Source organism: Haemaphysalis longicornis, unplaced genomic scaffold (assembly GCF_048455015.1).
Source record: "Haemaphysalis longicornis isolate Haplotype H1 unplaced genomic scaffold, Haemaphysalis longicornis Haplotype H1 scaffold_5, whole genome shotgun sequence".
NCBI lineage: Eukaryota > Metazoa > Arthropoda > Arachnida > Ixodida > Ixodidae > Haemaphysalis > Haemaphysalis longicornis.
The window spans coordinates 49,966,860-50,027,813 of NW_027526385.1; the positions used below are offsets into that span (position 1 = coordinate 49,966,860).

Sequence of the window (60,954 nt, forward strand, 5' to 3'; positions counted from 1 at the left end):
TACTTGTATTACACCCTGCAGGGACATAAATACAGAAGTCGGGCACATTGACACGCGCTTCTGCTTTTTGCCCATGGGCGCAGAGCGTATCATGGTTAGACCGTTTTTACAAAGACCAGTTTTTGCTTTAAAGTGATCAAAATACCGGCTATACGCGATCCCGGGTAGCGTGTTTCCAAACGCTTCGCCTATAAAGAGAATTTATTAAACACAGGTTACAGCTAAAACCCGCTGTAGTTAGCTATTACACGGGTCGACAGAGCACAGGATTTACGTAATGAGCCACAGAGGAAAAAATTCCCCCGCATTTCCCGGAGGGGGAGAATGTGAAAGTGCGAATGCACGGTTGTCGGCCCGCTTGCGGCGCTTGCGCTCGGCCCCCGCAGCCCACCGCCTCGCCGCCTTCTCTTCCATCTCTTCCATCGGGTTTGTAGTATCACGTGTACACCACGCAGTTATCAAGCCGCTATAACGCCGCTGAGTCGCCAACGCACGCCGCTGACGACGTAGTTTGAATGCGTTAAAGATATAAGGCGCGTCAACACCGATATCACCGTCGCGTCCGTGGCTTGATCGGTAGAGCGTCGCGCTCCGGCCGCAAAGTCCGCGGATCGAAACCTGGCGCCGGATGCTGTTTCTTTATAGAGGAGCACTGCGGACGCCGACGCCGCCGCCGGCGGTGGATGGTTTGGGGTCGCTTATAAAGTGTATTCACACTTAAAAGGAAGTGAAGATCACGGAAGTTCACAAAGACAACTAGTACACCGCACCGAAGGTCCTTTACAGTAATGTCCGAAGCTGCACAGAGGACCCACGTGACATGTGTGATTTCACAGCGGGCGCTATTCTTTTGAGCAGCTGTTAAAAGGAGCTAACTCTTCCGGCTCTGTGGCCTCGATTTTGAGTACTGAGAACAGGCGCTGATGGCTTGGGTTCCAGCCCCAGCTGGTCTATCTCAGTTTTTTTTTGCTGTTGTTGCTTAACGTTTTTTTTCTAAATGTAGTTATTATACTTACATTTACGTGTTTTTTTTTTGGGGGGGGGGTAATAATAGTGATTTGGTACGTTTAGGTCGCTTTAGGATTGGGTCGCAGCCAATGACGAGGTTTAATTGCAGTTCTGCATCGCACGAACAGACATGTCACGTGGTTAATTGCTCTGCGCAGCGAAGCGTTTGAAAACACGCTGCCGGGGCACACACACGCAAACAAAAAAAATTGTGATGAAGTATTGCAAACATATGTTCGACACGGCAACGTTTACCCTCCATGGACCACGCTTCCTCGAGGCAAATTTCAGCTCTACCACGGCCCAAAAAGCCGCCACTTTAAGCCAGATCGCTTAAACGGGTCCTATAGAAGAGCTTTCCAGTTTAAAGTTTAGGACGGAAAAGAACGTACAACGCGCTACAACGAAAAAATTGGGCCCATCTCCCCGCGAGGGGGACTCGAGTAAATGCGTCGCATAGGGGGGGTGGGTGTATTGCGTTAACGTTTAGTGTTTGGGGAGTGGGTGGTAGTGAATGCGTTGTATTAGCAGCTTCTTGACGTAGTTTGAATGAGTCAAGGATATAAGGCGCGTTCGTAGCCTCCCATTCTGTGTCGGCTTTGTGGCGCAGTGGGTAGAGCACCATGTACATTGCGTTCCGCCCGCAGGGTCGAGGGATCGAAACCAGGTGCCGGATAGTATTTTTTTTATATAGTGTAGGGGGAGGGGTGCGGACTACGACTACGGACGTCAACGCGGGTGACATCGTAAGTTACTGAAATGCTCTGCATTTAAAATTCACCGAGTCCCCAACTGGCGCCCATGCGCCGGGGAGCAAACGCCCAAGCCAGCGAATCGGCCAGCTACGAGAGGGCGCTGAGCACGCAAGATGGCGGCGCCCTGGTTGGAATGGTCTTACACTTCCCTGGTGGTCCACCATCTCAAAGTAAGGTGGCTCATCATTTTCTCCCATCTCTGCATCATCATACCTGCTTTGAATGCAGCCAAATTTTGCCTGAATTTTTTTAACTCTCTTTAAAGAATGGTTATAAGGATTGACCCGACGAAGCTACACAGGCTATGAGGCCCGCCTTAGTGGAGGGCTCTTTGACCACCGGGGGATCTTTTACGTGTGCCGAAACCTTGACCCACGGGCGTTTTCGCTTATCGCCTGCACCAGAATAGCGACCGCCGTGGGCGGGAGTCGAACACGCGTCCTTGGGTGTCTTGAAGGCAAAATACAAATTTCATCACGTCGAAATAACTTGCCTTTGGGGGCTAACTCAGCTCTATGCCAGGAGCGAAACACGCTCTTTAGCCGGAAATGCGCGGGAAACAGGAGAACTTTTCAAATTTTGCTCTGTAGTGACGTAATATGGGCAAAAGTGATGTAATACGGGCCAGCTCTAAACGCTTGGTTATCAACGTGTTAACGGCACGTTAGTATTGAAGTTGCACGATGAGGAAAACTAGACGCCCTACTACAATCCCCCTGTCATGTTTCTTGGCACTGGCTGGGGTCGGTGTCCGCCAATCACACGAGCAGGATTCTGTGACGTCATAGCAAAATTGTCGGAAAGTGGCCGGGGATCTGGCAATGGTTCAATATTTTTCCTTAATATCTCCAATATTTTTTGAAGTTTGCGATAAAACTGGGGTCGTTGTTATCGGGACACAGCCATATTTTTGCGAAACTTGTATTTTGGCTTCATGGTCCCTTTACGTATGCGACCATTGCAATTTTACATTCATCGGATCACGCAGAATCTGCCTGCGGATCTTTCAGTGTACAGAAACTAACCCTATTATTCAGACTGCTGCTTCATTAAAGATAGATTGTAGCCCTAGTGCAGCTGTAGAACGCCCGGTTGGCCCTACGTTTTAACGCCAGATATCCGGTGCGCGACAGCAGGAGCTCCATCGAAAAACAGTCGCGAACCATTTAGAAGAGTAACTGTGGCGCAGAAAAAAAGAGAAGACAGCTATTGTCGCTGCTCTTCGAAACCCACAGCGGAGTAAAACATGTCGACATATTTGCCTCATATATGCAGCAGCTGCTTCCATGCTCGCAAAAGGCCGGCATTAGCAGATGGCCGGATATGAGGTTGCAGGGGTCTGATAGTGTCAGGGAGAGGCATCGCGTGGATGCCAAGAGACTCGCGCAGTGGAGAAGTAAGGCTCAGTGCTTGGATAATTGGTGTAAGTACAATGTTTAAATGGAGAGCAACTACCCCGTTTCCCACCTATTTGTGCATTTCACGGCTACTTCCACACAGATGTGTAAATAGAGAGCGCCTGAATTTCCGAGACCTCACAATTAGCCAGGTACCTGAATACCAACTGCCTCTATCGTTTTTCGATTCCCACAATATCTTTTGAGCAAAAAAAGTTATTGACTTGGTTTTCAGTAGTTGTGTATAGGTTCAAGCACACCGAGGAGACAGAGTGGCAAAGACCCTTCAAATTGGCTTCTGCTCGCACAGATACAAATGTTAAAGTAGTCTTTTCAGCATTTTCAGAAAGTTCTCAAAGGAGCTAGGAAAACATGTTGACATAAACTACAGTAATAACTCGTTAAGTCGAACTCGGATATCTCGAAAAATCGGCTAAGTTGAAATTTTCCGCGGCACCGAACCATTTCCTATACGTCCTACGTATTTGGTGCCCTTTATTTCGAAGTAGTTTTGGGTCAAACTGCGGATGTCTCGAAATCTTGACTGAGAGGGGAACGAAAATTTCGCCGCCGCGTACCGTTTCACAAGATTCACACGATGCTGCCGCGCATAAGCCCCCCGATTTCTTTCTCGTTTAGCCGCGACTATCACAAAGCCGATGTTTTCCTTAAACGTGAAGTCTGAGCCTAGAGGCATATCGACTTCGTGGCGCGTCATGTGACGGTAGAGACATGTGCAGAGGTACAGCAGGATGTGGGCGTGAGAGGAGAACTTACGGACGCCGAAATCGTTGAAATAGCCACAAAAGGACGGCGAAGACGGGGGCGATGGTGACGAACCTCCTTGAGAGGTGCCGACATATGGCGAAACGGGGAATTTGCTGCGCTTGCTGCGAAATAAGGTTGAGTGCAGCGGCGGGGAAGATCGGCTAATGCAATGAGTCAAGTCCGTCAAGCAGCTAGAGGATTTCTTACTATAGGCCCCAGTGCGGCCGCAAAGCAGACCAGCGTTACGCAGTTCTTTTCTACTAAGTAAAATTGCAGTGCTACAAAACCCAGCCCGTGAACGTCTCCTGTATGTTGTTTTTCTCTTTAAAAGCTTTACGAAAAGCAAGATTGAAAGCTGGTGTTTAAGAGCTGCTAAGTAGTAGCGCCTTTTGTGCAAAGAACTCGATATTTCATGGCAATTCACGCAACTTTGCTTATCTCGAAAATCCGCTTATCTCGAAATATTTCCCGGTTTTTACTACTTCGAGTTAACGAGGTGTTACTGTATTTAATATCTCACAATACTATCGGGTTTTTTATTTTTTTGCGTCTACACATTACTAATACCATATTCCTAAAATATAATAGAGAGTTTTAGCATATCGCTACCGTGCTTGCATTACCGGTGACCGGGTTTGCAGAAGTCGACTGCGCTTGCGCGGCCAGTTACCGTGAACGATAACTTACCGCCACAGCCTTTAGCATCGCCATGGCGCTTCCCCAGCAGACCAAGTGTACCTTCTCGTCTTGAATACAGCAAACCAAGTGCGCTCGGCCCTTGATGCTAGGTACAGCCGGTAAAACTATTCTTAGTTGATGTGGTTTATTACATTTTTCTCGTTAAATGGTCCTCAGGAGTACGACAAACAACTATTTTTTTCCAGATGGGTGAGCAAGATGGCCGTCTTTACTCGTGCTAAGCCTCGCCCGCCTTAAATTGTTGAGATACGTTTCTGAGCACGCAAATCACTTTTACGTCTCCAAAATTGTGCCGGGCAAGGTAGTGTAGGTTATTCAGTAATTATTTCAAGATATCTTACCCATTTCATGCCGAAATATTTAGCGCAGGCGTAAATTCTAGTTTACCTTGATTTCTACTGTACTCAGTAGATGGCGCCACAGACACCACTTTTCTTTTTTAAAGCTGTACAGGTGATGGCTACAGTATTCTCAAATATAACAATGTTATTGAGAACGCTTCACCCGAAAAGTGAAACATTCAAGCTACTTTAAACGAAAGCAGATAGCTCTGAGCAACAAAATTATGCGTGATTTGTTTCGATATTAATGCATTAGATGTCGCTGTGGGTCCCACGGCGGCCGGTAAGCCAGAATGCGCAAACCGCAAACCGTGTGCTAAAACGCGTAACTTCGGCTTCCGGTAACACGGGAAACGGTAACGCAAATACCGAAACGATATGCCAAATCTGTCTAATTACAAGGTTTTTTAAAACATCCCTCGCGATGGCTTTAAAGATACGACTACCTTTTTAACATAAAATATAGAAATCTGCACACCACATTCTTCGCCTAACGCAGAGGCCGAAAAATAAAAGAAATTACTAAATTTGTTCTGCTCATCATCATCATCATCACCAGCCTATCTACGCCCACTGCAGGGCAAAGGCCTCTCCCATTATTCTCCAATTATCTCGGTCCTGTGTCAACTGTGACCAATTTATCCCAGCAAACTTCTTGATCTCATCTGCCCATCTAACTTTCGGCCGCCCCCTACAACGCTTGCCTTCTCTAGGGATCCACTCTGTTACCCTTAATGACGAGTGGTTATCTTGCCTTCGCGTTACATGCCCTGCCCACGTCCATTTCTTTTTCTGAATTTCTACTAATATGTCTGTAACACCAGTTTCCTCCCTGACCCACTCCGCTCTCCTCTTGTCCCTTAATGTTAGACCTATAATTTTCCCCTCCATTGCCCGCTGAGTCGTTCTCAATTTAAGTTGAACCTTCTTAGTGAGCCTCCAAGTTTCTGCCCCGTAGGTGAGTACCGGTAAGATGCAGCTGTCATACACTTTCTTCTTGAGCGACAATGGTAGGCTGCTATTCATTATTTGAGAATGTCTGCCATATGCACCCCACCCCATTCTGATCCTTCTAATTATCTCTGCCTCATGGTTGGGATCTGGGGTCACAACTTGGCCTAAGTAGATATATTCGCTTACCACTTCCACTGCCTCGCCACCTATCTCAAACTGCTGTGCTGTCCCGAGGTTATTGATCATTACTTTAGTTTTCTGCATATTAATTTTCAGGCCCACGGTTCTACTCTGTTCGCCCAGTGCAGAAAGCATGCTTTGCAATTCGTCCCCCGAGTTACTTAGCAAGGCAACGTCAGCAGCAAATCTGAGGTTACTGAGGTATTCTCCATTAACCCCTACTACTAACGGTACAGAATTTGTACCTCTGTATTTGATTTTTGTACCTCTGCTAACGGTACAGAAATCGTAAGTTGTCAAGTGCGTTTTTTGGACCTCAAGGTTCTTACGTCAAATGCCTATCAAAACAAATCCTGACTTCATTCTGAATAATTTTTTGACAGAAATTTACGGGATGGGAGGCGAGCCCCAGTGGAACCTACCAAGAGCTCAGTAGTTAAATTGAGGCAAAGAACTTGGGTAGTTTTAAAGGCAGTGAACAGAAACGTATGGATGCGAAGAAGTGATTGCGCCGTGTCCTCCAGTTCAAACAAACGCCTTTCGCTCCCTTTTCTGTGAGGGTTGTTGGAATGGCTTGTTGTATTAACGTACATACACCCATTAAAAGTTCAAGTTCCTCTAGCGCCAAGAATACCGATCAAAAGTTTTTGCATTCTTCAATGTGTGTGCGCGGTAATTTTCGTAAGAAAAGTTTCAAATTGCAGGACTCTACACGATATCTTTGCGATTAAATTTGCCGGTCGCTTGCGTAAAACAACATTGCGAATTCACTTAAAATTCTGGAAATTGAAAACACGGTCCCACGAGGCAAAGCTATAGCGACCTGCAACATAGAATTTGGTATCATCATCATCATCATCACCAGCCTATCTACGCCCACTGCAGGGCAAAGGCCTCTCCCATTATTCTCCAATTACCTCTCCAATTTGGTATACCAAATTCTCCAATTTGGTATTCAAAGCGCCTAACCGCGCTTCGGTGTTTACGGCACTGCACGGCGCCATTGTTACATCCAATAATTTTCCCATGGACGACCTGATTCAATTGCATGTTCATGTCTTTCGACTGTTAAGCCTAAACGTTGGGCTAGTGTGTCTTGACTTGAATATATATTACCGGAGTCACTAGATAAGGTATCAGAGTACACCACCACTGAGACACGCAAGTCAACGGCATCCATTTGGATGTTATCAGTGTTGCGAGATTGCTGCATCTGCGTCCTCACCGCTAGCATATACCGGGTCGTGTGTTAACAACACTGGCGAATACGAAGCAAAACAGCATCTTCGGACACACTTCTGCTGCTAAAATGCTGATACACGTGTAATCTTCGATTCGTGTTCGGAACATCAGTCATGCGCAACCTCAGAGCAGGAAGGACGAGCTAACTCTATCATAGTTGATAGACTGAAACTCATAAACAACAAAATGGAGGAACCCATGCACCGCCGCCGTGTAACAAACGTCCCGTGACGTGAACAGTCTAATTATCATGGCGGCGGCACGGAGCAATCGGAGAAAAAAGCGTCGATACTCTGTAACCTGATCTAGTGACATTACATATTACCAGGAAAGTAACGACACGGACCGAGAATCGTCCTGTCAGCTTCTTTCCTGTTCCATGTCTTTTTTGCTGGTGATATATATTTAGGTTCTTCAACTGTTTTTCTGCGTTTTTAAGAAGCAGTGTGGAAGCCGCGTCATTGTGCTTTTAATATAGCGATTACGAACAATGTTTTGCCTTCGCATGTGCTGTGGCGAACATTACGCTTATTTATTGTAACCCTCAACCCTCCTAATTCACCGCTAACCCTTTTCGCAATACCCGTTCAGAAAAAAAAATATGAGAACGAAAACCAGAATATCGCGAACACTGCGCACACTGACTCCGAGAGTTTAATTTGTAGGCTTGAATCTAATTTCTAAAGCGAAGCTTTCAGCCTTTCCCCGACGTCGTCTGTGATCTACCCAAACCGCAGTGCTAGAGAGCGTACTTTCTCTCATTATGATGTTGATCGTGGGTTCAGCTATAGTTTGTGTGTGTGTTTGTGTATGACCCTTTGCTAAGTTTCAAAGTACGCGTACCAGATTCAGTGTACACGCCTAAACGTTTTGTGGTCGCCGACTTTAAATTTGCGGCATTTTAAGCAATTGATTGATCGATTGAGTCTAGGACAGGACACTAGCGAGTGTCCTGTGTACTTCTTCTTCGTCCGCGTCTCTTTTTCACTAGTAAAATGCAGTCAATAAAATCCGCCGGCATAGTTGTTGCTCTCTTTGTACTTTTCATGCTTTCTCTAGGTGGCCCTTGTGCTGCTCAGCCGGCCCACGGTTTGTTGTAAGTTGTGCGTACTACATGGCCGGTCTTCCTACAGTTTGTTTTCTTAGCAACATCACATTATTCGCATAACTTTGTTCTGTTTCGTAAGACTGTGCTAAAGGTAAGAACTGTGCCAAGCAGGCGAGGCTAGGGGCAAGAGAGGACAAGACAAATTGCAGTGTCCTCTATGATAACGAGGATGATGAGGATGTTGATGCCTCGACGTGTTCGACAGGTAGCAACAAGACGGGGCAACTACTTTGATACCCTTATACTTAGTATTCGTGCTCTTTGTTTTACATTTACCATGGTTTCATTCCCTCAAATTGAGCTATAGGTTTTTTACGTCCGTGTTTTCTACAATATCCATAAAAGCTACCCACCATGAACTCCTTTCCACTAGCCACTTTGGGGACGATCCAAGTTTTTTGTCTTTGGGAGAAGTCACGTTCTGCTTCCTAATGAGGTAAGCACCGATAGTTGGCATTGGTTGTGTAATACTATTCCTTTTTTGACGTGGCTAACCCACTCTCAGTTACGTCAGAACCATACATACGACCCATCCTTTATAACTACACATGTCAGACTCCAGTTTGCAGAGAACAAAAAGCAACCCCTTGTTTGCAACGCAAAACTCGCTGCCGCCCGCCAAATCCAACTCCGCCACATTTCCGCACCGCGATAACGCAGCCTGGCTCTCAGGCATCCGCCCGACCAAGGTCGACGCGAGCGGAGACTTGACCCAGGCCGCTGCACGCCCCGATAGGAGAGAGGGTGATTGTTTCTGCTCCCTCTCTCCCCTCATATCATTCGTTTCTGCTTCTTCTATCCGTAGGAAATATCGGCAGCCAAAGGGGTGAGATCAACAGCGGGAGCTGCCGGCCGGCACAAGACTCCCCGCGGCGGCGGTCATTGAAATTCCGGGGATCAACCACTTTCGCCTGTGACGTCTCAGGGAGGTCAGCTGTGGAGGAAGCTGGTCGAGTCCCCGCGTGTCTAGGAACAAGAAATCACGGCAAGACGCTGCAGCGTTGTCGACGAAGCTGACGGATGGGCTGCATAGGAGGATGCGGAGCGTTGGTACTGCTTCCGTTACTTGTCTGCTGCTGTGCTGTAGGTGAGTGCCCTCATTGATGAAATCACTGTAGTTTCTAACCGGCACGAAGAGTACACTCGCACCATTTTGGTTAAATCAGTGTAACCGAACCTAACACTGTCAAAGGCCGTTACTAACGACTCCCGAAACCGTGCCAGTAATGTCGTTCTTTGAATTCAGGGAGTTCGGCTCGGATGAAGGATTGAAAGATACTTGTGACGTAAGAGATGACGACTTAAGATTGTTTGTAAATTTTCGGGGGAAGCGGTGGAGGGGTTTGGGTGTTTAGTGGCGCCTTTTATCCGGTAAGTGAACACCGATCCCAATAGTGAAGTCTTGTAGGGAGCAGAAAAAAGCGCTTAGCTAGGGATGCGGGCAGGCATGGCCAATTTTGTGGGGTTCCTGTCTCTGCTTGTAGTGCTACCGAGGTCTATAGAAAAGATTGTGTGTTAGACTGCCCTCGTTAACAGCGGGTGAACAACAAAACTGAAAAAAAAACGGGCACCAAAAAGGCTGTTTTAGTGTCTTTCAATGCAGATGTGAGCTGTACTTTTGATAGTGAATTTTTTATTTATTTATTCTGCTATGTTGCTTTAAGGCTCCCAAATATATTTTTGTGAGGGGACACGTATACACAGCGCGGAGCAAGAGCACACACGGGGGCAGAACTGCAGGAGTAATTTTTGCAACCCTTGGTTTTTATATGGATCGTTTACGCTGTAATACTGATTGAAGCCTAAAATGCAGCGATTAAAATGATTTGAGTGAGAATATCGGCACAAAATTCATGACAACTAGTGAACATCATTCTACGGGTACTCAAGAGCCGCAGTAATACCACGCGAGACCAGCAAAGGGAGAGATATTTGATAATAGCATGAAATCACGATGGAAGTCAATTAGTAGTGTAAGGTGTTTCTTGAATTGGTCACGGAAAAGGTGTCGCTCCTATAAAAACCCGATAAAATCGAGATATTCTATAGCGAAATGGCCTATCGGGAAAACCGTTGTTGTGATAAAATGGGAAAAAGAAGTAATTGATAATGTATTGCGTGAATAAAATGTTAAAAGAGGATAACTGCAAAGTGCTTCCCTACTCTGGCTAAGATTAGTGTTCATTGAAATAGCGGTTTCCGCGAAAGTATTGGTCTCTGGAAAACATCTAAAAAATTACAAAGCCCAATAACACTGTCACAACGACAGCGATTTCGTCCTGCGGCGAATATTAAAATGATAGTGATGATGATGACGAGGACGGTATTAATGGGGAGAGTATTTTTCTGGTGGTTCCGTAGCACCACGCTGTTTTGCGTACAATGAAATCGAGAAAACTTTGCTCGCGTTATGTTCTGTTCGTTGAAGGTTAGGTTTAAATTGAATTTAGGTTAGGTTTTGTTGGGGTATGCTTAGGGTAGGTTATATTATGTTGCGCTACACGACCTTTTTATGTATACATATACAGGTGATGCTGCAAAACTACCAACAGAGTCTACCGGGGGGTGGTGATAGTATGATGGGGATGACTGCCCTTGGACGCGCCAGATGTGACACCGGCAAAATTGGGCTAATGCCATTGACTGCTTTTAATATTTGAGTAGATGAGAAAAAGTGGTGACGCCGTGAGGGTTTTGGTGAATGTAATCGATCAGTCAATAAGGCAGGAATAAAGCAGCGATCTGCGTTGCACCCGAGTCATTAAGGGTGTAAAAATGCAATCTTTTAGCACAACCTTACTCCTGTTTAAATGCAGATCACACATTTCAGCGGTTTTTGGTCACTTAAAACTCAATTTTAAAATCCGGACGACTTATGAAAGCTAAATTATTGAGTGGGTGTTGGTTAACATGAAAGCAATTGACACGTTCGGGCAGCTTGCGGGTTATGCGTACTGTGATTGCAAATTGTATTTCACAACCGTGTGCATTTCTAGCTAAACCATGTTAAAATACCCTAATTCAACATCAGTTTCAGCATGCTGTTTAGTATGCACCACACCTATTCGGACGTAGGGCATGCCACCCACCGTGAAATATCTCCCTTCTGTACGTCCGTTATTGGTTCCTTGGGATGCTAAGCGAACTATGGCCTAATGGTGCTGCTATAAATTTAGATTATTTTAATTCTGTTAGGAATCTGTGCATAACTGTAGTCTCAATACACTTACGTGTCGCGTTGTTCCGTTCCTACCTTTGGTCCTCGCTGTACTGCGCTGTGAACATTTCTTGTATATTTCTAACAGCGTTGTCTGCACCCCAGCTTAGGAGAAAGTAAAAATAGCCATTTTCTTAAAAACTAGCCTCAACTAAGTGAAGGTTCCGCACGAGATCAACATTACGAGATCGAATGGTGTCGGTAACAACACCCGTTGTTAATAGTTGTTAAGTTAACTTCTCAGAAAAAAATTGCCTGTGTATCTGCTCCTTTCCTTGAAAATATCGTCAAAAGACGATATTCTTTGAAGACATTTGCCGAGTAAATGCCTCCCTTTGCTCTCCAAGTCGCCTCTCAAGCTGTTCGTCTTCCGTCGCGCTCCTCTCAAGGTAAATACACTAAAGGTTTGCTCAAGCAATTTAAATTTACCGCTTTCCATTGCTCCAGGGCGGGTGCCTCGATGCCAGTGCTGCCGTGCGACACAGACGCGAGTGAATTCAGTTGCCCTACTACAATATTTATAGACCCACGTTGCCCTTTTCCACGTGCGTTCCAACGGAGCATATATCTAGGGGAACTCTTCGTTGCTGGTGCCGTTCAATTTCTTAAATTCCGCCAGGAGCTATAGTAGCGCTAGCAAAAGCAGGCGACGAATTTCTGCAATTGGTGTAGTATTTCATTTGCTATCGCAGAAACCAAGCATCTATGAATGTTTTAATTAAGGAACACTGCAAATATCACTTTTCTATTGAGTTTTCTGCCTTATATTTGCGCAATGTCGTTCTTGTTCAAAAATTTGGACGAGTGCGAACATTAACACCGGGCTTAGACGTTTAGATTTGGATGTGGATATATAAGACTATTGCACAGATTTTGTTTCACTTTTGCCGCGTGGCTGAATCGAGTCACAGACAGACAGACAAAGACAGATACATACAGACCAAAATTTCTGGGTTTAGTAGCCCAAGAAAGGCTATCGTCTTTACAAAATTTTAAGCGTGAAGTATACACGCAACAATCGAGCAGTGGTAATGCGACTGCGCAACTGATACGTGTGTAAATAAAATAACCATGTGCATTTTTTAATTACTGGCGTCAAAACTCCGCCTGTGGCGTCTACTGTAGAAGCGGTTTCGTTAGCGTCAGGATTTGATTTCCATTTTTGAGCCCCAATTGCTGCGCACAATTACAATAGTTACCCTGGGCAAAATAGGGAGAAACACGGGGAAGTGCTTAGAAACAAACTCGCTCCATACGAGAACAAAAATAAATGGCCAGATATTTTTGTTGTGGTACTTCTGTCTATTTAACTCTTCACGCTTTCTTTTAAAACAGACTCTTGACTGCTGTCCGGCTTTCCTACTTTCACAGGTGAATGATGTTGCTAAGAATGACAAAACGTTTATGTACTCATGCTTGCCTCATTTAGTCCAGTTAGCAGTAAGCGCAAGGACTGTGAAGTGTTAAATGGGGCACTCAATCATTATCAGCCGGTTTAAAAGCAGGCGAGAAAAAAGTTGTGTCATCGCTAGTAGAAAAATACCTCCGATTTTCATGCCAAGATTTCTTGCCGTTTGCTGACTGTGCGGGCTTTATCATTTTTTGCGGAGCCTCAACATGTTCACGTAGCACTGCCCCTGATTTGCGGGCTACATTCAGCGGTAAAAGCCAAACGGCCTACATTTTACACGGGTAGAAGTGACGTTGGTAATAAAAATTTGTTTTATTCCCGCATACACCAAGATTTCAATGACGTCACATCCCTCACGGAAGTGACGCCAGTACCCCGAAGCAAGCGGTCTGTAAACGTGCACCCCTGCAATCAGGGTCTTCTTGCAGGGAAGCAGCCTTTAGTAGTAAAGAGTACGTTATACTTAGGGTTGTTCGTTTTCGGGTTTTATATTTTAACACGAAAGTGTTTTATGCCGGGATTCACAAAGATTTCACTATCCGTCATATACATCACGGAAATGACGCTAGCACACCTTTGCCGAAGCGACCCCCCAGCAGGACGTCGCTCACCAAGCATAACCACAAGACAGCCGCCGGCCCGCACATCATGCTCAGCTGCAGATTTCGCTGCACATTTCGCTTTCGTGCTTTGCCTATTCCTATGACAGAGGAATCAACAACAGTTTTTTTTTCTGACATTTATCACCCTGCAGGTACCCAAGCAAGCAGCGACCAGCAGCGTCAAGAGGAAACAACAGTAGCACCGGCAGACCAAAGAGCCCAGCTCTCGAAACAGGAAGAGACCATCAAAGTTGCTACTGCCGAACCCCCAAACAGCGAGAAATCTGCGCCACTGACAGCTGAAAGTTATAGTCTACACGTGGACGCGCGAGGCATTCCCAATCAGGACATCCCTCCGCCCGCTCCCGGCTATGTCAGCCCGCAAGGCTTAGCGTTCTATCCAGATTATGGCCGAGGATTACCCCCCGACTTGCTACTTAAGGGGAATCGTGCTTACAGTGATGGTTCTTATCCCGACAGCTACGGACGGTTTGATCCCAGGCTCAACTATAACCTCCGCCCCGGACTAGATCGCAATGGTCGGGGCTACCAAGACCCCAGCTTAACCCAAAATCAGCGTGGCCCCTCCTACTCAATGCCTGACGCAACACCGGACTTCGCTCCCCCTGTACATGCCCGACCAGCCTGGCAGACGCAAGGGGGCGATCCGCCAGGGGTCTCCCTTGAACTGGAAGCGGGCATTGGGGGTGCAAGGGAAGCAAGTAGAGAAGGTGCGGCGGACAAACGTGACGGTAGCAGCCGCGCCATGGTGCCTCCTATCGAACTTACGCCAGACCCGGATGTGGTGACCATATCCGACATTCAGAGGCTGGGCGACGCCAGGCTGGAGAGGACAACCCGCGGTTACTACGACAGCGGCGCCGACCAGGAACAGACACTCCGGGAAAATGTGGAAGCGTACTCCAGGTTAGTTTGGCATAAGAACACGGTCCGTACCAAGTGAACATCGCCGCTGGGGTGTATGATAAATGGGCGGCACGAATAGTGTGCCGTGTCTATGCCCCAGGTACGTTATTGCTTTCGTTGTGCCGCGCTTACCTGGTCATCATGTTCATTTAACAGGGCCATAGTTTAACCCTACAATATATGGCTACTACAATATAGACAACTCTAAATCTTAACTCGTTCACTGACATTTCGGGCTGCAGACAAATTTATTTTATTCTGCGCCAAGAGAATTACAGATTTAAGACGTAAAGTGTTCCTAATTTCCACCCGAAAAATTACTCGTTCGGACAACACTTGCTACAGCCAGCCATACAATAGAGTACGTTTATACAATAAGAAAACAGAAGATTGAGATCAAAGGGGCCCCAGATCATGGTAAATCTACCACGTTCACTTCCCATTCATTGATCTGCGGGGGAACCGCCAATGGGAAACAAATAGGCCCGCTCAATTGCGATATTGCAGGTTGGTAACTTCAGAACGTAGCGCTACACGATACGAAAATCAATAAGCAGCCACCATGAGTTCATGTAATGAGTTTCAATAAGAATTTAGTCTGTCAAACTTTTATAAAGCGATATTCAAATGCACCAAAAGGAAAGTCTTTGGACATACAAGTACTCTGCTTGATACCCCTTCAGAGTGAACACGTGTGTTTGGGGGGGGGGGGGGGGGCAGTAAGGCGAAAGGGAGAAGGGGGTCGCGTAGGCTGAAGGCTACGCAGTGGGCTGATTTGAAGGGCACTATGGAAAGTTGTGCCAAGCCGACTTGGAGTCACAACAGCTGTAAGGGGTCTAGAAAATAACGACGGAAGGGAATCTAGGCGAAACAGGCGCTCATGTCGTATATACCCTTCTCCAACCTTACAAACTCGTTCTTCCGCAACAGCTAGATAATGCTGTAAAAAAGCGGAGTACGGCAACATGTTCACACCAGACGTCCTACAAAGCGTACAGGTGGTTTTTGTCCTTCTCTCTCTGCAGCATGTTGCCTATTTTCGTATATCCGATTTCAGTTGTGGTCACATCTTTGAGTCAATCGGCTCATTGTAATAAAAAACACCCCTTTCCTAGAAGTATCACCTGGTGTGAAAAAATAACCAGCCCCGTAAACGGCATTTCTGTGCGGGGAATAACATTCATGCATGAGCCCATCTTTCAATGGAATAACGTAGACAAGGAAGACCGCCAAGCCTACAGCCACATTCGAACACATCAAAACTCGGCGTGCCCAAACGGAAGGTTTGTTTAGAAGGCCCAGGAGCATCTGTCTCCGCATATGCCATGAATTCTAGCCTGTTTGATGTATTGGTGGGTTTTTGAACCGACCATTTGCTCATTCCCAAGGTTTTCTTTCGCCTCTGATGCTCTCGACGAATTTCTAATGGAAAAGTCAATACCAAAATTTTTGTTTGCGGAACGAAAAGTGCATAAGAAGTTTGATTGTCATCATGACTGTCCAGACACACTCAATTCTTAAGCGCCAGTTTAAAGCTTTATTCATTGCCTTTCCTGCAGCACGTCTAGTAACGAAAACATCACCTTTTTCCCTGTCTTTCCCAACCTGTAAGAATTAACGTGTCCTAATTCACGCCTTTCTTTTCTAGACTTCGCTTCCGACCCCGTGTTCTGGTGGACGTCTCAAAGACAATGACGGCTACAACTGTGCTTGGGAAGGAGATATCCATGCCCATAGGCATCGCGCCCTCGGCGATGCAAAAACTTGCCCACCCAGTCGGTGAGGTGGGCACGGCAAGAGGTGAGCTGGCTCCAATAGTTTTACTCAGTTAAAGTGCAGCGGTCGAAAAAACCGTGAGGTTTGGCTTTTGCCGCCCATGGCTCGATCACACATCAATGTTCGCGCCTGCTTGAAACTCAGTACAAGAAGCTTTTGGCAAAAAAACAAGTATGTTCGCCAGATTTACGTCGTTCAGGTAACGTGCTTAAATTGATTTCAGTTTGCGTTGCAGGAAGCGTTTACACATTTTATCAAATTTAACATCTCTTTCACCCCTTTGGCAATATCTCTGGAACATTTTGTAAGCTTTTTGCTTTCGTTTCCCTTGTATTTCGGCCTGTTTGCAGGGCATAAACAAAACAAGCACTTTTGATCGCGTTCAAATGTTGCAAACTTTACAACAGCTATGGTTGTGCTAAGTGTCCATTCTTCCAAAAGGTAGTGCCAAGGCACAATTCTAAGAGTATTTACTTCAGCCGAATTCGAGGCAGTTTGTTCTCGTTTTAAGAAAGAATTACTTCAGGTAAGCGTGTAGAAAGGCTAGAATACTACAGAATATTTCACTGCACTAGAAGTACCCGTAATTTCTAACAAATAAAGAAACAAAACCTTTGTACAACCACACCTGCATAAACCTAGTTTAACAATAGTTTGTTACAGATCGGCGGGCTGATGTCAGTTAAATATAATCTCACGGTGATTTTTACGTTCTTCAGTAAGGCTACCATTAGAGCAACAGGATCTAGACTGTTAGAATTTCATTTATTATCCATTCTAATTAGTGGTCAGTAGTGATTTTTTTCCGCAGTTTTGGCGTCTCAGAGTTGTTGACCGTGAAATGATGTCAATCAAACAGTATGATGGTTTCTTTCGTTTTTTTTCGCAGCTGCCGAAGCTGCGGGCACAGTGATGATACTGAGCACTCTCAGCACGACCTCTCTCGAGGACGTGCGCCGAGCGGCGCCAAACTGCCTGCTGTGGTACCAGCTCTACGTGTACCGGAATCGATCCCTGACTGAGTCCCTGGTGAAGCGGGCCGTCAACGCGGGCTACTCTGCCATAGTGCTCACTGTCGACGCGCCTGTTTTTGGCCAGAGGATTATCGATGTCAAGAACAGATTCAGCCTACCCCCAAACCTTACGTGAGCTCTGCTGCCTCAGCGTATTCGGGCATCAAGCAAACGCGCGCACAAATACAATGATCAGTAAACCGTACACAACGCTGTAATTTCGAACTAAGACGGGTTCAAGAATAATCTTTTAACACGAAAGTGTTTTACTTTCGGATACACGAAGAGTTCACAAACGTCATATCCGTCATGGAAATGACGCCAGTACAACGAAACAAGCGACCTGTAAAGGCTGCGCCCCTGCACACAGGGTCTTCTTGCGGGGAAGCAACCTTTATAACTAAACAGTAGGTTAAACTTGGGGTTGTTCGTTTTCGGGTTTTATATTTTAACACCAAAGTATTTTATGCCGGGATACACCACGATATCAGTGACGTCATATCCGTCACGGAAATGACGCCAGTATATCTTTGCCGAAGGAACCCGCTAGCAGGGCGTCGCTAGCCAAGCACGCCCACAAGACAGCTGCTGACCCACATGTCACTCAGCTGCAGATTTCACTGCACATTACACTTTCGTGTTTTACCAATTCCTATGACAGAGGAATCAACAACAGTTTTTTATGCACTTGCACTGTTTGAGGAGTACTAATGCTAGAACACACAGTTTTAATTCTAACACAGTATGTCAGAATTAAATTACTCTTAGCATGTACCCCTACGTGTGAGGTACGCCACCACTTTAATAGAGATGAACTGTACGGAAGTGATTCTCCAAACACACAGATAGGCGGTGTCATTTGCTGCTGCTAGTACCGTACCTATTTAACTGCAAGCGCACCATCTCCACTAACCAGCAGAGCTTGTTTGCGGCACGCGGCCGCTCAGAGCCCCTGTCAATGTAACGCCGGTTTTGACAGGCAAAAGATTGTACAAAAGAGGCTGACAAAAGGTGGCCGGCTGCCAAGGTTGCCTGGTTCCGTATGTCTGTAGCCCTCATCTTTCGTAGATATGCTAGCTTGGTGTTCTTACTGTGGTGAAATTTTGTACGATCCCGGTCGAAAAACGTTACCGCAATAACAGTACCTGCTTCCCAATGATGCCTTTTTTATCTCTAGGGCATTAACTATGCCATAGGATATTTTTTAGAAATTTCTTACTGAACTCATTCCAATAAACTAAATTTGCATCGACACTAAGACATATCAACAAATCAACAAGGTGTCTGACATTGCCGTTCAGCGTGTTCATTGACAGTCGAAACATTATGCAAAATAATATTGTTACGTGATGCAGGGAACATTTAAGAGGAACCATTGCAAGTGATGGGTGATTTATGTACATTATGTACAAGAGGCGATGAAAAGCGCGCGTAGGCAGCCCACCAGCCACTCGCTCATCGTCGTCACCATCGTTATTGTGGATGTTAAGGTCATGACCCCATGCGGCATTGTCCAGCATGTCCCGTGACAATATGTAGAGTATTTGCGACATTTGGAACCCCTAAAATTATAAAACGCGGCCTTATGCCTCTCTTTGGGGCTGCATGTACGGCAAATGTTTCTTAAATTTTTTTTCATGCTGTGGCATGTTATTTATAAGGTGTTTATTGAGGCTGGAACCGACATTTTAGACTACTATTTTATGTTTCTCGGTCAACGCACATGATGTACAGGTGCCCCAAAAAAGTAAACGGAGCGCAGGTTGCCGGTTTTGAGCGGATTTCCATGCCCTGTGCGTAGCCAGCAACATCGAAATGACATTTCAAAGAAATCATTCTAGGACAGAATTCGGTTGCACATTTTCCATTTAGGTGGCAGCCGGATAAAACAAATTGTGTAATTTCACGAAGCCGTGCTCCGTTTGCTTTTTGGGGGGCCTGTACCTACTCTGGAAGGTAGTGACTTTTTCTACTGCTGAATTGTGCGAAATAAAAAAATTCCAGAGATTTCAGCTGTCTGTAGATGTCCTTTCTCTTCTTGTTCGAGTGAGCTCAAGAAACTATTGTCGCCTCAAATTTCTGCCCATATACAACTTATGATGCATTGGCAAATGCAGGCTCGCCAATCTAGAAGGATCTTTGTCCGGTCTGTCCTCGATGTCCGGCTCGGGGTTGACCGAGTACACCAGCCGGCTGTTCAACCCAGCCGTCACGTGGGAGGACATTCCTTGGTTGGAAAGGATCTCCAGTCTTCCGATCGTCATTAAGGGCATCGTTACGCGTAAGGACGCACGCTTCCTTCAATCCTTGAAATGTCAACAAAATAAAAATGTTTTAACAGTGAAAGCTTTTTTCTAGGAAGGTAGCGCGGTCCACTCAAATGCGGGAACATTCCTCTGGTAGGGTGTGGAAACACACAAGGGTGTTATGTATATTGGCGGAAGTATCTGTGTCACGTCGTGGCCATTTTGTATTTTTGCATATAGATCTAGATAAGTTGTCTGGACTATATTCCGCTGCTGCAAGGAAACATGCATATATATTTTTGTGCTTGTGTACTATACATAGCAAGTAGTTACTAAGTGCACATGCTATCTTTCAGCCGCTGCTGTTTAAATGTACTTACTCTAACCTTGTGGTTCCTTAAGACAAGTATTGTACCTTTTGCATTCTCCAATGTTTGGAGTAGCCAGCTTCTGCTTGGGTTAGAGCTAAACTCTCCAATAAATCATTATTTCTCTCTCTCTCTCTCTCTCTCTCTCTCCAACCTTTTCGTGTGAACGTGTCCTGGAAGGTTGGTTCGCGAAGTGGCTCATTAGACAGATGAGGCGGTGGATTTAACGGCATATTTTTAACACGTGCACTGTTGTACCCCCGTTATGTATCGAAGCAGTTCTAAGGTAGCAATGTCGGAAAATAATCAGGGGACAGAACCATATAAACATTTTATTACACCAAGGAGCGTTCAGCTAGTCTCTGCAGCAACTGCAGTAGACGGAATCAAGCGGCAGTGTCGCTCAGAGCACTTATACACACGCTCAAACGGCGTCTGCTTTCCACGAAAGTAAGCAGAAGAGAGAGAATAAACTTCTTTATTAGCAAAAAAAATTTGGAGCAGCCTCCCTTATTTCCGGGCTGTACTAACCATAAAGCGCAACTCGCAGCTTCAACAGCGCCCCATAGTGCTACTGAAATTCAGCTAACCACTCAATACTTACGGGGTAGAAAAATGATTGGTTTAAAGCTTCCAGCAATGGTTCGACAACATCGAAAATGAGTGGTGGATATTGGGGGTTCTCCTTCTTCGCAGCCGAAGCGGCCGCGTACGCACAGACCTTTGGAGCTTCGGCCATTCTGGTGTCCAATCATGGAGGCCGCCAACTGGACGGCACCCCAGCTACGGTGAGGAAGCAGTTAGGCAACACGCCCACCCCCCTGTTACCAACGTAACCTGGTGACAACGGCAAGAATGTTGACAATGTGGCACTATTCATTATGTTGTAAATATCGCCAAAATAGTGCGCTCCTCTGGATGGGCACGTTTTGTGTTGAAAGAGGGCCTTGAACAAGTTTTGCAATGCCTCTCAAGTGCTTACACGTTTTGGCTCTTCTTCGAAGTGCATCTGACAACTATACTTGCTATTTCACGCTCCTTTTAGATTGAAGCCCTTCCAGAAATCGTTGCAGTACTCCGAGGCCGCATGGAAGTCTACTTGGACGGTGGGGTCCGCACTGGATCCGATGTCGCCAAGGCCCTGAGTCTAGGAGCACGGGCAGTGTTCATCGGAAGGTCTGCATTGTGGGGACTCGCCTACAATGTGAGCAGGGTTTCTGCTACAAATATGCTCTCCACGTAAACCTTGTACTTGGCTCATTTTTCACGCAAGTATGGTGTGGCGGCGAGAGGATCACGTACTAGAGAGAAGCGACATTGCTTTAGCAGATATGTGCAAACCCGAATGAGACAAGGATAAGACAGCTGACTTGTACCTCTTGTTATCTGTAAATGTCATACGTGGCTCCTTTTCTAGCGATTTACAAGCTTTCTGCCTTCACGAGTTCCAATCCAACCCAGAATATGTACCCTCATCAACGGATGGAAAAAAAAGCAACTACAATTATGCCATTTGTATAGGTTGATGCAATTAAAGGATAGCAAAGAGAACGCCTCAGAGAACCTTTGTTTTTGCACATCAAAAGGGCTCAATTCCTAAACTTTTGAGGGAAGAAACTGTTATTTATGTTTGTCATCACGTAGAATAAGAACACTAATGTAACAAAAATGGTGGCCCTGTCTTTACTACCTTGTTACCAGGGCACCGAGGGTGTTGCAAGAGTATTGGACATACTACGGACTGAGTTCGAGCGCACACTCGCTCTGCTTGGTGAGTAGCAGTTAAGTTCAGTGAAACTGTATTGGGGTTGACGAGGGAATTAAGGGGATAAACATGGGTGGAATGCTCGTTCCAGGGCCCCAGATGCTTGTGACCTGACCCAGGCCTTGTCGATCAGCTTGAGCTAGTCTTCTAAGGCCTCGACGGCCAGGGTCACCTGCCTTGTTTCTAGAGAATGGCTTGTGGTATTCATCTCGGTTTGCAAATGAGTGGGCAGTTCCATACGGTATCGAAAGGCGTGGTTTTTTTGGCACACAAAAAAAAGTGCTCAGTAAATCTCTCTAGGAAAATAATAGGTTTGTTTGTGGTGTTTTCAGTGTTTGTGCAATTAGAAGCACGCAGCAGCGAAGGATGATGATGATGATGATGATGGTCATGATGATGATGCTATCGATTGTCTTGGCTTGTATCCGTATGAAAGAGTTCGCCAGGGCTCAACCATGGACTATATTTGGATTGAGACCTAAAGTAATTATTTATTTTCCAAAAACAAAGGGTGCGAAGTAAAGTCCCCTATGATAAAACCCGAATAAGCCAATGATTATGGATTCCTTAGCAACTCAAGCGACCTGTAACAGAAAGATAAGCTTGCATAAAATTAAAATATCCCCTTTTGCGGAACCCGAGTTTAATGCCGCGAAAGATGAACTAAGTGAAGTTCAAAGTGTCAGCCCCATCGTCTCAATCGGCTCCTTCAAAAGCACCTGACTAGCTGTCAAAAAGGGCGACAGTGCAGAAAAAAAAATTCGGTTGTCTCCAGGAGCAGGCACCATACACATGGTTCAGTATGCGGAAAGTCCTGACATGAAGAGATTTTAATTCACTTTCGTAATCCTCAAGCGCAGCTGAGTAAAGGGTACTTAGCATAGCCGCGAACCTCAAAGGCGAGCCTTCCAACCCTACTTTAAGCGCATGTATTCTCCGTTTGGTAAGAGTTTAGCTGGAGGATCAGCATGTATATGGCAAAATATTCTCAATCTTGAGGATTGTGGTGTTGTACATTTACACCAGATGGCCTTCTGAGTCATTGGCCACGGAATGGATGGCGCCACTGCGCGTGTGTGTATATAACCGATACTCGCTGATTAAAGGGGGTCATAGTCATGAATCGTACAGTGGTGTAGTGTGTTTACTTTTACGTGTCACCGGGCCGGCTACACGACAAGGATGAAACACCAGGCAGTTTTGGGATTCGGAATGCAGTGGCGGAAGGAAACCGCGGAATCAACTTTTTTCTTTTCACTTTGCAGGCTGTCCAGATTCCACAAAATTGACGCCGAGGTACGTCGTGCGACAAGAACACTATTCGCAGCTTACCTGGAGGAATTTCCCGCGCACAGAACTCTGAACGCCACGGGGTAGTTAATGGGCTCGCACGCCGCCATAGCAGCAGGGAACCTAGCTCAGAGCACGCCCGCTTCAGGTTTCTGCTGCTATGGCAGTGTCACGTGACAGGATGACGACACCCGTCACGTTGTTCTTCAGTTCCACCGTGTGAAAATCTCGGTTAGACGCAATGCACTGCCTACCATACGCGGCTGCAGTGGCGCATAGTGCGTCGGCTGACAACGTAAAAAAATCAGCGAACCCCGAAGAGCTTCCTGCTGCTTGTTGGTGAATAAAGTGTACAGGAGGTGTTGTGCTCCTGATTGCAGTTCGCAAAAAGATGTCCTTGTTGATTGGTTGATTGATTGATTGTAATGCAGATTTGGGAAAATTTGTCTCAAGCACTTTGGAGCATGTACTCGGCCTCGTATGTCTAAACATTATTAAGGTATCATAACCGGCGTCCATGTGGACCCTGTAGTGCACTCCAGCAACAAAACTTGCATGGCCATTTGTTTTTACTATTCCACCACAATATAATGACATATTAGCCATGCTAGGAGTCGTATCAATTACTTCCCTAATCAAAAGCGTCCACAAAGGAAGTTTTGTTGTGCAACGTAATATACGCCGGTTTTTGTAACGCGGGTTCTACCGGAAACGGCGTTTTATTGGTCGTAATGGCCGGGTGATTCATAGTCCGACTTTGTTGCAAGCACACTGGGGAAGGCACCGATACTGCAGGCACTTGACACAGGCATGTAGCCAGGTTTACAAAACTTTTAAAGGTACCAATAAGCTATATTTTTGAAGAGTGTCATTCCGCTGGTTCGTCCGTTCTTCATTCAGTTGACACCCGCCGCGGTGGCTCAGTGGCTAAGGCGTTGCGCTGCTGAGCACGAGGTCGCGGGTTCGATTCCCGGCCGCGGCGGCCGCTTTTCTGATGGAGGCTAAAAGCAAAAACGCCCGTGTGTACGAGATTTCGGCGCACGTTAAAGATCCCCAGGTGGTCAAAATTAATCCGGAGCTCTCCACTACGGCGCGCCTCATCGCCTGCGTTGCGTTGGCGCGTTAAACCCTACAATCAATCAAATCATTCAGTTGACGTTGTTTCTAAATAAATCATTGCAAACGCTACACAGCTTCAAGTTAAGTGGTTCACCTTCCCATATTAAGTGATTTCTTACAGGTTAGAACCCCGTGATCTGATATCACGAAACGGTACGCCTACAAGCATTATCGCGAGGCAAATGTGACCTTAGGATAGAACAATACACACTCGAGGAAGCTGCTTGGTTGTCAATTGATGCCTTATCGCCCCTTCTGCAACAGCCTAGCATAACAATGGGTTCGTCGTGGGAGTTGAATACTTATCGCGGGCCTGTTATCAGCAGCTCGGTGTTCACCATTGTCTCGTATACGTAGCTTTCCCGTGACGTCACCACTCTTGTGCTTTGCTCGCAGTTTCCCTACCGCTGCTCGAGATAGGAGCATTAGATAAGTTCACTGCCTTTCCCCGTTCACGCGGGTCAGCAACGTGGAAGCCATCGTGATGTCAGTGCAAACTATGTATAGTAAAAGTGAAATATAGCTATCTTGTAGTTTGCGCTTCTCACTCTACCCAATTGATTGGCGATTCATTGTGCGGGTTTCACGCCCCTGCGCTACGCAGAAGATAAGGCGCGCCGTAGTTGAGGGCTACGGATTAACTTTGACCACTTGATGATCTTAAACGTGCGGCGACATCTCGAACACACAAGCGTTTTCTGTTTTCGCCTTCATCACAAAAGCCGGCCGTGTAGCCGGGAATCGCACCCACGACCCTGGGAGAACCAGCAGAATGCCATAGCCACCGCGGTGGGTGCGGCAAGCAAATCACGCAGTGCCGCTCCGTGCTGGCAATAAGTATAGCTTTCCCAATTCTTCCAGACGCGGAAGAGTAAAAGCGTTTATCAGAAGTGCTGCAAAGTCTCTTGAAAACGATTACCACTTCCTTGCCAGAGTGACGGTTCCCGAGAACGCACGTGGCGAAGATATTACAACTGTAGCCACAGGATACACCTAGACGGTCTGTGCGTGACAGCACGCGCACGTTTTTTAAGGCGGTGTGCCGCTTCTTTTGGTGGCGTAAGTAATTTTTTTGAATCGCAAACCTACTAATAATAGGACCGCAATTTCACAATTTGTTGCTTTAGAGCAAGGGGGCGCGTGCCAGACAAAGGAATACATAAACGGCGGTAATTACAGAACAGTAGATACGCAATCACGCTGTGGGTTCCTTCCAATTCGTTGACAGCACGGTAGGGAGCTTAAGAACCGGCGTAATTGGACGTCTACAGCAAGAAAAATTACAACTGCCCAACGGCGACAAGCGTTGACAAAACATTGTGGCAAACAAATTAACATACGTGAGCCGCAGTTTCGTAAGAGACCGGAGGAAATATTATAATAAATATCATGCAATGACAACGCCAGCAAAAGGAGGAGCACAATTAAGCCATTAAGACAACATTTAAATTAACTAACTCATTTCGCTTGATGCAACATTATTGCGTATTACGTTGGCGATGGCGTCACATTTGAATTTCGGCAGCACTGTACTTTGCACCTTTGATCTCTTCAAATACTTCCTTCATGAAGCAGTTTTCGTTGTCGACTTCGTCGGCAAAGTCGTCAAAGTCGTTGACTTTGTGCGGAGGCCTTGAAAACATTGGAGTGCACAAACCTCCTCAGCAGCGGCGGACTGACACAGACTTGGCAGTAAGGAAATTACAGAAATTAAATTACAGTAATTAACTTACTTTTTGCTGCAATGAGTAATGTAATGAATTACTTTTGAGTTTTGGTAATTTAGAAATGTAACAAATTGCTTCAGGCCAGAAATTTCATGGAAGAGAGAGAGAGGATAAACATCTTTAATTTGGAGCTTAATGGTGCAGGATGGCGAGAGCACCACCGGTGGGGGGCGTGCGCTAGTCCGGGATGTCCTGGTCCTTGCTCGCTGCTCGTGCCCTCTCTATCAGCATGCGCTGGGTCGAGAGGTACGAGCTGGACAGCCGGTCCGCCCACTGCTCGTACGCAGAACGGGGATTGGGTGTGAGGGATGGGGATTGTTGGCACTCCCAGACCAGATGGTACAGGGTGCCTGGCGGGGGGAAAAAGTGGCAGGAACTATAATACTGGGTGGGGTAGATATGGTGGAGGAGGGTACAGTGAGGGTAGGAGTTGGTCTGTAGCCGGCGAAGTGTGGTCGCTTCGGCTCTGGAAAGGTGGGAGGTGGGTGTAGGGAACCGCTGACGCTCGTGTCTGAAGGGAGCGAGAATGTCCTCGTAGCCATTCAGTGTGTAGGGGGCCTTCTCCGTGTCTTGGCTCTCTTTGGAAATGGCCCGGAGGGAGTGTACGCGGGCAGAGGCAGTTATTCATTACTTTACCAATTATTTTCTACTACGGTATAGCCTGTCCGCTTCTCTCACGGTTTAAAAAGTTGACCAAGCAGAATTACAAGTAGAGTTCCAACCCATCCCCGCTTCAAGTTGGCGTGGCTCGACGACGAGCGCCATGAGCGGCAAAACTGGCAGCTGGTCCGAAGCCACTTCGATGAACTCTTTCCCAGTGAGGACACTGCAGAGTCAACAGACGCCCACGATGACCTCTTCAAGATTAGGATGACCTCGCCTATTGAGTCGTCAAGCGATGAACTCGAGCGTTGGAGGAGCCGCGGCATCGCTGATCTTACCGTTTTCGAAGGGTATCCGCAAAATGAAAAAAAAAAAAAACCTTCACTCTGTTCAACATAACCCTGCCCTCATCCGCGCCAGCGGACCGTCTTTTTAGCAGGGCAAAATACACTCTGTCGTACGAACAGGGTCTTACTGTTTTAGAAAGGTATCCGCAAGATGAAAAAAACCCTTCACTCGGTTCAACATAACCCTGCCCTCATCCGCGCCAGCGGAGCGTCTTTTTAGCAGGGCAAAATACACTCTGTCGTACGAACAGGGACACCTTTCCGATTTTCACTTTGAATCGCAGCTCCTTCTGAGGTATAATAAAGATATTTAACATGTCAATGTATCGCGCTGTAAATAAACTATATATAAGTTGGTGTATAAACAGCTATTTTTGATATTTCAGTGTATATGTATATCAGTGTAAATATAGTGTATATGAGTTGGTAGTGTATGAGTAATGAATTTTTGTTAAAGTGATTTCAAAGTATTTTCGTTATTCTTGAAAAGTAATAGTAATGTAATTTCATTACTTTCAACCGCCTGTTTTACTAATGTAATTTAATTATATTTGAGAAAATTCTTGGAAAGAAATGAGTAATGTAATTTAATTACTTTTTAGAAGTAATTTTGCCATCTCTGCACTGACAAAACGCATGGTCTATTCATTGCCCACGTGAAAGGTGTACTCCAAAATGGCCGCAACAAAGGTGGATCGATGGCGCCGACTGGCGGAACTAACGCGGAGGCGTCGTGGTGTTGTAACAACCGCTGAACACGCGCTCGGCTTTGAATTCGGTCTCAAATCGATGCGGCCACGGCTTCAAAAGAGGTCCAAAGAACACGTGGCGCTCTCCGTACGGATCATTACACACATGTTCTTTGTGATAACGGCTTTTGCAGTTTCGGTTTGCGCAACCCGTAACTGCTTCCTAAAAATCTGCTTTACACTTTTACAACGGACTCTGCGCCTGTTGATACTTGGAGCTTCTAGCACTAACAATATGCCACGAAGTTCTGCATAATAATGCCTCATACTATTACATCCCTTGAAGATGGCCCCATCAGGAGCAGTGACTTCCTCACTCTCGTGCAGCGGAATAGTGTTTTTATGTCACTCGGCTACGCACAATTGTCATCCACAGCTGCAAACATTTGCGCCCTGTTACTGACAGGTCTGGCAATGGTTTCCACCTGTTGTTACAAGCATACGACGTCGCTTTACGAGAATATATTTCAAGCACATTCAGAGGCCAAACAATCCACGAGCCGAGTATACATTGAGTTCTGTTTGTACGGTCCGCGTGCACTGGTCGGCTTTGAGAACGATGCTGTTTTTGGGTGTATAGCCAATAAAGGACAGGCACCGCCAATGCTCTCCATATTTCACAAATGTTCACAGGCAGAATGGTGCAAGAGTGATGATTCCCGGCCGCGGCGGTCACTTTTCTGGTGGAGGCTAAAAGCAAAAACGCCCGTGTGTTCGAGATTTCGGCACGTGTTTAAGATACCCGTGTGGTCACAATGAATCTGGAGCCCTCCACTACGGCGGGCCTCATCGCCTGCGTTGCGTCGGCGCGTTAAACCCAACAATCAAGCTGCAAGAGGGATGATTTTAGATACTTCAGTTCTCCTGGCCTGCCATTCCTGATGGGCTCATGTGGACGGGCGATTCAGCTGTGTGACGAATAACACTGCCCGGAATGGTAAGAGTGACTCCGAGGTCTTATGCCGCAGCCCTGCACAGGTACACCCGCAGTGAATTATTTCTGTTATTTTTTGGGGTTTGAAATAGACCCGTCTCTGCGAGTAAAATTATAAAGCTATTAGTATGAATCTGAGCTAATTACCTGCTTCATATTAGCCGGTAAAGTAGTATATGTCATCTATTTTCTATTTTGTTTTGCAATTCAATTACCCATGTAATAACAACAAATAATTAACCCGCCGCGCTGGCTCAATGGCTAAGGCGTTGTGCTGCTGAGCACGAGGTCGCGGGTGCGATTCCCAGCTGCGGCGGCCACTTTTCTGATGGAGGCAAAAAGCAAAAATGCCCGTGTGTACGAGATTTCGGCGCACGATAAAGATCCCCACGTGGTCAAAATTAATCCGGAGCCCTCCACTACCGCGCGCCTCATAGCCCAGGTTTAGCTTAGGCGCGTTAAAGACCACACTCAATCAATCAATCAATCAATCAATCAATCAATCAATCAATCAATCAATCAATCAATCAATCAATCAATCAATCAATCAAACATACATAACATTAATAATAATAATCAATAATATTATAATAACAATAATAATAATATTTTGTTTAGGATGAAGAAAAAGCAAGTTCACTCCTTTGGTGTTCTGTTGGCAGGTCTCCATAACGAAGAGATGGCAGGAGAGCTTCAGGGTGCCGAGGGGGTAGCTCTGGGCCAGGTTGCAATCTATAATATTGCGGTATAATAAACTCTTTATTGCCCTCTCGACACGGGCATTATTCTAGTTTGCTTTTGAATCCCTGGAAAACAATATTATCTTGATTTTCCTAATTTATTACCCTGAATACCTGATACATTTTCTATAAGGTCCTTCCTGTCTCATTTAATAATGGCAATGACGTGGTTCAGCGTTAAAAACTTCAACTAAAGTACTTTTGTATAGATCCATGAAAAAAGAGAGCAGACAATCAATACTTTGTACCACCAGCTACAATCGCTTTGTTCATAAGTTGAGCATGTCCTTTCCTTCTCCTAGACCCTGGAGTGGCTCGTAAGCGTCGACATCATCTTTCAGCCGTAGCGGCGCTGGGCGGCGTTCTGTGGCCAAAAAAGAAAAGGGCAAGAAGCACGCAGCAACAATGAATAATTGAGAGAAGAAAATAAAATCAGTCCGGAACTTAGAAAAAAAAAACTACAGCACTAGGAGATAAAAAATCTGAGGATCCCAAGGTTAAAGAACCTCGAGTAATCCAGAGTCAGACAGTAAAGTTAAGATTGCATTTGTCGCTCGCGCCGCGTCAGCGTGATTTTGCCACGAACCGAGAAAGTGATGCGGCTCTAAATCTTTTCCGCGTAGCAGTCGCACAAGAGTTCTTTTCGCTGTTTCGCATTGACTTGTATGCTGCGGGCAGTTACAATACATGCCGTATGTCGTCTCTCACAGAGCGCACAGAGCACAATGGCGAGTCCGCCCAGCCTATTTTATAAAGAAAGCTACCAGTGAGGGCAATGATCAGTTCAGGTGTAGTCGGTGAAAGACACCCTGTGTTTGTTTTTGTAGGCCTCGCGGAAACTGGAAATAGCACTGAGGGTCAATCGTGTGCAGAGACAAGCGTATCCTAAGAGGGTCCTGCCAAGGTGCAAACTGAAGTTTCCATCCCAGTTAATTCACGGTCGTACTTCCGTCTTGTCTGGAATACGGGATTCCAATAGACACAAGCAGATTGTGCACCTCTTTCGCTGCTGCGTCAGAGACGACGTTCCCCTTGATGCCGGAATGACCCGGTAGCCATTGAAGCGAGATGCGGTGCCCGTCTCGTAGCCCTGGTGTGTGCAATGCATTTAGCTCACGCACAAGTTGGCCGCAGCGGTGGGACGACTTCATCAGTGCTTTCAGGGCAGGGCGCGAGTAGGTAAATATCACCCATTGCCGAGCGGGACTATTGGTGATGTGAAGGAGTGCCGGCCTAATAGCAGTTACCTCAACGATGGTGGACGACGTCTTTTGACAGAGCTTCTCTTTCACAGTTAGGCCCACCCAGGGAATCCACACTCCAATTGCTGACGTGTCAAACTTCACGGTTCTGTTTGTATATGCATGAACGTGGCCAAGATAACGGGAGCTGATTTGCTCAAGCGTGAATTATCGCAAGGCTGGCGCAGGCAGAGATTCTATCTAGCGTATAACTGGTACGGGGAAGCATATATCCCATGGTGCAACTTTTCATGGCGGAAAGGCAGGCTTGGTCGGGCGTTTGAAGTTGGCCGGTAGGAGGCTCCGTAGATAAGGGAAGGCACCTGTGCTACAGGATGGTCAGCACACCGGATTACGTGACGTGGCCTGGTGCGAAGGAACTCTTGAGTTTGGAGTGTCTGGGCTGACATGTACTGCAGTAGGACCTTGTAACATGCTTCGCAGAGAGCTTCATTCATGGATGTGCACCTTGGAAGGCCCAGGCAGATGCAAAGAACTTGAGCCTGTTCTGACCAACTGGAACATCTTCCGTAATGGGAACTGTAAGGCAATGTAAGAAGTAAACGCATGAAAACAGCTATCCCCTTCATTATCGTACAAATGAAGCAACTGTTGTGTACGCGTATGATTGTTTCCGATTTATGTCTCCCACTCAGACCGTGTTGCCTTAACCGATCTACCCAGGTCCAGCTTCTGTAGGACTGCCCCCATAACCCTACACAAATCACCTGCCTATGTTGAAACTGTGCACGCATGCTTTACCTATTCGTGGATTTAGGACGAGGAGAACGGCAATTGCAATCGAAGAGAATTTAAAACTGTATGGAATGAAAAGAGAATGGAATGCACAAACTAGCCAAAGAATGCAGTTTAACCCTTCAAACCAACTCTTGGTCTATAAAACGTACCGTACGGTGGTTCCCGTGGAACAAGTTTTACCATCTTTGTAACGTTAATGGGCACGAACATGTGCATCCACGAACCTGTTGGTGTTTCACCCCCGGTAGAAAGACAGCCGTGCCAGCTGGTTTCGCACCCATGCCGACGTTTCAGCTGCATGACGATGAACTAGCGCAAGAATAATTCTTTTGCCGCATATGCACATATATGCCCTATACCATTTCGAAATAACAGGAGTTACTTCGAGAAATGTTCCTTTTTTCTGCGTTAATTTTGAGACAAACCGTCAGTTAACGCCTGCTAAGTCCGACGCAAGCTGTTTGACCACTGTAGCTTGTAGGGAGATGCTGACCGTATAATATGCACAGTGTTCTGCATGCATACGTGCACATAACGGCGGATTCAAGAAGTGGTAAGGGTGCCTGCTGTGACCTAGCACGATCTTGAGGGTAGGCCTCCCCGCTACCTTTATAAGCGTTTACAGCGTGATCTCTGCAGGGAAAGGCAGCGCAGCGGGATTTACTTGCAAGAGGACATGATGCACTGTAGTTTCCGTGCCGAGAAGTAAATAGGGAAACACCAGATGACATGTCAGCGCGCAGCCAAGGGTATGTTTTTACCAACGCCAACGGCCCAGCTGGAATGTGAGGCAAAGAGCGATCGCGATAGATCAAAGAGTTAGCATCTGGGAGCCCCCCTAATTCCTCTTCAAAGTCAGTCTCATCTAAATGAGGACAACCATCTCGTTCCGCCAACGAACGCTTCACCGGCACCACTGGTTTGCAGAAACACAACAAGGTTCGAAGGCTGGACGTTTTTTTTTTCAGTTCAATGCTAACCCTGGTCATGGTTTTTCCGATTTATGTCTAATGGAACAATGATAAAGGATATGAGCAATATGAGTCGTTTCTTGAGCCAAGTTAATCATAAGAACATCCATTTTTGGTAAATTTCAAGTCAATATAACTTAGTAAAAGATCTAAATCCCTACTGCAAATAAGGTACATGGTGATTTTCCCCACCATAACCGTGACTGCTTCGAAAACGCCGTCAATTATGTTTGTAGTTACTGTATATTGTAAGAAAACAGGACGCTTCTCTCAGGGAGGCAGCAGAGCGAACGGTTCCGTCCTTTACTTGCCAGATCGCGATTCCACACACGCGCGACTTGAGATGATGATTATGTACAAATGATGATTGTAATGGTTAAAGACAGGTGAGGGGTTGACCACACCGGTAGACGGTGGATGGGCACGGTGTGGGCCAGTTCACAGGTGCACAAGTAAGCGCTCACATTCCCCCCCCCCCCCCCCCGTAGTTGGAAGCGGCCGCCTGGCCGCGTGTATTTAAGGTGCACGGTCGATGAAACGCTTCATGCGAGAAATGTGCACAATTTCACTTCCGCGTCTGCGGCGGTCCGTGGAAGCAGTTGTCGGCGACACTCGATAGTTCACCGGAGAAGTTTGCTCAGTGACGACGTAGGGGCCAATATACCGGTGCAAAAACTTCTCGCACAAGCCAGGTGAGCGAATTGGTGTCCAGAGTAACACTCGATCTCCCGTGCGGAAATGAACGTCGCGGTGAGTGGCATCATACCATGTTTTCCGTTGTTGCTGCGCGGCTTCAGTGTTTATGCGGGCCAGCTGACGGCAGTGAGTGATCCGAGAGATGAACTGGTCGGAAAATGGCGTTGCAGGAGATACCGGAGCAGAGAGGAAAGCATTGTCCATAACAAAGGAAGGGGAACGGCCGAAAACGAGGAAGAAAGGTGAGTAGCCGGTGGTGCGCTGAACAGCCGAATTATAGGCGAATGTTACGAAAGGCAGAACGTGGTCCCAGTTGGTATGGTCCGTCCTAATGTACATTGAGAGCATGTCGGATAGAGTTCTATGAAATCGTTCGGTGAGGCCGTTAGTCTGTGGGTGGTAGCTGCTAGTCGTTTTATGAACGATATTGGCAGCTCGAAGCACTTCCGCAAGAACTTGCGATAAAAAGGCCTTGCCTCGGTCACTCAAAAGGACGCGAGGTGCACCGTGCCGCAACATGATGCTCTGCAGGACGAAATCTGCGATTTCTTGGGCGCATCCGGATCTCAAGGGTGACGTCTCAGCGTACCGGGTTAATTGATCAACCGCAGTCACAATCCAGCGGTAGCCGGAAGGTGTGCATGGAAGCGGTCCGTAGAGATCAATGCCCACTGATTCGAAAGGTACCGACGGGCAAGGTAGCGGTTGTAGCGTACCTGGTGCGGGAGACGTACTGCGTTTCCGGTGTTGGCATTTGGCGCAAGAGGAAACATACTTGGCCACGTCTGTGGAGAGTCCAGGCCAGAAGTAGCGACTGCGAATGCGGTCGTAGGTTTTTGCATAACCAAGATGTCCTGCTGTAGCTTCATCGTGAAACGCCTCTAAGATGGCTCTCCGTAGTGGCCGAGGTACCACTGGGACCCAACTGCTTCCTTCAGGATGATGGCTGCAACGATGAAGAATTCCATCTACAAGCCGGAAATTCTTTAGCTGGCGACGTAGACGGCTGTTGGGAGGTGGGGTGGAGCCGACCATCCTGTCCATTATGGTACGACAATAAGTGTCGCTTCGCTGGATCGCTGGCAGGTTGTCTGGAATATGAAACATTGCAGGGAGGATGGGTGCGACCGGGAGAGCAGCTTGGTGTGCTAGGGAGGCAGATGCGGACGATTGAGGCAACGGGCAGCGTGAAAGAGCGTCCGCGTCTGTGTGTTTCTTTCCCGACTTGTAAGCAACGGTAAAATCGTATTGCTGGAGACGGAGAATCCAACGACCCAGGCGTCCGGAAAGGTTCTTGAGCGCGGACAACCAGCATAAGGCGTGGTGGTCCGTGACGACTGTGAAGTGCCGGCCGTATAAGTAGGGGCGGAACTTTTGAATGGCCCACACAACAGCGAGGCATTCCTGCTTCGTTATGGTGTAGTTCTGCTCTGCTGAGGTGAGGGACCGGCTGGCATAGGCGACTACTCGCTCCCTCTGGTGAGAGTCAAGTTGTAGCAAGACCGCGCCGATGCCTTGGCCACTGGCGTCCGTGTGCAGAATGGTTGGCGCAGCATCATCAAAATGGGCAAGCACCGGACTCGATGTTAGGGCGTCTTTAAGGGACTGGAAAGCCCTTTCGCATTCCTCATTCCAAACAAAAGCGATGCCAGAACGCAGGAGGTGGTGCAGGGGAGAAGCAATGGTCGCAAAATTTTGTATGAAGCGGCGAAAATAGGATGCTAGCCCGAGGAAGCTGCGGAGGTCTTTCTGCTGTAGTGGTCGGGGAAAATTTAGAACGGCAGAAATTTTCTCTGGGTCGGGCTGGATTCCGTTTTTACTGACGACGTGTCCCAATACTTTTATCGACTTGCTGGCAAAAGTACACTTTTTTGTATTCAGCTGCAGTCCTGCATTGGAGAGGCATCTAAGTACTTCATCTAGACGTTGCAGATGTTGATCAAACGTAGTCGAAAAAACAACGATGTCGTCCAGATAGCAAAGACAGCTTTTCCATTTGAGCCCGCGGAGCACAGTGTCTATCATTCGCTCAAATGTCGCAGGGGCATTACACAGACCAAAGGGCATCACGTTGAATTCGTAGAGGCCGTCTGGAGTAGCGAAGGCAGTTTTTTCCTTGTCATTTTCGTGCATCGGGATCTGCCAATATCCGGAGCGTAAATCGAGGCTAGAGAAGTATTCTGCCCCTTGGAGACTGTCCAACGCGTCATCGATGCGAGGCATCGGATAAACATCTTTTCGAGTTATCTTATTTAGCGCACGGTAGTCAACGCAAAACCGAACCGAACCATCCTTCTTCTGCACAAGCACAACCGGCGATGACCATGAACTTGATGAAGGGCGTATGACATCGCGCTTAAGCATGTCAGAAACTTGTTCTTCTATAATTTTGCGTTCGTGCGAAGATACTCTGTACGGACGACGGCGTACAATGGCTGAGCCGTCTGTTTCAATTCGATGCGCGGCGACAGACGTACGTTTGAGTGTGTTGGAAGAAACGTCGAATGATGCGCTGTGCTTTTTCAGAACGGCCAGCAATTGTTCCGTCTGTGCCGCCGTGAGGTCTGGGCTAACAGTGGTAGCGATGCTAGGCGGAACAGCCGAGGGTGCTGAATCCCGCGTGCGCGAAGGAGTAATGGTGTTAGACACGATAGAAAGTGGCTCGCGGTCGACAACAGAAGCAACGGTCGTGCCCTTGCGTAGCAAAATTGGCTCACCGGTGGTGTTGAGCGCTGCCAGAGCTGCAAGTCCCCGCGAAAAGCGAAGGAGGCAGGTAGACATGGCGATTCCGCGGGGAATCAAGCGGCTCGCTGGAGAAGCTATCACGTCGCCGTCAAAAATGTTTTCCGATGAAACCGTCAGGACTTCTTCGCTACCAGGCGGGAGGACGTGGTCAGCCTGCAGAATCAAAACCTGACGTCGTAAGGTCGCAGCAGATGTAAACTCGGTATCGCTGATTTGAATGGCTGGGTGGCGACAGGATATGACGGCGGAAGCTGAGGAGAGAAAGTCCCAACCCAAAATTAGTTCATGAGAGCACTGTGACAGGACCGCAAATTGGATATGATGACGATCTTTCCCGATTAACACTCGTGCAGTACAACTTGCGACAGGCTGCATAATATGTCCGTTTGCATTAGATAACGAAGGGCCAGCGTAAGGGGTCTTCACTTTTCGTAGACGAGAACAAAGATTAGAATCCATAACAGAAAGGCTGGCTCCGGTGTCAACTAAAGCTTTCACGCACATACCTTCCACTTCCACAGATAACACATTTGAAGGGCGCTCTGGAGGAGTTTCAATCAGTCCAAACGATGCAGTTTCCCCTCCACAAACTGCAGCGCCTAGTTTTCCGGTTGGAGGACAGGGTCACGAGAGACGGGGCGAATGGGTGACACGAAACGACGGTAAGGCGAGGGTGAACGACGCCTCGAGTCACGGCCACTGCGCGGATGGTCGAGTGAGTCCTGAGGAGACAGAGAACGTTGTCCAGGAGAGTGGGCAGGTCCTCGAGGCGCGTAGTTAAAGCGGACATCACGTTCGTAAGGTGCGTAACCGCGTCGTTCATCTTGTAGGCGGCGTCGGCAGAAGCGCGCGATGTGGCCTCTTATGCGATGTCAAGCGTCGTCAAGCCGCAGTATGCCGCAGTACAGAGTACTCTTATGCCGCAGTAGAAGCAGACCGGGCGTTCGTTGGAACGAACGTCAAGACGTGGCCGCCAGGTCGGATAGACACCCTGAACGGGACGTCGCGGCGAGACGGCTGCTAATTGGCCGAGCATGGGCGGCGGCGACGAAAGTTCAGCTGGCGCAACCAGTGGTCGTTGCAGCGCGTCCGCATAAGAAGCGCCGATGGGAGCAAGTAAGTGACCGTTGCGGGGACTGCCAGTCATTGACGCCAGCTCTTCTTTGATAACTTCTCGCAAGTCAGTTGCTGGCTGGGAGCAGCGGTCACCGTGAGCGCAGGAGCTTAGGGAGCTTTGCTGCTGGAGCTCCTCGCGGATGATGCTGCGTATTAAAGCTCGCAACTCTGGCTCTGGCGGAAGACGAGTGAGTCCCGTAGTCGGTTGTAGGCGAATCGCGTGAAGCTGGTCAAAGCGCTGACAGGCGGCCCTTATGTCATTGACGCTGGATGGATTTTGCAGCGCTAGGGCAGTGAAGGCAAACTCAGCGATTCCCTTGAGGACATGCTTGACTTTGTCTGCTTCCGACATATCCGGGCTAACCCGACGGCAAAGAGCGAGGACATCCTCGATATACGACGCGTACGTCTCACCGGTATCCTGCTTGCGGGTTTCAAGTTTCTTCTTTGCTGCATCCGAGCGAGCGGAAGAAACGAAGAAAATCTTGCGAATCTTTTCGGTGAAGGTAGCCCAATCAGTAAGCCTGTCCTTGTTATTTAAATACCATGTTTCGGCTACTTGAAACAGGTGGAATCCGACATTTTGAAGCTTGAAACCATCGTCCCACCTGTTAAACTGACTGACCCTGTTGTACTGTTCCAGCCAGTCCTCGACATCTTCGCCCCGAAGGCCACGGAAAGACGGGGGGTCGCGCTGGGGGCAGGTCACCACGAATGGCGACGAGGCAGAAGCGGGTGCATTCGGCGCGCTTTCTCGCTCCATCGGAGGGGTTCGCGCCGACAAAAGGCGGCCGGAACGGAGCTCCAGGGGTGCAGCCGGGCTAAGTAGAGGTCGGGATCAAGCGCAACCTCCACCACTTGTAAGAAAACAGGACGCTTCTCTCAGGGAGGCAGCAGAGCGAACGGTTCCGTCCTTTACTTGCCAGATCGCGATTCCACACACGCGCGACTTGAGATGATGATTATGTACAAATGATGATTGTAATGGTTAAAGACAGGTGAGGGGTTGACCACACCGGTAGACGGTGGACGGGCACGGTGTGGGCCAGTTCACAGGTGCACAAGTAAGCGCTCACAATATGTACAAGTTGGAAGCCATGCAAAAAAACTAGCAAATTAAAAAAATCAATTCTCTGAATGATAATGAACCCAGTGTAGACAATTCTGTAAAATTGCTGCTTCAGTATACTTCCTGTTCGTTTTTCTTCGACAACGTAATTGAAGGAGTTCGGATTATGTTAACCGAGGGAGACATGGCTAAGCTCTTGCACAAACGAACAAAGATAAACCGTACAAAAGGAACCGATTAATTTTACGAAGTCTGGACCTGGACCTCCATATCTCTAGTAAATAAGGAGTGCCTGTAGTTCGGGAACAATTTTAAGGGCAAAAACCCTAAATCTTGATTGAGTAAAACAGCCAGCAGCCGCAGTACGTAACAGAAATGGCTCCTTGTGAAGTATGTCATACCCCAAGGCTTTCCACACCACGACGGCTTTTACGGCGCGAACGGAAGGATCGGCCGTTTGAGCGTAGGATAGACACGCATTATATAATTGGAGAAAAAAGCCCCCCTGGGGTAATTACTGGCTCATATTCCGCATTGCAAATCGCCATTATTGCATGAAGAAAAACAATTTCTGAGATTATTTCAAGCTTTCGTGCTAACCTCAGATAATCAGTTCATCTCAATATTGTTATTTCTCTGTATCTCTCTATAAAGAGTGACTTCAAACTGATTGATTGATTGATTGATTGATTGATTGATTGATTGATTGATTGATTGATTGATTGATTGATTGATTGATTGATTGATTGATTGATTGATTGATTGATTTTGTAGCCTTGGGTGTTTAGGACATGTACTCGGCGGCCGATTTATGCAGTTTCTTCAGGCATCATAACAGCACGGCTGAGTGTGGCGACATACAATTACTGCAACACAGTTGAACAAGAGGGCTAGCATGACCATCCGTCTTTACAGTTTTAAAATACGCCGCAAGGAGGTATTAGGGAACCAGCTGCCATAACAAGGACTTTGACAATCTATAGCGCCAAAATAGTGTAGGTGCCTTCAGAAGCAATTGGAACACTTGAGCTGTGGCCGAACTGCATAGGAGCGCAGTGTAGCTGCACCGGCGGTAAGCGAAAGGAGTAGAACACGCATGCGGGCTTGTCGAAAGTGACAAGCCATTTGCACCTCGCAATTCATTTACTTTAATGTTACGAAGAGCATTCTTCGCAGCCTACTGGTCAAACAGTGATGGCGCTGGTAGCAAAGATACACCTGGCCGCGTCTCTAGAACACTTCCAGCGCACGCGAACTGCGAACTGGAAAGGCGGCGCTCTCAAGAGAATCTCCAGTGACAATTTTTATTTTCTAACATTTTAGCTGTATCTGGTATCACCGCCATCACCGAGACTAGTATGCTGTGAAAAATGCTCAAAGCCAGGTTAAATAATTTGCTGGCAATTACGATATCCCCTATATGAGATATTTGGGCGCAGTAGCAGTGCGCTGACTCGTGGGTTCTCTCGATGGCAGCGATGATGAGCTTCTACGTCGGAAGCGCGAAGTGCGTATTAAGCGAACGCCTAAGCGAACGCCAAGCGTTGCGCCGTAGAGCGCCTTATTGCCCCTTTCCCTCCCCCATCGCGCACTTTCGAAAAGCGCTGGCTCGCGCCGCCACGGCGAACCACCCTCCGCTCCCAATTTTGCGACACTCTCCTCCTTTACGTTCTTTCATCGTTCGCTTTTTGTTTCACTCCTTCGTCTTGCCATCGTTCGTTCTGTTACGCCGACAACGCGGCTCAGCCCATAGACTGCCGCCAAAGGGCTGCGCCCTAAAAAAGTGTTTTGAGAGGTACAGATAGGCTACCGCCGTCAGCATGCCCATTGGCTGTTCAACTTCTTTCGTTTACCTGCGGTGCGGCTACACAGCGCTCGCATGCTGTTCGGCCACAGCTCCCGTGTTCCAGTTACTTCTTACGGCCCCTGTACGTTGTATTGTGGAGCGTAGGACATCCGTTCTTTGTGAACTGGGTCACATAAAAACGTCGGTTCAGTGTATTGCCACTGTCGGCGAGACTGTAAACCGAATTCCGAGAGCCCTCATGCATTTTGCAGACAAGATTGGGGTACTCTGTAATAGCTTTCAAGCGATCGCTTAGCGACCTCCGCAGAGAGTTTCTTTCCTCTTGTCTGTCCCACTATTCGCTCCGTTGACGTTGTACCTAACGGGATCATTGATAGGGAAATACACATTAAGTGCTTCGCCTTCACAATTGATGTGGTTTCCAACAGGTTGGTATCCCGTGACCAGAAACACCGCACCTGTTTCTCCTGTAGTACCACCTCACCCGCCAAATGTGACGTTAAAATGAAACGATACACAACCCACGTAGTTCTTCCGTCGACATTCGATACCCAAACGGGTCCTTGGGCCGCATCCTTGCATCACAATCAGCTTATCGGTAGCGCCATGGGAGCACAAGGATGTGGGTTCGGTTCCCGGCCACGGCGCGCCGCTTTTCCGATGGAGGCGAAAAGCAAGAACGCCGGTGTATTTGAGATATCCGCGCACGTTAAAGACACCCAGGTGGTCAAAATTAACCTAGAGTCCTCTACTACGGCGCGCCTCATCGCCTGAGTAGCATCGGCACGTTAAACCCCACAATCAATCGGTACTGCAATGGGACGTTACATAACGTACGGACCACGAGGCTTTTATCCGCACCTTCATTTTGCAGGTACTCTGATATACGCAATGTTAAGAACGGCTGCCTCGCATTGGGCATTTCCAGAAGCCAAAGAAGGATTGACTACCCGAAACACATTAGTACATAAATATTTTCAGCCACAGGGTACATGCTGTGACCGCCGGTTGTATTTGCACAAATATAGGGCATAAAAGTGTTGCAGCACTGTCTTCTACCGCTTTACCACACCACACCATTGTGCGAAGTATCCCTAAGCCTTAGGCAAGGTGTAGGGATAGGTGCAAAAGTGATGAATGTTAATATAAAAGATTCATGGTTAACAAACACAAAATTGCCAGGTGTTGATGTTCTTACGTAACAGCTTCACAAGCAGGAGAATAAATATCTTTTGCTAATCATAGCAATGCGTTTCATCGAGGGGCTTCAGCTGTGACTGCTCATGCTATTTAGAGGTTGTTTCCAGGTGTGAAATTCATTCCTATCGCTGGTGTGCTATATACTGATCGATATATTGGTGTATAGGCGATAATCATTTGCAAGGTTTAAAAAACGGTTCGTTTTAAAAATTGCATACTCTGTTCATTGCAGCAAAGTGTTGGTTACTGGAAGTGGCTCGAACATGCGCAAGTTCATATGGCAAACCCATGTTTGGCAACCACTGGGAGGTTTTTAAATGCAGAACATTTCTTTAACTCACCATGTCACCCGTTCTAGTTGTCCATCGTAGTCCGCACCCCTCCCCCTACACTATATAAAAAAATAATACTTACCGGCGTCAGGTTTCGATCCCACGACCCTGCGGGCGGAACGCACGGTACATGGTGCTCTACCCACTGCGCCTTATATCCTTGACACATTCAAACTACGTCAAGAAGCTGCTGATACAACGCATTCACTACCTGTGGGCGCAACGCGAGGCACATGGCGCTCTTCCCACTGCGCCACAATAATCATACCCACCTGCTAATAAATGATGTCATACCTACCTGCTAATAAATGATGTCACGTGACCACGTAATTACGTCTCCTCATTTAATTACAATACAACAACCAACAGCAACAAGTGCAACCACATTAACGTAACGCAAACTACTTAACGTCGTGCGCCCCCGGAAATGCTCAGCATTTGATTGTGCCCCTCGCGAGGGGGATGTTTAGTTTCCTGCCGCAGCAAGAACCAGGCGGCCTTCTGCGCAGTTTGTGGCGCATACCAACTTGGGGGATTGGCCAGGATCGTTTCACTTACTACATGCCGGTTACGGCAGGGTTTGACGGCAGGGAACGCCGCTCGAATGCGTGCAGCTTTTTTTTTACAGGTGTATTAGTGTATTATCTGGCTTCGGTTAATTTCGTCGCCTTCCTGGCGCCTATAAATTTTCACCTAGAGCATACCTTCGATAAAAACAACCTTCCTGATAGTATGACGGAAGGAAAAAGTATGCTAGTAAATCATTTTTCATAACACTCCCCCAAGTGGCATGTTTCATACAAACTTTGGTCAGATCAATTAATAGCTGCTTGCAGAGGATTGAAGCTGAATAAGTATTGTCCTCATCAATATTTTTCGCTGACTTAACAACACCATGAAAACTATGTGCCCTTAAACGAACTTGACACTGTCCCTAAAACAACTCTGGCATGGGAAACGTCCGCACCAAGGGCGTGAAAAATGTCGATATGAATCACGTACTAAATGCTGTACCGAGGGACAGAATAGGAAAAACGTCGATATAAATTACGTACTAAATGCTGTGCCGAGAGACAGAATGGGATAAAAACTCTAGCACCGAACAACGAATATAAGAGCTTCTTACGAAAGCTTAAATGAAAGCTTTTATGGTGCAGAAGTGACACTAAAATGTTAAGGAAAAAAACTGACTGCGTGTCAGGTCCTTTCGCTGCAAATGTCGACTAAAGACGATAGTGGACTGGCGCCCCTGGAAAGTAAATGTCTCCCTTCTCTTTTGCGCTCACCTCTGATGCTGTTTCTCTCCCGTCTTGTTCCTCAAAAGACAACAAGCTAGAGGCTTGTTCAAGTCAATTTAAATTTACTGCGTGTCGCTGCTCCAAGTGGGGTGCCTCGATGCCAGTGCTGCCGTACGGTGGAGACGCGCGTGAGTCGAAGCACCCTGCTACAACGTTTATAGAACCACGTTGTCCTATTCCACGAGGGTTCCAAGCAAAAACTGGAAACTATCTAGTGGAATTGTTCGTTGCTGTTGCCGTTTGATTTTTTTAAATGCCGCCAGGTAGCGCGGGCAACAGCAGGCGATGGTTTTCTGCTGTTGATGTAGTATTTCATTTTCTATTGCAAAAAATAGGACCCGTGAATTTTTTAATAAAAAAACACTGCAAGTATCACTTATGTATTGATACTCTGCCTTATATTCGAGTAATGTCTTGTTCTTGTTAAACAATGTTAACAAGTATGAACATTAACACTGGACTTAGACGTTTAGACTTGGCTGTGGGTATATAAGACTGCATCGCAGTTTCTGCTTCACTTTGGCTGGTTAGCTGAATCGAGTCGAAGACTGATTTTAGAGAAAGTACAGCAAGCGAATTTTGCGAAAAATTAGCAATAAACCAATTAGATAATCATGAGATAGCAAGATCGCGAGGCATCCGTTGGCATCAGCTGTCTTCGGCGGAGCTTCCGTCTGATGTTCGGGATTTCGGATGGTTGCGTGGCTGGGAAGTTATGCCGACGTGTGACCGTCTGGCGAGATTCGGCGTTGTGTGTTCCTCACGGTGCCCGCTATGCGGGCACACTGAAACATTAGCATATGCTTTGTTTCGGCGTCAAGTAGCGGCAACGGTTTGTACTGTATTAAGCAGGTTGTTTGGTCTCACATGAGCACACGTTCAAATGACCGTTCGGTGAACTTCCTGACGTGTGCTGGTGTTTTAGTATTGTGGCGAAATCATGGTGCCGCGTGTCTACGCGCCCTACCTCAACGGGCTATGTTTCCACTGGTGGGGCGAGTACAGTCGATCCTTGTGAGTCAGAAAATGAGTGGGCAGTTCTTGGCGTAGAAGCCTTTCCGTTGCGCTGGTCCACGCGATTAATAATAGTCAGGAACAACATCCTGAGCATACCTATCGTACCGTATTGAGTTCAGCTAGTTTCTAAACTCTCTCTCTGGAAATTTGTGAACTTTCTCTGGATTCAATTTGTAGTAAATTGTTTCCCCACCCCAGACATTTATTTTGCAGTGTGTTGAATGACGGGAGCACTTGGAAACTGATTGGTTTTTTTCTAGTTTAAGGGCAGCGCTATTACCACTGGGCGCTGCGCCCTGATATGTGGACTGTAATAAATCCGCTTTTAAACACAGACAGACAGACCAAAATGTCTGCGTTGAAGTATCCGAAGAAAGACTATCGCCTTTAAAAATCTAGAAGGACAATCTTGGTAATGAAGGTTGCAGGTATTCTATGTCAACGTGACCACCTGGAAAGCTTGCCAAAAGGGAATTGCCTGCTGTGAAACGGAAACCTGGTTAGGGAATGCAGACTGACATTTCCGAATAAATCAGAGACACCAATAAATCTGTTAACGGCTTCGTACAGAAACACAACTACACCGCAATTTCTACGGGGGCTTGAGTTTTATGAACACCGCTTCGAAAGGCAACTATTGAAAGACCTTGCTATGTTCAAAATGTATATCATAAACTGTTCAATCTAAATGCTTTCAAATCGCTTCAATGCAAGGGTCGTTCTTGTTGCGGTTCACACACGACAATTTGTAAGAATCTTGACGGGTGCTCAGAAGCGACGTATAGAAGGGACATTTATTTATTTATTTATTTAAAGTACCTTACAGGCCCCTGACAGGGCATCGAGTAAGGGGGGTACATATGAAATGTGCGACATTGACAAGATTTTCAAAAAGGCACTACAAAGAACCACAGTCCAAGAAAACATTATACAAGAAATTAGCCGTAAATACATATCTAGAGAAACGGAAAATACAAAGATAATGTGTGCTATATCTTGCACGAACTAAGACTAAAATACCGCACATTCAATATTAAAAGCAAGCATGAGTAAACAGATACCTGATGCAAAAAAAAATGAAACACAAAGTTCACATAAAACAGTGACAACAGATTGGTACTGTATTACGAAAAAAAGTGAGCATGAAGAAGGTTGCGAAATGCGTCGCCCTTAGATTCGGCCGCAATGTTATCAGGAAGACCGTTCCAAAGCCTGATGGCCATGGGAAGTGCGGACAAGTTAAATGCATCTGTTTTGCCGTACTGGCGGGAAAAACTGTGTTGGTTATTTACTCTACGTGAAATGTTAGTCGGAACTTTAAGATGTATCTTTGAGTGAGCTGAATTGTAAACATATTTGTGAAAAAGGCATAAAAGAGAAATGTTGCGTCGAAGATCAAGCGGGTGAAGTGAAAGATTCAGTTTAATCTCTGATACACTTGAGGGGTATTTGTAATTGCGTGAAATAAACCTTGCAGCTCTATTCTGTATTGCTTCAATCATAAAGGGGAACGAGCTGCGTCAAGTGCTGAATTGTTCCAAACAATTTAGCGCGAAGCCCTAAGTGTGCGTGCATGTTGTTTCAAGGGAAGCTGACCATCTGAACGAGCATTAAGGTCACTGGTGACGTGGATTTGTGAAATAGGAAACATTGTCTAACCCGCACCACAAATTCTAGTCATTACACTTCCGAAGAAATTCGTAAAACAAGTAAATGTGTCGTGAAGTCGTGGATGTAACAGTCACTGCTACATAATGCCGCGCTGTTTTTCGGCCGCATACTCAAGTGAATTAATAGGGAGCCCGAACAAACTATATTTTCGTACGATATTTGATTTTGGTTCGTGACACACCCCTGCCCTTTTCATGAGTGCAGGAATTAACAATCTTGTGTCAAAAATGTCACTTTACGTCCCTTCTTGCCTACTGGCTCTCCTCCATCTTCTACGTTCACTAATGAAAGGATGAACGTGAGAAGCTGCCTGACATGGCAGCCAGGTAAAAATTCCTGCTTCCCCTTGTACAGGCAGCCTGCATCATATCCATTGTTACCACCGACATTGCACTGCACTGGCGTGGAGTGTAATAAATGGAACCTAGAACGCCAGCAACCATACACAGATCTGCTTTATTCTTTTAGAAATTCATCAATGCCTCACCATCTTTTTAAGTCCGATTTTGCCGATATATCTATATCGCAACTCCGCCTCAATCGTTCATCCATGTATGCTGCCTTCTTTTATAGAATTAGAGAGGGAGCATCGAATCTTGCTGCCTCCTTTTAAGACACCAGCAAAACTGCTGTAACATATTTTATAACACCATGGCATCGTCGCCCTGTATCATGTAACGTATCTTTCACACATATGGAGAATAACCGAGTCCCCAAGATGTGTGATCCTGCATGACTTCTTGTCTTTGCAACAGAAATGCCAGTGTGCGGATTTTTATACTGTAGCCTCAAAAACTGCCGCCTCTGTGCCCCGTTCTGTGCACGGACACAGTTTTAATGTCAGTAAAACTGCATGGCAATACCAGTATCCTTACGGTATAGGCTTACGGTAAAATTCTTGTAAATCACATCCTTCAAACTCACATCCAACAATTCATTATCTATACCAATTGCCCGAGTGTTGTACGGACGCTGTCGTGCAAAAACTCCTTCAAAAACCATGTGTTTAATATTCTCGTGATAAAAATTATCCGTGTATATGCTTTAAAGCAACGTAATTTGACCATTGCTGGGTCCCAGGCAACTCTGCGATCGGGGGTTAAGGCTGGAGATCAAATGGCAACTACTACTGCACTAACACTGAACATAACAGCAGCATCCTACGTCGACCTCAAACCACACTTCAGATAACACGATTGCAAAACATGGAAAACAAACTGTAAATAACAGACAAACAACAAAGTACGCGTAATAAAACCACACTTGGGACCAAACACAACAGACACACGAAATGGACACACGGAAGTCACCTTGGCAGGTTACGGATAGGCCACACACATGGGACGCCGTCACACCTGCTCACTGGTTCTCCAAGACATCTGTGTAGCAGGTGTGGGGAGGGCCTATCCGTAGTCCACATTGTAACCACATGCAAGGCACTCGGCACAACACGACACAAGTACTTCAGAGAGCTCTAGAGAAAACCCATAACTCTACACCCATCGTTTTTTTCCGATGGCGGTTCCCTAGCTTTAGTCAAAGGCGTTTTTTAGTAGTTTCCAAATGTTAATTATTTAAACCTCATTTCCTATTATGCATACTCAAAACTGGACCTATGCAGCACCCATCATCATTGCCTCTAATTGATTTTACTGTTATTCTGGCTCATAACTAGAGCCTGTCCCTCAGTGATCAGGACAGTGCTGAGGTCCTTTTTGTGGCACTCAGGGGCCTTATTGTTTTTCCCTGGTCCTATAAAGAGCTGTGATTTCTGTATGCGCGGGCACTGAAATATTCTTTTCATGTTTCCCGGTTTCTTGGCATGCCGATGAGGAACTGCAAACGGTGCGCTCTGGTACCGACAGGTTCGTTAATTGCTTCCACTTGTATGTATCGCCATACGACGCTGCCACTTGTAGCCCATATTTCACGCACGTTCAGAGCCGAACGCGCTACAAACGACGACGATATACACTTCTGTCTGTCTGGCCTGCACGTACTGTTTGGTTTTTAGAATGAAGTTGTTTTCTCATGTATGGTCATGGCCAATGCACGATAGACGCCGCCAGTGCTCCCCCATATTTCACGAATGTAAAATATCGGGGGAGAGGGTGACGAACGGTGCACTAGTGGCGAACATACATAGCTATGCTATTCTTCCCTGCCTGGGCTTCTCGGTTCATTGAACGACGCAGCCGTCTGACGGAGAGCACAACCTAGAATGGTGAGAGCCCCTCCGAGATCCTATACCGTTTTTTTTTTTTTGCACAGAAATTCGCACAACCAAGTATACTCTACTGTATTGGAAGCTATATTCCCATTTTTTTACATAGAGTAGAGAGGTTTTTTATTATGTTAGCCCTTTTGAGCACGCTACCACTGTTGTGAACCTATAACAAAATTCGCCCATCATCTGCAGCATATTACCAGTGCTAGTTCTGAGTACCAAACTCGTCACCATCGCCTCTGAATAATCCTCCCTATTTCGGTTGGCCCAACGCCCGAGCGCCTCAATAAACGGTCGCCGCAACCATTCCCTCTCAGTATTGTTACGAGAAGACGACAAAGGGAGAAGTGCGCCATAGCACTACGAGCGCACCCATTGACAACAAACCTCTGCGTGGGTGTAGCCTGCGTGAATTTTGGTGCGTGCATCTTTTAAATATCGTAAACATACATCTTCAATGGAACCTCTCCTGCCGTCTCGTAACATTCTTGGTGGAGGTCTCTTTGTAAAGCCAATAGATGTCCTTACTGCGGTTTATCGTGCCAGGCCCATAAAATTTATTCAATTAATGTGTTTCGTACCACAAGCACGAGCGGCGTTCCTGTAGAGACAAATTGTTTACGGCGATTCCCACATATAGCGTTTCCACACACGGCATGCGTCGAGAAATCGGAATTGAACTGGAAGTTTTTGGCGGTGTTTTTACGTCCAGCTTGAAGGGTTTCCGGATCGACATTTTGGTCGGTACCTTTTGCGTGTAAACGCACGCACATCACCAGGTTGTACGTTTATGCGGGCATTGGTGGGGAGCGGCAGGGAACATGCCGTCGCAACAGGCTTCATGAACACACCAATAACATGCCCGTAGGGCTGGGGGGGGGGTGGGGGGGCAGATTTCAACGTGGTGGTCTCACGGCTTGATGCGACTCGCCTGACGGCTGTCCTCTGTGGTCGAACAGCTTGGGTTGGAGTGCTACACAGACAGTAAGATGACCGCTACGCAGGTAGAAAGCGTACAGCCCTATCTTCGTTTGCTAAAATCAAACTCCAATGCTTCCAAGTTCCACTTAGTGAATTAGCAAGAAAGTAGGATCAATTGCAAATGACAAACAAAGGTGTTGTGTTTCATCCACTCCTTCAACTGCGCCCAGCCTTGCTGGTCACTCTACTTCACAGAGTGGAAGGGCACCGAATTTTTTCTTCACGACGCCTTTCGACAGGCAAAATAATGCCCCGTCTTGTGCAAAATGCTTGGGTGGTCAATGCGTGCGTCCTTCCCTGTAAGCGCTAAGACGGCGAAGCAGTAGAACTGAAATTCAAAACAACGCATACAAGACGGCACAAGAGACGACGAGACGCGGCGCTGTATAGCAACTGGTTGGTTTCATCCGCGGCTCACAAAATATACCAAAGACAGGAAGGCGCCGTGTGTCGTCATTTCTTGTCCCTTCTTGTTGCGCTGTTTCGAATATCAATTATTATGCGCCATAGAGTTTCATACTAGTATACTCCAAAGGGAAATCTGGCGCCACTGTGTACGGGAGCCGCGCTTCAGAGAGCGTTCCGTCATGTACCGGCCAGGCACGTTATACTTGTCCTTGGCATGGCTCCTGCACAGGCTTAAAAGTTGCCTCTGGCTGCAAAAAAGCTACAAAAGCTGCAAAAGCTACAAAAGCTACAAGATTATTTATATTTGCTTTGTTATTACAAAATTGAACTTCCAGAAAAATTTACTTGTCAGTAATTATTTCGAAGGTTTACGAACGATTCAGAAGAAAAAAATGTTACCTTTCTGGCTTCGAGACGAAAAAGAAGCCACATGGCTAGCTAAGCCAAGTCAGCGAGGAACGTCGCTAGCAGCAATGGCGCCACCCACGGCGGCTTGCGATTGTAGCACCAGAATTCCCTCTATACTCGGTGACAACTTAAGAACGGCACCGGAAGTTGCCGCTGCGCCTTATCACCGTAGCCGGATGTTTCTCCGCACGGCGCAAGTAGGGCGTTACTGGGAATATTTTGAACATGGCGTGAGCCGTTCCCGTGATTTTTTGGACTTAATATGCTTATAAACGACTCCAGTGACGACAAACAAGCTGCGTGAGACAAGGCAGACGATATCACGCATTCATAGCAAACCCCTTTCAAAACGCGCGTGCACTGACGTCACGGGTCCGGCGCTTTGGCGGAGTGATACACTACATGAGGTGGTGCCGTTCTTGAGTTGTAACCGAGTATAGTATATATTAGTCTGAAACGCTATGGTATGCGCCAACTAGGCCAAACCACCGTTCTAACGCAGCAGTAGAACATTATGTTTTTTGCGCAATAGCAGACGAGGACGTTCTGTGCAAGGTGCCTGAAGAATAACCTTCATCTTTACAATTTTTAATAACTGGGCCGCGGAACAGGCAGCCCGGTACCTGTGTGTACAGACCGACTTATAGAGCGAGGGGGCATCAAATTCAAGTAATATTAAGCCCCAAACAACGAAGCTTCCCGTGTGGTCTTTCAGACTGGCTGGCCAGCAGAGCAAAATTACGATCGGTGACCGCTTATAAACGTCGCCCCCATGAATGGGGCCCAAATTTTGTTACCGCGCATACTAATGCTAAGCGTCGTTTCCCTGTGCTTGAATAGGTTGAGCTTGTGAAGGCGAGCAGCTTGTATAATCTATTACCTCAAACCCCTACCAATGATATTATGTAGTGAGAGAAAAAATGCGGACGAACAATAGAAGACGTTCGTCGCTTCGTCTTCTTCTGCGCATCAACCTTCGCGCAAGCTTCTCATAAAAAGAAAAATACGGGTGCTTTCTTGAAAGAGGATTCACCAACTGTTCACAACCGATGAAAAACTAGACGAGGAAACACACCCTAACACAGCGCTGATTTCCCAGGAAACTTTGTTCGATGCCACATGCACATATGTTCTTCCGCAGTCAAACACAAAACTACTACTAAGAGAACAGCCGAATAGGATCTCCCCGAAGTAGCTGAGTGGTGTGGCAGCAAGCCTTCCGTAGCCGTGTATTACAAACAAGCTGGTTCCCCTTGTCTGTCGTCTTGATTGGGTGGCGCACACGCTTTTTACGGCGGTTTTATGGCGACGTGTTTAGATTTTTTATTATTCCTTTTGTTATTCACTAAGAAAGTGCACCTTTTTCGGTCGTGATGACCAGTAGTTACTTGCATAAGAAATCTGTGAGTGTGCGTGGGTGCGTTTTTCTTAATATAGTCCCTGAACCGTGCCTCTGCTTACAAGTTTCCAAGTATGTACCAACGCACCCAGGCTTCCGCCTTACTAAGGTTATGCTGCAGCTTTAAAAATCATTCGAAACGAGTAAAAATGTGGCAAATTCCTTAAAAGTTTTTTGTTCTGATAAAATGCTTCTTTACAACAAAACCTGCACCCCCCCCCCCTGAGTGCAATTTCGTCACACCAAACCTCATTTTCTTTCTGGCTCTCGATAAGAACTCGCTTGGAAGTGATTTCCACGTGTGCATGCTTTAGGAAAGTGGTCAATACAAAATTAAATTTTTTAGGGTCAAATGCTAGATTTCCTCAATAAAACCCACGGCAGAATATGGCATCTTGTGTGCCTCAGCCGAGCAAGCAACACTGATCGTGTGAGCTGCTTGATCGCCGGTTTTTATAGCTGTTGAAAGCGATTCTGGGATTAGTTCGTTACTTCCTTGATTTATCTAGAAAGTGATGTCAATAGCATAAAGAGCGAATCCAATCGCGAATCGAAATTCTAGACCACTGTGGCTATGGGGCATTACAAAATTAAAGTAGGCCAAAAGAGCGCTCCCTGAAGATTACTTCTGTGTACGAGAGGTACTGCGCAGAGTTTGAAAGAATTCATGAACATCTACATAAATAACCGCACGCTCTGCTTGAACCGACTTGAATTTATAGTAAGAATCATGCGCTTCGATAAGGGAGTATCAAAATAGCCGTATTTTTATGCAAGACTTATTCGAGTTTTGCGCAAGCTAGTTTACTGCCCTGAGTCTTAATATTACATTTCTGCTCATTTTCGTTAATCTTGTTATGTTATGAAACTGGCACTGTGGTTATCTGCTGGCATGTGAGGACAGCTCGATCATCCAAGATGAGGTGGTGCGCCGTTTTTCTGAGCCTTTGTGAATGTGAAAAACGCACGATTTGTTCGGTTACAGCCTTACCCTCACCCTGAACCTATATCTCCAACTGCTATCGATGGATGTATTTGTTTATACCTTGGAATCTGACATGCTCTTTCAGAACCTGTAAGAACTTCCACGCTGACTCGAGATCTTTCTGGACGTTAACGGAGTCGGAAAAAGCTGCTCTTCGTGACTGCAGACGCGGAACTAGTGGTTTCCGGGCTGATTGAAAAAAAAAAGCACGAACCAAAACTCGTTTGCCCAGGGAAGTTCCTCGAATTCTGCTGAGTCTTCACTGATATATGGAGCTCTCGCATACACACCACGTCATTGCACCAGTCTCCAGAAGCGCCCTGTCCATGGAATGTCATTTCATCTCCCTGTTAATCGCATCTTGCGTGTCGATATGTGAGTATATTACCGCTTCACGCGATTTTTTACTTACCCCTAGTCTTCTTACACTTAACCAGCGCATCTCGATTGGAGCTGGTGAAGATGATTACGCATGAAGATGAAGATTTTGGAGCTTCAGGTGTTCAATACTTAGCACATCTAACCTTCAAACATACGGTGCTTTTTTTCTCTGGGCATATTCTGGAACGCTGCGCACATTTGTTTAAACGTAGAAATGCCTGATGTATGACCGGAATAAAACTAGGTGTTGCAACGGCCACTGAGTTTTTAAAACGAACTAGGTCGCGCCCTTCGCCTCACACAAATTGCATGACATACAAATCTAGGACGCCACGATAATTGAACTTCGACTGGCTCCGAACAGTTTGAACTTCGCCCGTTTGCGACGCCCTGTTCCGATTCAGTGCGCCGCTGCCCTGTTCACGCGTGCTGCAAGCTCCCTGCAGTGCACCGGTGGCTTGCGGGAAGCCCGCCTTCTTCGAGGCAGAGAGGAGCAGGAGGAGGAATAACATTTCTTTTTTAAGGGAAAGGGCAGGGGGAAAGGAGAGTGGGTGGTGCAGAGAGAAAAAATATTTTTATTTCTCCAGCAGAGGCTGATGTGCGGGCCTCGCTCCGTGGAAGGCGTCCCTAGTCCGGGATGCCTTGACTTCGGCTGGCCGTCCGTGATCGGGCCACCAAATTAAGCTGGATATCCGGGTCCGGGCTGGCCGGGGAAGCCCTCCACTGCTCGAAGGTTGGGTTGGAAAAGAGGGGCAAGTCTGGAGTTCATTGGCACTCCCATATGATGTGGTAGAGGGTGCCAGGCTGGGGAGAGTAAGCTCAGAGGGAAGGTTGTTGGGTGGGGAAGATAATTGGTGGAGGCGGGTGGGATGTGGGTAGGTATTTGTCTGGAGACACCGCCAAGTTGTAGCTTCCTCTCTGGAGAGGCGCCAGTGTGGTGGTGGGAGGCTGCGGCGAGTTTGCTTGTAATGTGAGGGAATCTCTGTGTAGCCGCTCAGTGGGTGAGGTTTATCTTGAGGGGTAGACATTGGCCACCGTCGGCAATGGCTCGGTGCATCAAATCGCGAGCCGCGTCATGAGCCTCTTCATTGCCGAAAGAAATGTGCTGACACAGGCCACGCCGGCGATGACTCGAGCTGCTGCAGTTGCAAAATACGAAAAAAAAAACGTTCTTCGTGTTGAGACGTGCCCCGGCTGTGTGCACGCTTCTTGCCAAGATCTCGTCTCACCCTCTCTCAGGCCCAAAGTGCGCCACAACTGCCGGCCGTCACGAACTCGGAAAAGAGTGTAGCGTGTTTTTCTACTACATTCGGGCCGTGTGCGCAGAAGCAATAGGAAAGCCCCGCAGCCGTTACGGCTTGTGTTTATAAAACCCATCCTCTCGGTGGAGATACTCATTCATTTTGCAGCAGCAATTCTATGGTGTCGCCCTGTAGAGTAAGGCTGTAATCTCACCCGTAAAGGTATTTCTCACGTCTTTTCTTCACCTATTTTTTTACCTCTAAGGGCAGTTCACCTCTTGCCATGCAGTAAACCAGTTACATTTGCGTTTGGTTTCTTGTCGTCGTCAAGAAGGCAGCACCTTTGCTGGCCGCTCGACCACCACGCTACCACTCAAGACGGAGGTGGTGAAGCCCGGTTCAGGGACGCCTTCCCGAATGTAACAACTGGTTCCAGCGGTAAACGATTCAACACCATGGACGTCAAGGCGGCTACGGACTTCACAGTTTCCACGGCGGTCAAAGGTGAGGGCGGGACATTTCTTCACTGAGTTTTACCAGGCTTCTGAGGATAGCTCAAAAGGCGAGTGTCTTCCTCGCGTGGGTGCTTCGCACAAGACTGTTTTTGGGTAGCGTGAAAGTAGTACTTTGGCCGGCCATGAAATTAAATGCATTAAAACAACCACAGTTGTTGGAGCTTGCAAAAGAGTTGCGCTTGGACGTTTCGGACGCATTGAGTAAGCCAGTGCTGAAACAAACTATACTCACGGTGTAGTTCACGAGGGTGCCGGTTTGGGCCTTTAGGGAGAACATGACAAAGAATTAAAGCGCTGGGACAGCGGGGCAAGCGAGTCAACACACACAAGGCGCTACTTCTAACAGTTTTATTAGCAGACTCTGATTACACATATATATACATGAAAACTGGCCCATGTCATAGAACAATTCCATCACGTCACACTCGACTCAAGAAATCACGCTCTTTCTTTGATGACGCGACAGACGCAGTACTAACACTCTCATGGTCCGCTTTTGCAATCATGTGAGCTTCCAGTATCTCTCGCATTAGCTGATTCTTGTGCTTGGCAACGACTGCGCACTTATCGAACAGGGGCTTGCAACCATGCTTCTTGCAGTGTAACTCAAGCCAACCCCCGGATTGTTGTTAACATAATTGCTGTGGTCGCGGAGACGATCATTGAGGCATCGCCCTGTTTGGGCTACCGTATTTACCCGATTCCAACGCGCCCCCGATTCTAACGCGCACCCGAGTTTACTGGCAAAAAACCGAAAAAACTTGCACCTCCGATTGTAACGCGCACGAAACTTTGTGACCCAGACAAACGAATGCGAGAGAAATGGGCGATTTATTTCCCGAAGCAATCTCAGTCATCTCACTCCTCGTCGCTCTCCGCTGAGCACAACATCTCGGCCTCGGTGCCTTCAAGCGTGTTCGCGATGCCACACTTCTGAACGAACGTTCAACCATGGTCTATGAGATCGTGGCCCACGCCTCGCACGCCCATCCCGAGAGCTTCTTCAGAGGTGCACGCTTCAGCCGACCGCTTGTTTTGAACGCGTGGGAGCCAGTGCTGCCATTGCTGTTATCAAGCGCGCAAGTGAAACGATTTGACGATTTGTGTGAACTTCGATAGAAAAGTCTAGGCGCCTAGGCTTGCTGCGTCCGAAAAATCGTTGCTAAAAGCTTTGGCGCCATCTTGAGATGGCGATGGCGATGGGTGGGACGGAATTTCCGCTGTTTCGGCAGTTTCGGTTTTGTATCCGATTCTAACGCGCATGCGATTTTTCGGCCTATTTTTTCGGAAAAAAAGTGCGCGTTAGAATCGGGTAAATACGGTTATATACCTTTTCCCACATTCCAACGAAAGGCTGTAGACCACACCTTCAGCGCAAGCTACGAAGCGGATTTGTGCTTTTTGTTGCACATCGGTTTAGTACGGAGGCTTGGGTCTGTCAATCTGCATTGCGTACCGAATTTGAAAAAGATAGCCGGGCGGTCGAAGGTAAGGGTCGTTTTTTCGGCTCCCAACGAATTGGGTAAGAGAATGGGCGCACCTAGGGTGCGATTCAAAAAAGGCGAATCACAGGGCAATGCATGCAGCTCAAGTCCCAGCTCTCAGTGCAAGACGTGACCTGTAAACGCTTGCCTTTCTCAATTGTTTTGTTTTTCCTGGAGGAGGTTTCGCCTTTACGATTACATTTCGTTTTGCGTGCGACATTTCTATTGACGGGAAATGCCACCTTTTCAGATTCATGCGCATGGCTAAAGCACTGCTGTGCTAAAATGTAACAGGTATTGCTAGTTAATTGCGTAATTTTGTCGCAACTAAAAGCCTGGTAGAGCTTCAGTGAGGATTTGTCTTTGCACTTGCCGGCGATGCGGTTGTGTTTCCGGTGTTGTTCTGTTACTTGCCAGACCAAGCCAGAGACGTTCGTGGTAAACAACTCTTCGACCAGTGACTGACCCGGCAAAGCTCCAGCACAGTGCCTTCAGCCGAATTGCCCAGGAGAATGGCACGGTATTGTAGGGCCCAAGGCAGGAGTCAAGCGTCTGCCGAGTACTTCTCCTCCAGACCGTCTTTCCGGCCAACGGTTGAAGACCCTCATCTATCGGGATCTCGGATCGCCGGCGCAAAAGCTGTTGGGGTTCAGCTTGCCGCTGCCCGGTTCGCGCGTGCTGCAAGCTTCGTGTAGTGTGCCTGTGTCATGCGGGAAGCCCATCTTCCTCAAAAACAAAACGTGTTAACACAGGCCCCACCGGCGATGACTCGAGCCGCGGAAGTTGCAAACTAAGAAACAAACCGTTCTTTGAGTTGAAATTTGCCCCGGCGAAGCGGACGCTACTCGCCGAGATCTCCTCTCACCCTCTCTCACGCTCAACATGCGCCACTACTGCCGGCCCTCTTGAACTCGGGAAAGGGTGTTGCATGTGTCTGTACTATTTTGGGACCTTGTGCACAGAAGCACTGGGAAAGACCTGCCCTCGTTACGGCTTCAGTGTAGAAAACCCACCCTTTCAATGGATAGATTCATTCGTTTTGCAGCAGCGAATCAATGCTGTCGCCCTGTCAGGTAATGCTGTAAGCTTGCCTATAAGGGTATTGTTTCTGTATTGTCGCAGTTGACTTCTCGCCATGCAATAAACCAGTTAAGTTTGCTATCGGCTTCTTGTCGTCGTCACCAAGGCAGCAACTTTCGCTGGCCGCTCGACCACACATGCAGTTAATCTTTACATCTCTGACTTTTTCAATAGCGAAGCTCTTTAGCAAATCGTAATTTTTCGTGTTCGCAGTTAAAAATGCCAAGAAATGGCTTAGCGCCCGCACGTGAGAACGCGCAAGACAGCGCGGGCTTCGCGGCGACAGTACGGCACTTAACAAAACAAAGAAAATGCCGAGCCCTCGTGTGTGCTTCGCGTTTATCGCCCAGCGTCCCCTGTGCATGTTTGTCTAGTCAAGCATATTCACTTAGGGAGATTGGCCAAAATTGCGGCTAACACCCGGCAGTTAAAAAAAAAACGAAGAAAATGCCGAGCACTCATCATAGAGCTTCTCACGCACTCATGTAGGCGTGCCTCGCGGCGACCGTACAGCGTCACTGGTGCACGTTTTCAAGCCAAACATACCCACCTAGGAAGATTGGCCAAGACTGTCAAAAAAACACTCCAGTATTCACAGTAATCGTGGCAGCACTTGCTCGGAACGAGAAATACTCCAGCGTTCACCGTTACCGCGATCACAGTTGCTCGGAACGAGAAAGACACGTCATAGCGTACGCCCCGCCAACATGATGTCCAAAGATTATCACTTCCAAAAGCATGAAGGCAGCTCTTAAAGGAGTACTGACACCAAGACTTCATGTTCCACTTTTATTGCTTTTACTCAATGCTAAATGGTCGGGCGAACCCGATACAGCTGTTTTAATACTAGAGCGCGCGATAATTAATTACATTGAATGGCTTGAAAATCGTTTGTCTCAAATTCCCGCGCTTTCATCCCGAAAGGCGCATTTGACAGAATCCCGGCATGACCTCACCGCTTTGTGCGGACGTCAAAACACTTCGGAGGCCGGTTGGGGCGTTGTTTCGACCGCGCCGCCGCCGGAGTGAACGGCTGAGCTGCCTGAAGTTGCTAGGCCTACCATTGCGGCGGAAATGCGATGATTGCTTTCAATAAAAGTCCTCATGGCGACTTATATTGCGATTTCGGGCTATATTAGCGCTTCTTTTCCCCTGTGTGGAACTCTATTTTTGCCAACATTGCCTTTCTGGGCAGCGGTTATGTCTGCAGCTCTGGCTACGTGCACCCGTTTGTGAATGCGCAGGCGCCCGCTCGCCGCTCGACGGGCCGTGGCCGTGAAGTGACGTCCCGAGTTTTTGGCGACCTCTGTCGCATCACTTCTTTTGGCTTCACGGGTTGATGTCACGCTGATGTCCATTTGGTGAGCGCCGCTCCGCGCGCTGTTCCGTCGGCGCGATAAATGAGGTCCAACAAAAGTATGTTCTTCCCGTCGCAGACCGCTCATATTTCAGCCAGGGTATTCTGTTGAGCAAAGGAAGCGAGCTGTGCAATAATATAAACACCGAAAATTGGTGTCAGTACTCCTTTAAAGCAACAATGACGGAGTAAAGGTCGTTGCGACAGTGAAGAAGAAGCAAATCGGCTGTAATCAGGGAGTTAAACCTTCGTGATAGTCGTGAAGGTTGCGTACAGTTTCGCTACTTCCAAGTCTTAAGCGTTGGAATGAGCTTGCTTCATTTTTCAAGCAAGAAAATGTTTTCAGGGTGTGCTACTAAATTTTAGGTCTCCCATAAGCCAAAAAGCGTAAAATATAACTGGTAGTGCCAGCATGAACTGATGTATTAATGGGGCCACTAATTAAGACGTACGACAATTAAAAATGTTATGTTGAGTAGAAAACTTTGTGTTTTCTTAGGTTTCGTGACAGCGTGAGCCTATAAACAATGACTGACCTTCGCAGTGCACATATTTAAAGATTTACAAGCTTGGGAATAAAAGTAGAATCTCTGGTTTTTTTTTAGGCTCAAAGTAATAATTTTGTATGCACTCGATCTTTGTCTTCTTTGTAGCGTACAGCTCGGCTGCGGGGCACTCGACACTCACTACCATTCCCTCTGCGAATGCCCCGCAAAACCGTACCCCCCCCCCCCCATTCCCTCCCCTCCCTGGCAGTCGCTGCGGCCCTGTGGTCCTCCTCCAACCACAATACCTGATTCCGATGGACGAAAAAAAAAACGTATTCCTTCCTTCCTTCGGCTAAAACGCATCAGTGGCGATGTTCATCGCAACATCATCCTTGAAGAACAATTCCCAACGAAACTCGGAGTTTTGGTTTTGTTCTGTATGCGCTAGAGGGATGTTTAAGTGTCGGCCTCAATTTTTCACCACCAGGGCCGTAAGGATGAAACCAATAGAGCTCAGGGGAGCGAATAAGCAAAACAGTGGTAAAAACAGGCGCTCAGAATGGACAGTTAATAGATGATTCGAGAAATATCAAAACGTGTTTTAGCTTCAACGAGGCCACATTGACTACGTTTCCAGAGAAAGGCTGATTTCAAACATCTCTTTAAATAAACCCTTCTGAAATTGTTGTGTCGAAACGTTCATATCAAAAGAATGGTTTGGTTGTTTACGAACGAATATTTTCATGTCATCAGGCTGTGTAGTCACGGTCTAAGATGCCTTCTGTGATGTCGTAAATGAGCTTCCTCGCATTTGTTGTTCTCAAATTTAATTTCATATGTATTGTCATTCTGAATGAAAATTAAAATCAATATTCACAACTGCCGCGCTGAGCAATTAGAACCTGATGTAAGTTCTGCATTAGTCTGAAGTCTCACATTCTCGGAAATAACGGTTACCTCTCAAATTGCACGCGACTTGCCCTTTACCTGTTTCTGGCCGATTTGCATATGCCGCAAGAATAGTGAGTTTGAACCCCAGTAGACGCAGCGAAATGATTTGCACGTGATCGACCATGCGAGAAATCTCGTGAGAAACTAAAAAAGGCGAGGAAAGTGCGAGTCACACATGAAGGTGGTTTCGAACTTGTGTGAGCAGCATCACTTGTTTGTTTAGTAGTTTCATCTGCACCTTAGTCAAGGTGACAAATAGAAAGTGCGTTCATTTTTTTTGTGTACTTAAACACCAAAAATGGGTAACCTACGCCCTCCTATCTGCTTATAGTAGTGAAGGGTTAAATGCACAGGGAACGAGGTAAATTCGCCCGTAGATTTCCTTTCAGTGGTGACATTATGTATATACTCACTTTAAAGTGGTCATGAAGACAAAAATAAAGGTTCTATTCATTAAAAGAAGGCTGTTTTTTCCCGATCATAAGAAACCAATTTCATTATTAACTTCAAAATAATAACAGAGATAATAACGAGAACGTATTCAACAGTGAAGACTACGTAGCCACTTTCCGGCAATTTTTCTATGACGCCACAGAATCTAGTTTGCGCTACTGCCAGTCGCCTAACTTAGCCACCGCCAGCAAACATGACTGGATGACTGTAAGGGAGCCTCTAGTTCGGTTTGATCGCATCAACTGAATACTGATGCTATCGCCCGTCCATAACACATTCCCTTATTACGTCACTCCAGCGCGAAATTTGAAAGTTGATTGATATTTTGGCGCTTTTTGGTTAAAAAACGGTCTTTCTTAGCTGGAATAGAGCTGAATGAGCTACCAATTCCAGTTCTTTCAAATAGAACAAAATTGTATTTTGTGCTCATTGGTCCTTCAAGAGCGCATTTTGATTTGAGCTCCCGTATATGCCCGTTGCGTTAATGCTTGCCGCATAAGGAGCAGCGCAGTTTTCCATATCCTGGTATTTCAGGGCATAATTTCTATTGTGAGTGATGCCGTGTTCATCACGCCCTCTGTTTGCAACATGCAATTGACGTAGGTATCGCCGCCTTTACCGAGATACCAACAGCCCTAACTATCATGAGTGAAGTCACGGGCTCCCACCCACAAAAGGCTTTTGGTAATCTCATAACTAAAGCTGAGACAAACGAACAATTTCGGCGTCACGAGTGACAAGATGCTCTCTCTGATATTGTAGCCAACTAATCAGGTAGTAGGTAATCAAAAATGGACAGGACTGATCAATGCATTCATCAAGGCAGTTTTCAAACCAAAGCTTCACTACTTTTGTCTGCGATTTCGTTGAGGATGCGCAAATGAACTTTTGACCGGAGACACACCCCCCGGGGACACACCCCTAGAAGCGCATCGTGTGATTCGCCGGGCTCGCTGTTGGCGCCTGCGGGCGCCGACAGCGGTCGCCACCTCCAGTGCGGCTGAGGCAGCCGACCACCCCCGCAGCCGCCCATGCATGCGGTGCTGGGTCGTTTTGGGGCACGTGACTCGTTTCGCGCCCAGCGAAAAGGAACGGTGCGATCGCCATGAATGAACGCCTAGCTCACCCGGCCTCCTTTTGTGGGCATTCCACGGATTGATTGATTGATTGATTGATTGATTGATTGATTGATTGATTGATTGATTGATTGATTGATTGATTGATTGATTGATTGATTGAGTGATTGATTGATTGATTGATTGATTAATTGATTGATTGATTGATTGATTGAGGGGTTTAACGCGTTAACGAAACGCAGGCGATGAGGCGCGCCTTACTGAAGGGCTCCGGATTAATTTCGACCATCTGGGGATCTTTAACGCGCGCCG

At 46.9% G+C, this 60,954-nt stretch overlaps 1 protein-coding gene across 1 annotated transcript; it reads left to right on the forward strand.

The window, feature by feature from the left end:
- Nucleotides 1-9,257: 9,257 nt before the first annotated feature.
- Nucleotides 9,258-23,457, forward strand: LOC144138208 (uncharacterized). Its single transcript, XM_077670391.1, has 9 exons — nucleotides 9,258-9,539; nucleotides 13,835-14,609; nucleotides 16,258-16,409; nucleotides 17,275-17,530; nucleotides 19,516-19,679; nucleotides 20,709-20,800; nucleotides 21,058-21,216; nucleotides 21,714-21,783; nucleotides 23,043-23,457. Exons 1-9 carry the CDS (start codon nucleotides 9,473-9,475, stop codon nucleotides 23,138-23,140), a joined length of 1,833 nt encoding a protein of 610 aa, XP_077526517.1. The 5' UTR covers nucleotides 9,258-9,472; the 3' UTR covers nucleotides 23,141-23,457.
- The last annotated feature ends 37,497 nt before the right edge of the window (nucleotides 23,458-60,954 follow it).

Coding starts and splice junctions, on each gene's coding strand:
- LOC144138208 (XM_077670391.1), top strand. CDS start 9,473: ATGGGCTGCATAGGAGGATGCGGAGCGTTGGTACTGCTTCCGTTACTT. Junction 17,531..19,515: donor AGCCTACCCCCAAACCTTAC/GTGAGCTCTGCT, acceptor TGGCAAATGCAG/GCTCGCCAATCTAGAAGGAT. Junction 21,784..23,042: donor GCGCACACTCGCTCTGCTTG/GTGAGTAGCAGT, acceptor TTCACTTTGCAG/GCTGTCCAGATTCCACAAAA.